Source organism: Jatropha curcas, chromosome 1, assembly GCF_041381405.1.
Source record: "Jatropha curcas cultivar XTBG-Jc1 chromosome 1, XTBG_Jcur_1.0, whole genome shotgun sequence".
In the NCBI taxonomy this organism is placed as follows: Eukaryota; Viridiplantae; Streptophyta; class Magnoliopsida; order Malpighiales; family Euphorbiaceae; genus Jatropha; species Jatropha curcas.
Genome location: NC_143151.1, coordinates 8,283,494 through 8,355,582, shown reverse-complemented (window position 1 = coordinate 8,355,582; position 72,089 = coordinate 8,283,494). Strand labels below are relative to the sequence as shown.

Below are 72,089 nucleotides of genomic sequence, written 5' to 3'. Positions count from 1 at the left end.
CTAGATATGGTTTTACTGCTATAGATAGACCAGAAGGATTCCTGGTTCTAGCCGTTGCTTCTCTTGGAGATCAAGCAACTGAGATTTCGAGCCTGCCAGAGGTCTGTTTTGAAGCCTTGAAACTATTTTACACTTCATTTTAACAAACAAAGATCCTAAAAGAACTGTTATTATATTTGCATTAGGATACGAAATCCTTTGAAGAGAAAAAGATCGGCGTTAAAGGGTTAGGGAGGAAGAAAACAGATGAGTCAGAACACTTCATGTGGGAAAATGACATAAAGGTTCCTTGCGGCAGCTTGAAGCTATCAGAGCATAAAGATAGTCCTCTGGAATATAATGAGTATGCTGTCTACGATCCAAAACAGGTACTATTACTAATAGAATTCTGTGTTATTGTGGTTTACAGCATATAGCACTAGCAAGTACTGGCAAGTCCTTTGATTTAAGGATTTTTGGCCTTGATTGCGAGCGTTGATTTGAATTGCAGACATGCATAAGGTTCCTGGTGGGAGTCAAGTACGAGGAGAAGGATGTGATTATGGACACTGCAGAACCATGAGTTGAAGAAAGGGGACTAACAAAGTTCTTTTTGTGTATTCCTAGCTTTTTGCCATTCTCTTGTTCTGGGGACAGAGGAACATAGACAGGGGACTTTTTTTTTTTTTTTGCTAAGGTTCTAAGTTTTTAACATCTAATGCTCTCAAGTATATGTTGATGGATTTTGTTTGTATATAACATAATCATCACCGTGGCTAACCTATGTTGTAGCTTTGACTAGTTTTTGTTGCATGTAATGATAATTCTAGTTTTGCCTACCGTTTCCTTTTTCTCTCTCTTATGGATGGGAAAAAATCATTTGGCAGTGCATCTAAGGCTGCATTTTTTAAGAATGCATCTTACATATTATTTTATTTATCATTGTTATTCTCCCTTCATCTAAAGAAAATCTTGAATTCTACCCATCAATGTTAAAGGGTAATTATGTTAAGATATTGTTTGTTAGGAAGTATAAACTTTAATTGAGGGTGGATCAAGATATATCACTGTAAGTTTAAGTTTTAAATAGCTATTTAAGATTATTTTGCAATACAATATAAAATTATATCTTTTTAAGAAATTATTATTTGTTGCTCATGCAAAGCTCCAGAATTCTGGCATCTGAAGTTCCAAAGCAAGGTTAGCTGTAACTTAACAATCATCTAAAGTTCAAAGCTAAGCGAGAATGTTAGATATCAATTCCCTTAATTGCTAGGCACTTCGCTTGATCTTAGAATCAAATGTCTCGATCTATAATGAAGAATGAATATATGTAATAAAACCAGAAAAAGGGCCAAACGACATGTTTCTACATTTGCATTTCGCCGTCAGAGCTCAAATTAGTTAAAGCAACAAATGAAAGCTTTCTACCTAAATAGAAGTAATGCAAAGAAAGAAATATCATACAAATTGGCCATAATTGGGATTATACAATTCTTTTGCCTACACTATACTGTATGATACAAAGGCCTGTAGCCTATAGAAGCACGTCTGCCCAAATAAAAGCATGTATTTACAAGAACTAATAGCAGCATACTGTCCTAAATTCCGCGTATCATTTCCCAAAGATCTCATATACGATTTAACAACATATTTAGGAGTTTAAAGATGCATCAGCTATGAGGAATGCTTAATATGATTGCTCAAATGAGCATATTAAGCAAAGAAGTAATCAAGACGAGAATTTGAGGACTTTGAAAGACAAAACAGAACCCAAATCTTGAAATCATATTCTAGTCAATTTTTCATTATCACCCTAAGCTACCTGAATGGTGCAAGGCCAGAAACTAAAACGGAAATCTTCAGCTATATTCCTTTTGATTGTCTTGTGGAAGTAATTACAATTAGAGCAATACAAAGACTTAACCTTGCAATGAAAATTCTAATTTTTCAAAAACAAAAGATCAACCCCGAAAACATTCAGTGATAAATTACCACAGGAGGAAACTTGAACTTGTCTGAAACGAATGGTATTAAGCGTGGAACATTCACCAAATCGCTATAAAAATCATACTCTGCTTCATAATCGTGTAAACCAAGCTCACCTTTTTGATTTGTGTGATAATGGTGCTTAGTTAAATTCGATTTTCCGAATCCAAATATGCTAACTCTGTCACATATCGCCACAGCTAGCATTACAGCTTGAAAACCAGAGGAGTAATGGAACATAGCACCATCATGTGCAGAGCCCCATTCGTCCAATGCTTTACCCGTCCTTTCTGCAAACCGCTTCAAAGAATAGTATTTAACAATTCTTGCACACAACACATCAAAGCGTGGATCAGTAACGATCAAAGGCGCCTTATGAGACGAATTGCAGATGGTATAGTCCAAGAAATGCATCGGTTGACAAATATACATAACCATAGGAACATCAATCCCATATGGATGACAAAAACATCCTTGCCTTCTTGCACAAAGATGCAATATGTTGCTATTTATAAAGGAAATATTGGTTTTAGACCCAACAAATTGCTCAAATCTCTCTGTTCTTGCATTGTTCAATCGAATTACAATCTCATGCCCATCAATCAACTTCCCATAATCTTTTTGCAACAAAATCCCACTATTTCCCACTACAGCACAAGAACCATACTTGTTGTTTAAGCCCACCAATCCATTACTAGCATCAATTGGATTTTTTACAAGCCCTATCAAGTTGTTCATTATATCAGGTTGGTACCTCTTTTTTCTAGCCCAATCATGCAATACCCTTCTAAAATCTAACCAATACCTGTAAAACTGAGGTGACCTAAGCATTACAGGTATAGCTCTAGAAGAGCTAGCTCTAACATCATGATGGTTAAACTTTCTCCAAGTGGCAAAAGTCCTGTACCTTCCTTGACTAGCAAAATTACCTTCCAATAACTGCTCTATTTCTTGCTTTCCTTGAGTTTCACCTATATCAATAGCTGCATATTTTAGCAGAGTAGAATTGAAAACTGGGACTGGTGGGCTAACTATTACATTAGTTTCTAGCTCGATTGAGCTGAAGAATCCGACGTCGTTACCACCAGCGGCACGACGGATCAGAATCCGGCAACTGATAGTAATAGCAAACACAATCAGTAACAGAATGCTATATAGTGGACGGACTGACCTTTTCATCGGCGCAATGAAATCAACAGACGGGTTAATGGGTATTGCTAAATCCGGCCACCACAACCGTCGCTGCCAGATATAGATTGTACGGATCTTGAAGATATCAGATCCGTTTTCACATTCATGAATTGGCGGCATCAACAAAATAAGAAAGTGAACTAAAAGACATGACAGTGTTAACAATATCGGATAAGTTTGTGGATAATATACATATATTCAGGAACAAGAACGGTTCAAAGCAAGAATCTTGGAACAGGAAAATATAAATTTCATATCAGCATTTATGAGAAAAAAAAGAAAATTTTTGGTGGGTACACAAATCTTGGAGTGGAAAAAGCTGCAAGAGAAATGGTGAAGTGGGGAATTAATTACTACAAGAAAGTGAAATAAGAATTGCAAATAGGAATGGAATTTGGATGTGAGGTTTGGTAAACAAATGGGAATTTCATGACTGAAACTCGATAAGATCTAAAACAAAGAAAAGTGAAGGGTTTTTATGGCCGAGGGAAGTGGGGGAGAAAGGAGTGAGAGAATAATTTAAAGAGTGTGTTTATTTATTATTTATTAACAATGTATTATTATTTTTTTATATGTGATGGTCTGTTGATTCAGGGCAGGCTGGTTTTGGTGTCTCAGTGGGGTTATTTCCAGTGATTGGAATCGGAATGATGGATTTCTTGATGTGGTGGTGGTGGGACATGGAGATATTGTGATTTGGGGTAGCATTTGATTTTGTTTACATTATTAGTTTTTAAGGTTATTTATTTATCTTCAACTTTTATTAAGATCTTGAAATTACTATTTAAAATAATAATAAAGATATTTGGCTCAACTTAAGACTGAATCATCTAAATCTTGATAAGTAAAATCTCTACAGTGCCCTTAATAATTTTTTTATTGATTAGATAAGAGATATTAAAGTTGAATTGAAACTTGCACTTTCTCTTTCCCTCTAGAGGATATGGTAAAATTTTAATTAATGAAAAGGGAATTGAAATTTCAAATTTAAAAATTCATATTCTCTCTTTATCTAATGATTGCGATCTCTCTTTTTCTGAAAATCTAAAATCTCTCTTCTCTTTTTCTACGGCAGCTACCAGTGAGCTCTCATCGGTGTTCACCTGTTTTCTTTTTTTGTTTGGTGTTCACCTCTTTTCTTTTTTTGTTTGGTTTTTTGCAAATATCCCTCAGATCTGTTTATCTATAAACAGATAGATCTTTTTATCTATAAATAGATCTGAATTATCGTCACCCATATATTGAGATTTATTGTTACCCATATACTGAAGATTTTGTCATCAGATCTAGTTCTGAGTTATTATTATCACCATTATGATGATTTTATCTGACGTCTTTTATTATTTGGATAGTTATACAGAAAGAAGTGTATATCTTATCTCCAATAAAAAGAAGAAATTTGAAGGTAACCATATCGGACTTGTAGGAAGACCAGAGAGTCGAACAGTGGCCATGAATAGCCACCAAGTGGAGCAAATAATCCCCTATGATACAAATATTATGCTCTGTTAACTCGATCATATACTTCAAATTAAGATTGCGTTTTTTTATTCTTTGTATAAGTGGTTTATTATTATGCTTCCTATACAAAAATATAAAAATATATTGATTGTATCCCATATTTGTATACAGTTTTCACTTAATGAAATTCTAGTTTGATTTTTCTCAAAAAAAAAAATTCATGACTATCTAACATACAACAAAGAATTATTTGATTGGAGCTATAATTATCAAACTGATAGTTGTTTATTATTATTATTATTATTGTTTAGTGAGCTCACATATCATCCGAACCACTGGTCGTCATTTAGTTATATCGTGCCTCGAAATAATAATATCTAATATATTGTGCTTTATGAGAGAGAGGTGGGATACAATTGATTCAAAAAAAATTAATATGAATGTGATGTTATGACTAGAGATGTTTTATAATTTATATAATAGTGAGAATGGAAAATAAAACATTGAGATTGATAAAATAAAATAAAAAAAAACATGATTAATTTTAGTAATGATAAAATATTGGCTAATGAATAAATTAAAAAGCGGTATAAAGTAAAATTGCTTATATTAATTTTATAAATTAAAATTAATATTTCCAATAAATTATGAATCTTAATATTTTATAATCCCGAACTACTATTTTTAGCTTTCTAATATTAATTAGTAAAAATCATATTATTTCTTAAGGAGTGAGTTATTTTTTATTGAATTAATCAATTCGATGAAAAAGAATATTATACAAATTTTACCTTCTAATTGATAGTTAATACAATATTTTACGTGATAACAATGATTTTATTTGTATTCCAATTGTCTATATTTTGATCATAAAATACCAATAACTTTCTCTAAAAGAATATTAATTGGGTAAGTTAAGGTTAATTTTTTTATAAATTGTCGTGAAATGATAATATAAAACATATCTCGTAACACTGCAAAAGAGAGTATAGATAGTGTTACATTAAACAGTTGTCTCAAATTTAGAGACACCAATGATCAGGCATAGAAGAGACGTGCTTATAAAAGGCTGCAGTAAATTTCATAACATTAGAAAAAAAGGGGGGGGGGGAATTGGAAAAAAGAAATGGCATAAAGAGGAATTATGCTCATGTCCTCTCACCAAGTGGCATGCTTACACGCCATTTGAACCTATGGTCCTCATGCAATTGTTTTGCACCTCGAAATAGTAATATAGTAATCTCTTTCGCAGTGTTACAAGACATGTCTTATATTATCATTTCATGGTAGTTTATAAAAAAATTAATCTTAAACATCTTCACCCAATTAATATTCCTTGTAGAAAAGGTCACTGATATATTATGGTCGAAGATATATACAATTAGAATACAAATAAAATCATTATTGTCACATAGAATATTATATTAATTATCAATTAGAAGGTAAAATGCAATACAATATTCCTTTTCATTGAGTTAATTAATTCAATAAAAAATAACTTGCTCCTTAAAAAATAAGATGACTTTTTTACTAATTAATATTAGAAAGCTAAAAACATTAGTTCGCCATTATAAAATATTAAGATTTATAATTTATTAGAAACATTAATTTTAATTTATAAAATCAATATAAGCAATCTTACTTGATAGCGACTTTAATTTATTTCTTTAGCCAATATTTTATCATTACTAAAATTAATCATTTTTTTTTTTTGCCAATCCCAATGTTCTTTTTTCCTTTCACATTATTATTGTAGAAATCAAAGCTTAGGCAAAAATAGTTGTAATTCTTATTCAATGAATCACCTCATGCTTGCATCAATTCTTATATATAAAAATAGCTCAAAACAAACTAACTAATTCTAGAAGCATCTACAAAACACTCAGTTTAAGTTGCTAGATTACGTAACTGCTCCTAAATCAATTATAACAGCTTGGTTGTTGTTATAGTGTGAGCTGATATCTTCTCTGTCCTTGCCGGCAGATGATGTGTCACCAGCTGAATGAACATTAGTTCAGATCCCCCCCCCCCCCGGAGAGCAAGATGAAGAATAGATCTTAATCATTCATGAGTTGTTAATCAAAAACTGAAATTATGGAGCAGCAAGGGCTTCATGAATATATCAGCATATTGTGCTAAAGTAGAGACTGGTAAAATCTTTATCAAAATAGCATAAGTTTTTTCAAGAACCAAATGGCAGTCAATTTCAATATGTTTGGTCCTTTCATGATAAACGGGGTAGCCGGCAATTTGAAGTGCTGAATTATTATCACAAAAAATAGAGCCGGCTGGAGATATGAAATGTGAAGATCCTTAAGTAAAAACAGCAACCATTGAATTTCATATATGGTGGATGTAAGAGCCAAATACTCAGCTTCACTAAAGGAGTGAAAACTGTATTTTGCTTTTTAGTTTTCCAAGACACCAAAGAGTTAACAAGAAATGTGCAAAAATCAATAACAGACTTCCTAATATCATAACACCTCGCCCAATCAGAATTTGAAAAAGCTTTGAGTTACAAGTCGGATTTTGCAAGAAAGAAAAGACATGCACCTGGAGAAGCTTCTATATATCTGAGCAATCTGTGGGCTAACTAAAGATGAAAAGTGGTAGGCTTAGCAAGAAATTGACTAAGTTGTTGTACCATAAACGAAATATCAAGTCTTATCAATGTTAAATACAGCAATCTACCAATTAATCTTCTATAAGATGAAGCATCTTGAAGTCGATCTCCTGAAAACGGAGTAACTTTTGCTTTAGAATCCATAGGTGTTGTAACTGGTTTTGAATTAAGGAAAACAGTATCAGCCAATATATCCAAAGCATGTTTTCTTTGAGATAAGGATATGCCATTTGAATTTCTTGCTACTTCAACCCAAAAAATATTTGAGATCTCTCAAATCTTTAATTTTGAAAGCATCATCATGATAAGCTTTGACTGAGTTGATTTCATCAATACTTGTTCTTGCCAATAAAATGTCATCTACATATACTAAAAGCGCAGTAACATGGGAACTGGTCAAATAGAGAGTAATCTAATTGAGAAGTACATATCCCAATGAGATTAAGGCCTTAGAAAGCTTAAAATACCACTGCCTATTGGAATGTTTCAACCCATAAAGGGATTTATTCAGTTTGCAAACTTGTGTTTTATTTGGAATAGTAAGTCCAAGGGGTGGAGTCATATATACCTCCTCATGCAAATGTTGCTACAAGTACTAAGAGTAGCCTTATTGTTGTAATTTTTACAACAGGGGAGAAGGTGTCCAAGTAATCTATGCCTTCTATTTATGTAAATCCCTTCGCTAATCGAGCCTTATACCATTCAATACTCCCATCAGACTTATGCTTTTATAAGGGTTGGAGAGGTGGCATAGGATAAAGTAGACTGAATTGGATGTTTAATGGTGGAGGAAATTGGCACCAGTTGATTTGTTGAAGAAATAAATGTATAGTGACAATCCTGCAGATACGATGGCCTAAGTTTGGGTCTGATTGAATGCATAATTGTAGGTGCTAAAGGTAATGAAGTGGTAGGCAATGAGATAGATGGATCTGAAATAGAAGGGATAGAAACTGCAACATTGGAATTATCAGTAATTATGTGAGGCTGGGAAAAAGAAGAATAACAAAACGATTGGTATATGAATCTGAAACTGAAGTATTTTGAGGCAAGGAGGAATTGATAGATTATGAAATTGGAGAAAGTGGAAAAATGTTGTCATAGAAAATCACATTTCTAGACACAAAGATGGATCAATTAGAGAGGTTTAAGAGGATATAACCTTGAGTGCCAAGTTTGAAACCCAAAGAGAGGCATTTTTCTGCTCGAGGATCAAGTTTGGTTCTGTTGTTTTGCAAAGTGGAAGCAAAACATAATGATCCAAAGACTTTTAAATCATCATAAGTGGGTGGTTTGTGATAAAGTTTTTCAAAAGGTGTGTAGTTCTACAAAATTAGTGATAAGAAGAATTGCATGGTTGACACAATAAGACCAATATTGTTTTGACAGTTTGGATTGAAAGAGAAGGACCCTGGTAATGTTAAGAATGTGTTGGTGCTTTCTTTCTACCAACCCCTTCTACTGTGGAGTTTCAAGGCAACTGGTTTGATGCATTGTTCCAAAATTAGAATAGAAATCATGCATGAAAAATTCGAGACCATTGTCAGTCCTGATATTTTTAAGTTGACCGCAAATTGTTTTTTGATAAGCTGTAAAAAGGACTTAAGTAAAGATCTAGGTTTGTGATTATGGACAGACGAAATAATAATAGGACCCCATATGTTAGCATGTATTAATTCAAAAGCAGCAGTAGTAAAGTAGAACAATTTGGGAAAGAACGATGCTTTTGTTTTGAAAAATGAAAATTTTTACATTGATTAATATGATGAGTATTTTGTATTATTTGGAAATAAAGGAGTTACAAAAAGCAATTTGTCTTTGGATGGATGGCCTAACCTAAAATGCCAAAGATAAAAATACAGGAGAAGCAATATTGGAAAGAGTTTTGCTGATAGGATTATCCGATGCATATATACCTTCATACGTATCAGTTGTACTAATGTTCATTGAGCTCGTGCCACACCATGAGATGCAGTTAAAAGAATGGTGAAAGTTAAAAGAAAGTTTTTGAGATGCAGTTGATTTTTTTATGGACAAGAGATTATATCTATAAAGCACATCTATGAGAACTAAATTTGGAGATATGGTAACAGTACCAGATATGGTTATAGTAACACTAGTACCAGTAGGTAAGGTGACAATTATTGGTGAAATCTGTTTGTAATCAGCAAAGTTGGCTAATGAAGAAGTAACATGATCAGTGGCACTGGTACCTAGTATCAACTGTGTTTATTTAGTGCAATAAGAAAGTACAAAATGTTGAGTACCTTGGCCTAATGGTTATGTACTTAGCATGTTAGTTGTAGATGCAGTAGAGGAAACTGGCTCTAGGATTGAACTAATAGGTAGAAGAGAGTGCTGGGAACTCATCTGAGTGTTCTGCAACAAATCAATGAGTTGTTGACACTGTTCAAGAGACAAATTGATACCATTTGTAGTATTAAAACCTTTAGTAGAGCCTTTGAATGGAACCAGTTCTGCCTTAATTGCATTAATAGAAGCCATGGGCTTGAATTTTCCATATCTAGGAGGGTAACCATGCTTGTTATAACATGTTTAAATAGTGTGTCTAAATCTTCCACAATGTGTGCAATATCTGTTATGAACTGACTTAAATCCAGATCTAGTAGAGTTTGAAGCATTAAAAGGCTTTTGATGTTCTTATATTCCTACAGATCGAGTAAAATAATTACCAGGAGTAAAATTGGATCTTACAGTTCTATTTAAGAACACTTTTTATTCTGTGATTGAGACAGGGTGCAAATCTTATCTTCCATGTTGCATTGCCAAAAAAAATGCTCCATTAATAGAAGGGAGCGAATCCATAATCAAGATTTGTGACTTGATTGTTGAATACTGGTCATTAAGACCTTTGAAAATCTGATCACCATATCATTACTGAGATATTCTTTAAATTTCAATAAAGCACCGCAAGAACAAGCATAAATTGGAAGAAAATTGAGAAACTCATCCCAAACAATTTTCAACTCAATATAATACTCAGTAATACTTTTATCACCTTGCTTCAAACTATAAATTTCTTCTTGAAGGTCTGAAATTCGTATTGCATCACCTTGAGAAAACATTTCATGTAGATCTTCCCAAACTTCTGAAGCTTTGTCAATCCATATAACACTTCAAGTGATTGCTAGAGAAAGGGAGTATATGATCTAAGAAAGCACCATTGTATCGCATCAAATCCAAGCAACATAAGCAGAATCTATAGAAGGTGGCTTAGGCAAAGATCTATCTATAAACTGCAATTTATTCTTAGAGATGAAGGCCATTCTCATTACTCTTGACCAGAGTGGTAATTAGAACCGCTTAATGGTGGTCGAAACAAGAATAAGTGCGGGATTTTCGTTTGTATGTAAAAAATAGGTAATTAAAGGATTTGTAACTTGATCTGCCATGATTTGATGAAGATATTAATCAAAGAAACTTCAACAAATCAAGCAATAGTTGATGCAGAATCAATAAAGGAGAACAATCTGATGAAACCTTGAAGAAATTTTGAAGAAACAGAATCTCAGGGAAGAACAAAAAAAATCTTTTCTCAAGAACCAAATAGAGAAATTTCAATAATATTGCTCTAATACCATGTAGAAATCAAAGCTTAAGGAAAAATAGTTGTAATTCTTATTCAATGAATATCGATTCTTATATACATAAATAGCTCAAAACAAACTAACTAATTCTAGAAGCATCTATAAAAAACTCAGTACAAGTTGCTAGATTACGTAACTACTCCTACAGAAGTTATAACAGCTTAGTTGTTGTTATGGCGTGAGCTGATATCTTCTTTGTCCTTGCTGGCAGATGATGTGGCACCAACTAAATGAATATTAGTTAAGAATTATATAGATTATATATACATCTCTGGTCATGGCATCACATTCGTATTAATTTTGTTTAAAAAATCAACTTCATCCCACCTCTCTTCTATGAAGGGCAAAATTTTAGATATTATTTTTTTGAGACACAATTTAATTGGATGAGGACCAGTGGTTTGGATGATATGTGAGTATGCTTTTCAGTGTGGGGATATGGGTTTGTTCCCTCTCAATGCCATTTTTTTTCCTTTCCTCCTATTTTTTTGCCGACATAGCCCATAATATCATTTTTTTCTCTATTCTATGTGTATGCCAACCCAAAGTCCTTTTGAGAGTGCATATCAACTTCACTCTTTTAAGGCCATCCATCTCCATTTACCCTCTTTTGTATTTTACACTTGCCAAGTGTATAACATGCAAGACTTCAATCATTGTAGTTGCAAAAGGAATCGCCCTTTAACCCTCTTTTTACATTTTAAACTTGAGAAGTGTATAACATGCAAGATTTCAATCATTGTAGTTGTAAAGAGAATCACCTTTTCTAATAGAAGCATGATTGCAAATAAAACCATATCCATTGTAGTTATAAAAGGCAACTAGGTAAATGAACAACCAAAGATTTTTATTAAGCCTACATATGTTGGGCATCTAGCACAGCTCTTTTTAAAATAGTAAATTGCCAAAACAATATAATATTGTCATTTCTAGTCCTACGTGTTTAAAAAGAAAAATGAAACTCCAAATCTCTCTCTCATACACGCACACCCACACGCTCCTTTTCTTTTGAGATTCATTCCTAAAATTTAGGGATAATGATATTATAAGCACTTCAATTTAATTAAATTTCAATTAGAATTCATTTTGATAAAAGTATTATTTTTGTTTTTATTCATTAGAAGGTCCAATGGTCAAATAATACGATAAACTAGACAATAAACGCAAAATTTCCTTTAACTTACTAAATTAATGAGAACTTTTATTATAGACAATACTTATATAGCAAGATTTCTCATTTCTTGCACAAGTGAAAAAATTAATTTAATTTTATGAATATGATACTAGAATATTTATTATAGGGTTTTAAGTTCCAACAAGGATGAATAATTAAATCCACAACTAATAAGAAATTTTTTTGTTAACCCACTTACATATAAAATTTTAAATATGAGCATAATATGAAAGAGAAGGTTATAATACTATTTTGTGTAACTATCTCTGAAAGAATATTAGATGCATGATAAAGGTTGTTTTGGTGTTAGATATTTTATTTTTCATTCTAATTTAGGGGCCACTTGACTTGGCAATGACTAATGGTGTAATAGGTGGTATTTGGGAATTGGATGATTCTTACAAGAGAAGACCTTCTCATAATGTTAGTGATCACTGAGATGACAACAATTTGTAATTTTTAATTTTTTTTTACAATATAATATTAATATTTGGCTGGGTGTAGGACAATATCTTCCCTCGAGGCCTGTACCTAAGTTTCAGCCTCATTTGCAAGTCAATTTCGGCGGCTACGCCTGCAACTGCAAGTTATGAATCCTTATTAGTAGAGAGGTTACATAAAATAAATCTGAGTTTATTTTAAAAAATAAGATAAATCCGTAAATTAATTACATTTAATTAATAAAATGCAACCTCCCGAAACACTTAATTGGTAGAGAACTTATTTTTATTATACCGAAGAATGTAAATTAAATATAGACACTTTATATATCTTCGGAAAAATAACCATAGTTTAGAAATTTTATATTTAAAAAAATTACTGTAATTCATAAAATTCATAAATTTTATATTAATCTCAATTTCATTTCACCATTTAATTTTATTTTAAAAATATTTTTTAATTTCATGAATATTCTTTTTCATATCAAATCACAAAATATGAAATTATTTAAATTAACAATTTTTTCTATTCCAAGGATTTCATACATGGGTTGAGCCAGAAAATTAAGTGAGGTAAATTTTATTCTCAAAATTCAATATAATAAATTTATTTATCTATCCACTAATTTAGCAATTGCAAGTTTTAAGTATTGGTAAAAACAACAATTGATTTACAATTTTTCTTAAAACCATTATTCAATTTACAAATACATTGATCTATAATTTTTCTTCAATTTATTTTACAAATTTTATATAGTAAAATTCATATTTATATAATTTTTCATGGTTGAATAATCTATATAATGACTAATTGAAAGATAATCATTTAAAAAATAAAATTAAAAATTAGATTTTTTTTTTCTTGAAGAGATAAAAAAATTAGATTGATATGCTTAATGTGTAAATTAAAAATAAAGAGAACAATTAATTGAAAAAAAAAATGACCGAAAGATAGAATTATAAGATAAATATTTAGTTGACAAGAGAAAAATTATGAAAAAAAAGGATGAATATAGTCTGAGTTTTGTTAGAAAACGGAAAAATAAAAATTTATCTAGGTAAATATAAATAAGAAAAAAGAAATATTTAATTAGAGTTTTATATATTTTAAAATATCAAAATTTTAATATGTTTATTTATTGAAATTATAAAAATTTCGCACAAAACATGATATGAAATAAAACTTTGACGTTGTTGAGCTGAGAGCTGAATCTAATGAATCAAGAAAAATAAAAATGAGACAAGAGAACATATAAGACAATCAAGAACAATACATATGTTTTTCTTTTTGTCACTTGAGGGTTGGGCACATGCCTACATAGGACATAGTAATATAATCAAATAGTTATTAATTACATCGAAAAATAAATTTTAAACATTTTAGTATGCTTTAAAACAATATTTAAATCTTTAACATTGGTTTTATCACCTTTTATTTATATAATTAAATAAAATAAACTCATTTGTTAAATATTAAAACAGATTTATTTTAATTTTTATTTTTTTTTTTATTTTTATTTAGTCAAAACCAAGAAAGCCCTCCTTATGGAATAAGTTAATAACAGTTCAAAGCACCTTTTTCATGATGTACATTGAAGGTATCTATGTGTATATCTTCCACATATCTATTCTTATGCTAAAGGCCTACATTTTCCTTCTCGTAAATGTGTTCTTGTCGTTGTTAAGCAATTGCTGTCAAATGATATATACATATATAACATTAAATTACAATTTTAATTTAGAGATATTAAAAAATATCAAAATTTTATTTAATAATAATTTTTTTTAATATAATATATTAGAATTTCATTAAGAATTTCAAATCAATACAAATAATATAGATACTGCGGAATTTATCTCGCAAGGAGAATTATGTGCTTTGCATGATGGTATTCAGGCAGCTAAATCAATGAATATATCACATCTGTTTGTAGAATGTGACAGTCTCATAGTGGTTGAAATGATTACAGGGGAAGTGGTGGTTCTTAGAGGTTTCAAGCCATTGGAGGAGTCGATCATACAGATGATGTCTGGTGGATGGATTTGCTTTCGCATATTTATACAGCTTATGCTACGTCTCTGCACTTAGGTTCTCATAATATTTGAATGTTTGTCCTCCTCCACTTAGTGAGTAGATTAGTCATGATACGAGAGGCGCAGTTTATTCTGGGTTCACCTTGTAGTTTTCTCTGTCCTCATCTTATTAACCAAAAAAAAAAAAAATGTTATTCATCAATCTATTAAAAAATCTTAATGAAAATTGAAATGTAAACTTTAAAAAATTAGTAGATTCTCGAAATGATTGATTAGATAAATTTCTTGAATCTTTTGATCATTTACGAACTAATTACTTATTTATGATGAAATAAAAAATTTTGAATTATTAAATCCAACGGAAGAATGACCATATATATCCATATGTGAGCTAAATTTCAATTCTATTTGATTATTTTTCAATTTTACAAGAAAAAAAAAATTACATCAACATATCGATATTCTACTTAACAATAATTTAGTTTCGTGAACAAAATCTTGATATTATATTATTATTCGATTTTGCAACAAAGTGATTACAAAACTTTATAAATGTTTTGCTTAACAAATATTTAATTTCATTTATTTTTAATGGCCATTATTTTGCATCTACGAGTATTTGTTGGTTTACTTATTGTTAAAATTAATTTGTGAGTGTGTTATTGAAATAAATATTATTATAAGGAAATATAAACTATAATATTGTATTTAAATTTATAGATTATATTAAATATATAATTTAAAGTTCTCATTTGGTTTTTAATTTTTATTTTCTTATTCTTGTAAGATAGTTACTTTAAGTTGTAAATAGTGGCAGTCTAATCATTTGATACCACTAATTGAACTAACGTCTTGATTTGGAAAAGATGAGCTGTAGGCGATCTAACTTTTCTTCTTAAACACATTACACAATAAACACTTCATCAATGAACTTTATTTAAGCCTGCAGCAATATCATATACTGTCATTTCAAGTTATATATATATATATATATATATATATATATATTTTATTCCAGTCAAGAAAATATAATTATCTTTTATTTAAGATTTACGACTTAGGTTTAGAATACGTAGCAAATCTAATGATACGAATTTAGAAATTTAAAAGTGATAAGTTTTTCTTAAATATAAATAAATAAAATAAATATATATTATTGATAAAAAAATTATATACAAATATTGGTTGTTCCAAAATATATATATATATATATATATATAAAAGTAGTGTGCAGTTGGATTGAATTTAGTTTCGTTTAACTACTTGCTCCTTCCGTTTTCCGTTAAAAACATACAAAAAGACGAAAAGAGCCTGAGATTGAGTTCCTTCTTCTCCAACAATTTTGTCACAAGTTCAGAGAAAGAAAACAAACAAATAAGGAGAATGAGAATCGATAATCTTCATTCCTTTTCAAAATCTGTATATATAGTTTGTACAAGAGCAAAGTCTCTTAGCTGGGCCTATAACTAATTATGTCCTAGTCAACATACATAAAATTGTATTTCTATATTACATAAATTAACTTAAATAATTACAAAAGCACTAAGTAAGTGCATTATTACAAGTTCTTCCTTTATCTGTACTCTGCAAAGATTGATACTCCCCCTCAAGTTGAACATAAATGTTGCTCAACAAATACCTGAATTGAGAAGGATGCAGTGACTTGATAAACATTTCTGCCTTTTGTTCACTTGACTAGAGATATAAAGGTTTAATAACACCATTTAATACTTTTTCACTCACAAAGTCAATATCTATCTCAATATGCTTACTCCTTTCATGCATAACTGGATTCTTTGCTATGAGTATAGCAGACATACTATCTGAATATAAAAGCACAGGTTGAGGAATAATAACTTGAAAATTCTACAGTAAAGCTATAAGCCAAATTATCTCTGAAGTAACGGCTGCCATGGATCTGTATTCAGCTTCAACCGAACTTCTTGAAATGGTAGGTTGCTCCTTCGATTTCCAACTAATGAGTGAGTCTCCGAGAAAAACACAATAACCTGTTATACACTTTCTTGTCTCAACACATGATGCCCAATCACTGTCAGAGTATGTTGTCAGTTCCAATTTAGATGTTGAAGACAAAAATAAGCCTTGTCCTAGACTGCTCTTCAAATACTTCAAGACCTTAAAAGCAACTTCCAAGTGTAACTCAGAAGGAGAATCCTAAATTGGGCAAGTGTATGCACCCCATAAGAAAGATCAGGTCTTGTTAAAGTGACATACATAAGTTTCCCAATTAGTTGCCTGTAAACAGTAGGATCCTTTAGTTTGTCATGATCTGAATGAACAAACTTAGCATTCACTTGTACAGCTATTGAATTAGGCTTAGCTCCTAGCATACTGTACTATTCCAAAAGCTCCAAAACATATTTGACGGGCGTCGAATCCGCCAAAAATAATTAACCTGCTCTTCTACAAAATAAAACTTGTAAATATGGTGAGAAGGGTCGAACCCTAGGGATTAGCTTTGTCGAAAATAAACCAGAACTGAAGAAAAAAAAATAGATATTGAAACGGGGGAATTTAATAATCGAACTAAACGAATTAAAATTAAATCAAAGAAATAAATGCAATAAAATTAAAAATTGAACCTGGACAATTGATAGTAAATTCAGCCAAGGCATACCGCGGTTCGAAGATTTGATTCGAGTGATCATTGATTCAAGATTAATTCCTTAATTCATATTACAGACAAGTTATAGCCAGAAAGAACGTCAACCCAACCAATTCTACCGTAGGAATAGGTTGCTAAGATACGATCTAATAGCAACCCCTAATTAACTAACAATCCTAAGTACGACGAAGGATTTAACTGTTAACCGCTTTAAAATCTAATAGAACCCTGCCCCGATTAACAGAAACTACGAGCATCTGTTTAAATCTGATTATATTCTTTCTTAATACAACCTAAAAAGTTCTACCCAATTACGTTATATTAATTACTACTGCATCAACCTAACCAAACAATTACGGATTTGATTACGCCGAATAGCTATGGAAATTTCTACCAAACAATATAACGGGCCCTGTTAAATCATTCAATAAAATTTCGCTAGGGGATATATTTTCCCAATAAATCACAGAAAAAATATAAATGCAATAGAATAAAGAAATTCAATTAAGTTCAATATAATCTCACAATCGAAATCAACCTTCTACCTTGGTTTAGCCTTAACTGAACAGAACGTTTAACCACACATGGCTATGGAAGAAAACATCCTCACAAGAATTGAAAGTTCAGCAGAAATCTCTCAAAAATTCTGTCAAATTCGTCACAACCCAAGGGAGGCGAAAGATGATCCACAAAAAGACCTAATTTCAACTTAAATAGCCCCTAGAAGGTGGGGTCCACTAATACAATAAAAATACCCACTAAAAACTGTGTCTAATATCATCATGTGGCTGTAAAACGTGCTAGAATTAGTTGAAGAAGTCGTGACCAGCCAATAACGTCACAATCGGTCCACTGGTCTGATTTCCTGCTTAGTCTTGCCCAAGGCTAAGAGCCTAACAGCTTGCATTTGTGTTCCAAAATTCCAGCAGCTCCTTCCTTGCTCCAAAACATTTCAATTGTGCTCCTTTTTGCTTCATTCATATCAAATCCAACTTTTCCTAGCATAAAAACAATAAATCAAGTTAAACCACTCTTTTAAGCACAAAATGACACCAAATTAACACAAATATAACAATAAAAGAAAATTGGATTTGCAAGTTATCAAATTTCCCCACACTTATCCCATGCTTGTCCTCAAGCATGACTTAGAATTCGAAATCTAATCTATATTGGAGACCACAACTTCACAACGAAACTCGATTCAACATATGCAAAAACCGCAAACAACGCAACATCGCAATTGGATACCAAGCTGTCAAAATCATCCCATCATCGTGAACTCAATCGAAAAAAGGTTACACTAAGAATTCTTAAAACACTCACACACACATACGAAGCTTGAATCAACAAATGTTTTGTCGAGTAATAATCAAGGCATATAAAATACATTTTCATAGCTTCAAGAAAACATGATAATGAACAACCATAAGCTCTCCTCGCGGTTCCCTCTCCACTAATGTGGGACAAGTCTCAACTAAGAATCATTAGGTCTTTTATATGGGTTAGGCTAGGGTAATGGTTACAAAAGAAAAGGATAATGTAAGGCTAGAGAATAATAAGAAAATAAGTCTTTCACATTAGGTTCAAAGAGCAATGCACGTTATTAACTTTAATGCTTAGATGGCAACAAATGCAACTTCACAAAACAAAACATAACATTGACAAATGCAACTTCACAAAACAAAACATAACATTGCAGCCTTTTCCTCTATTTTTCCCTTTTTTTTTTTTTTTTTTTTTTTTTTTGATTTTATGGCTGCTGTTTCTTTATCCTTTCTTCCTTTCTTTTTTTTTTCTTTTTTTTTCTATTTCTTTTCTGATTTTCTTTTTCTCTTTTTTTTTTCGACATCACAACGATTAATTACATATAAGTCGCTATGACTATTTATTCCAAAACACAAACATAAACAAGAAACAAAAATGCATTCGCGCCAAAACTTGAAACTTAAACATGCATGCTCAACAATGATTAAAAAGACTATTTCCTTGTTCAAAGGTGGTAGGCAAGGAGCTTTTTTTTTTTTTTTGGGTTATACGGTTATATTGGGGGTTATGAAAAGAATTTGGAAGCACGCATTTAGCATGCTTCGTAGGCTAGAAGGGGTAAAAAGAACGGTAACGTCAAGGTGGGAAAACGTAGAATTTTTTTTTTTTTTTTTTTTTTTAGATCGACCAAAGAATGCCTAGATCATTTCCAAAGTCGAGACTCACCTAGGATTTCGCCTCAAGGGAACGTAGAAGAGAGTTCTAGTGTTCAGAAGCTATCCTAAATTTTTTTTTTTTTTCGACAATTGCTCTCAAAAACACTTATCAAAAGAGGCCAAGTTTCGAAAACCCGATTTGAGAATTCAAAGTGTAAACAATTTAAACCAAGATTCACGAGTGCAATGACGGTCAATTTCAAGTTATGGTTTTCGCTCGCTAAGTCTTATCGTCTAGGGCTCTCACAACAGTCAGACCAAGTTTCAAAAGCAAAGTTCTCCTCTCTAGATATCCTATAAATTCTAAATCATGTTTAAAGACACAATTAAGTCCCAGAGTAATCCCAAATGCAGCTCAAAAATAAAAAATTTTACTCAAAATATTCATGGGATAAGTGGTAAATAAAAACTCTAGGAGCATTTTTACAAAACAGTCAAAACCGGTCAAGTTTCATACCAAATATGCACATGGCAACAGCATATATCCATAATTGAAGCACAAATTCCAGCAAAATTAGCAGTTTCAGCAATAAAATTAAAAATTCAGCAAAAATGGTCACATTCCCCTCCCCACACTTACTCCACACATTGTCCTCAATGTGGACTCAAGGCTTAAAATGTAAATAAAAGGTAAAGTTGAAGGAAACTGCCCTGTTGTGAAGGAAACTGCCCTGTTCTAGCCATTAAGAATATTGCTCTTGCTCATCCTGAAATGCAACTGAAAACACAAAAACACAACCAAAAGAAAAACAAAAGAACAAAATGCAAACCAAATGGTTGTTAGTCTGCAAATGTTATTCAGCTTTCTATCACCTCAAAGATGTTAACCAAGCAAAGAGCCAGCAAAGCAAAATCAGTTCAACTTAATAAACAATTCTGCTCAACTATCAATCAAATTTCCAATATTGAACATGGCAAATTTCCAATCCCACCAACTTCTGCAATTCAATCAATTGGGTTTGATGTTGTACCTATTACTCTCAATACTGAACATGGCATTAAAACAACATAGCAAAATAGGCAAGCAAACTTAGTTCAAACAATGACAACAGATTCTAAGTTTTAAGAGCTCATATTCAGAATATTAATTTTAAACCCAATAAATTGATCCCAAATCGCATTGAACACTGAATTTAGTCAATAAAAGCCTAGAATTAAACCCAACTCATAATATTCAGCAATCGAACTCCACTCAGTTATCAACTCCAACTCCAATTTAAACAAAATTCGAATTATCAACAAGCAAGAAAATTATAAAAACTTCCCCTTCAGCAAGTATTGCAAAGTTAAACAATAAAACCCAATAAAAACTTGCGAAACAACAAAACCCATAAATCATAATGTGCTCAAATAGCTTCAGCCAACAATCTATAATATAGCTAAGTTCTTCCCTAATTCAAATTCAGCAACAATTGATTAACTAAAAAAAAACCCAATTGAAATCAATGACAATGCAGTAAATTGGAGCACAGACACTATCTTAAATCACGATTTCTATTCTAATAGGAAGTAAATTAATACCTGTTGCTGAAGTTGGCACGGAGAGGAATCAGATGAGGAAGGAAGACGCTGCTGTTGGGTTTTTGCGTCGCGCTGTAGAGTGACGTAGGATTGGGCTAAGGACGAAAAGAAAGTCTGTTTGGGTTTTAGGTCGTCGATCGGAGTGACAAAATTCTTGTCGCCGTTCTTCAGAACTCCTGCCATCGTTCAAGACTCTCAGCCAATGCAGATTTCGTCCAAAGAGCGCCTGCTGCCCCTGTTGCGCCTGCTGCCCCTGTTTGGGTTCTCTTATTCTCTCTCTTTTTTTTTTCCTTTTTGTTTTCTTTACAGTTGCCGCACAAATATAAGGAGTTGTTAATTTTTTTTTTTTACCCAATATAATAACAAAGTAGCTGAATAAAAGAAAAAGGAAAAAAAAAAAAAAAAACTCTAAGTCAAATATACCCTCTTTGCTAAAACGAATAAACGCCCTATACTCACCCCAACGAACACAGCAAAATAGAAAATAAAACAACTTTAACCATGCCATTTAAAAACTCTATAGATGTTAAACCCAGAAAAACACAGTGTCCCCAGGTTAGGGACGACACTGTTCATGCAATTTTTTTGTTGTTTTTTTTTTTTCAAAAAAAAAAAAATAAATAAATAAAGAAAAAAAATAATAATGAAAATTCAGAGAGAAAAAAAAATATAAAATAAAATGAAACATAAACTAAATGCTGGGTTGCCTCCCAGTAAGTGCTTGATTTTAACGTCTCCGGCTAGACGTTCTTGAGCTAATCAGCTATATTCCCCTGGCTCTTCGAGCCTCAAATTCTCCGATTGAGTAGCTCCAAAACCTTCATAAAATGGTTTCAATGGATGCCCATTCACCTTAAAAATTTTATTGGTCTCTAGACTTTGAATTTCCACTGCACCATGAGCAAAAACATTAGTAACAACAAATGGACCAGTCCATCTGGACCTTAACTTACCAGGAAATAATTTGAGTTTAGAATGAAATAATAGAACTTTTTGACCAACTACAAAGCTCTTCCTGGATATCATGCCATCATGGAAAGTCTTAGTCTTCTCTTTGTATATTCTGGAGCTTTCATAAGCTTCATTGCGAATTTCCTCAAGCTCCTGCAATTGTAATTTTCGGTTATCACCAGCTTCACCGTACTGCATATTACAGCGCTGAATAGCCCAAAATGCGCGGTGCTCCAACTCGACAGGCAAATGACATGGTTTGCCATAAACTAAGCGATAAGGTGACATTCCTATTGGTGTCTTATACGCTGTCCTATAAGCCCATAAAGCGTCGTCCAGCCTGACACTCCAATCTTTTCTATTAGGACTCACAGTTTTTTCCAGTATAGACTTCACTTCCCTATTCGAAACTTCTGCTTGTCCACTTGTCTGCGGGTGATAGGCTGTAGAGACACGATGCGTAATACCATACTTCTTGAACAAATTCTCCATAATCTTGTTACAGAAATGAGTTCCTCGATCACTTATAATTGCTCTTGGAATTCCAAACCGAGAAAAGATATGGCTTTTGACAAAATTCACTACCGTCTTCGCATCATCAGTCCGAGTTGCCTTAGCTTCAACCCATTTGGACACGTAATCCACTGCCAACAATATGTAGCTGTTCCCGAATGATGATGGGAATGGCCCCATAAAATCTATACCCCACACATCAAAAATCTCACAAATAAGAATAGAGGTAAGGGGCATCTGATCTCTACGACTCAAATTACCTGTCTTCTGGCAATTTTCGCAAGATTTGCAATAAATGTACGAGTCTTTAAACATTGATGGCCAGAAAAGTCCACACTCCAGAATCTTGCGAGCTGTTCGTTGAGGACCAAAATGACCTCCACAAGCTGATGAATGGCAGAATTTCAGAATGGATGGCACTTCCACATCCATAACACATCTTCTAATCACCTGGTCAGAACAAAACTTCCACAAGTATGGATCATCCCAAACAAAATACTTAGCATCTCTCTTGATTTTATCTTTTGCAGCTCTAGTTAAATTTTCTGGTAAAGTACCTGCAACTAAATAATTCACTATATCAGCATACCATGGAATAACTTTTTGGAAGCTAAAGAGTTGCTCATCCGGAAAATCATCGTCCAATGGTGATGGCTTTTCATTCAAAATCAACCGGCTAAGGTGATCAGCAACAAGATTCTCGGACCCCTTTTTATCTCTTATCTCTATATCAAACTCTTGAAGCAAAAGAATCCAACGAATCAAACGGGGCTTGGAATCCTTTTTCTTTAACAAATACCTCAATGCTGCATGGTCAGAGAAAACTATCACCTTTGTTCCTAACAAATACGACCTGAACTTTTCCAAAGCAAACACTATCGCCAAAAGCTCTTTCTCTGTGGTAGAGTAGTTGCATTGGGCATTGTCCAGTGTTCTTGATGCATAATATATGACATGAGGATTCTTCTCAATACGCTGTCCAAGAACAGCCCCTACAGCATAGTTACTCGCATCGCACATAATCTCGAAAGGATAGTTCCAATTCGGTGGTTGGACTATTGGAGCAGAAATGAGCTTCTCCTTCAACATATCAAACGCTTTTCTACACTCCTCATCGAACACAAAAGACACATCTTTTTGCAAAAGCTTGCAAAGTGGTTGAGCTATCTTTGAAAAATCCTTAATAAAGCGTCTGTAGAAACCTGCATGGCCAAGGAAAGAACGAATCTCCCGCACACTTGCAGGGTAAGGTAAGGATTTAATTACATCAATTTTAGCTTTGTCAACCTCAATGCCTCTTGATGAAACAATGTGTCCTAGAATCAAACCTTGGTCTACCATAAAATGGCATTTTTCATAATTTAGCACTAGGTTTGATTCTATACACCTCTTTAAGACTTTTGTAAGGTTAGTTAAGCATTCATCAAAACAATTACCATAGACAGTAAAATCATCCATAAATACCTCAATAATCTCCTCTACAAAATCTGAAAATATACTAACCATACACCTTTGGAATGTGGCTGGTGCGTTGCAAAGACCGAACGGCATCCGTCGATAAGCAAATGTACCAAAAGGGCAAGTGAAAGTCGTCTTCTCTTGGTCTTCGGGTGCCACTGGTATTTGAAAGAAACCTGAAAAACCATCAAGACAACAATAATGAGAACGACCAGCTAATCTTTCCAACATTTGGTCAATAAATGGAAGTGGGAAGTGATCTTTTCTTGTGGCTGCATTTAACTTCCTATAATCTATGCACATCCTCCACCCATTTTGAACTCTTGTAGGAACCAACTCTCCTTCAGCATTCTCCACTACAGTAATTCCTGTCTTCTTAGGCACTACTTGTATAGGGCTTACCCATTTGCTGTCAGAAATCGGGTAAATCATACCAGCATCTAACAACTTCAGTATTTCCTTCTTCACCACCTCCATCATAGGTGGATTCAACCTCCTTTGAGCTTCTCTTATGGGTTTGCTGCCTTCTTCTAGAAGAATCTTGTGCATACAAGTTGATGGACTCAACCCTTTAATATCTGCTATTGTCCATCCTATGGCCTCTTTATACTCCCTAAGAACTTGAACCAAGCTCTCTTCTTCAACCTCACTAAGTTTGCTGGAGATGATAACAGGCAATGTGTCTCCATTCCCCAAAAATGCATATTTTAAGTGGCCGGGCAGCGGTTTCAACTCTAACTTGGGTGCCTGCAAAACGGATGGTAAAAGCTTCTCATGGTGAGAAGGCAAAACAATATGGCTGCGGCTGCTTGTTAGGGGCTGATTTGTCTCCATCTCGCACACAATTTCCTGTACATTTTCATTAACTAAGAAGGTTTCCTCATTCTCTTTAATACTGTCCATATTAATATTCCTGCAAAGCACTAAATCAAGCTCGTCAACAGCATTTAATTCAAACATTTCTTGTGCTAAAGGATCAATTACATCAATAGAACAAATACTAGACACATCACTAGGGTACTTCATAGCCTCATAAACATTAAATTCGACCTTCTCACCATCGAACTCCATAGATAATGTGCCTTCATAAGCATCAATTTTTGTCCTTGCAGTGCGGAGAAAAGGTCTCCCAAGCAATAAATCAGCTACAGTCGAGGATTTATCATCCTCCATATTAAGTACATAAAAATCTGCTGGAAAAATTAAATCACCAACCTGAACCAAAACATCTTCTAGCAATCCCACGGGATACACTATAGACCTGTCTGCCAATTGAATAATAATACGCGTTTCTTTCAAGGGACAACCCTTGAAAGATGAGTAAACAGATAAAGGCATGACATTTATAGAAGCTCCTAAATCACACATAGATCTCTTAATCCCTACATTGCCTATTTTACAAGGAATAGCAAACATACCTCGATCTTTACACTTTGGTGGGAGCCTCTTTCTTTGAATCATGGCGGAGCAAACTTCACCCATCTCCACCTTCTCAACACTATCTACCTTCCTTTTGTTGGTACAAAGTTCCTTGAGAAACTTTGCATACTTGGGTATTTGCTTAATAGCATCCAACAATGGAATATTCACCTCCACCTTGCGAAAGGTCTCCAAAATGTCTTTCTCTTCACTTTCCTTCCTTGTTTTAGCCAATCTCTCAGGAAAAGGAGGCTGAACAGTAAAGGTTTGGGGCTGCCGTACTTCAGCCTGTTCGGAAGGCCCATTTCGGTGAATTTCTACCTCCTTTTCAGCTTCTTCCTTAGAACTGCTGCTGCCTTTTTTAGGGGCTGCTGTGTTTAGCTCTTTACCACTCCTCAAAGTGATCGCACTTGCATTTTCCCTTGGGTTTACCACCGTTTGGGAAGGAAGCTTCCCTTGTGTTTCCAATCTACTCAAGGAAGATGCAAGTTGACTAATTTGTTGTTCCATATTCTGCATTCCCTTTCTTGTTTCTTGCTGGAATTCTTGTTGAGAAGTGGCAAGTGACCTCACAATATCTTCCAATGGTATTTTTGGGGGAGGAGCTTGTTGAGGAGGTGGTCTAGCTGGTTGGTATCCTTGGAAATTTTGGTTGTGGCTTCCATAGCTAAGATTAGGATGATTCTTCCAAGCATTATTGAAGGTGTTACCCATCGGTCTTTGGGGCTGCCCGGAATATCCTCCCATAGCGTTAACTTGCTCTTGATCACCATACCATGATGGACATGTGTCAGTTGGGTGATCGCTGCAACATACCCCGCACACACTTCTCTTCACAGGTTGCCCTGCAGCAATAGATTTAACAATAGAGGTTAGTTCGTTCAGTTGAGACTGAATGGAAGAATCACATACCTGATATAGGTTCCTAGAGGGTTCTTCAACTTGGCCAAATTGTTGTGAATTGGCGGCCATGGTGGAAATAATCTCTCTTGCTGCGAATGGAGTCTTATTAACAAGTGCTCCCCCACTAGCTGCATCAACCATCTTCCTTTCCATGTCAAGCATCCCTTCATAAAAGTACTGTATTAGGGACTGCTCAGACATCCCATGTTGCGGGCAGGCTGCACATAACTTCTTGAATCTCTCCCAATAGTCATAAAGACTCTCTCCAGCCTTTTGTCTAACCCCACAAATTTCTCTTCGTATGATGGCTGCCCTAGAAGCGGGAAAATACTTGTCCAAGAATGCTCGGGCCATATCAGGCCATATGGTGATGGAACCTGGAGGTAGATTAAGCAACCACTCCTTAGCAGCATCTTTAAGTGAGAACGGGAATGCCCTCAACTTAATTTGCTCTTCAGTTACCCCCTGCGGTCTCATGCTAGAACAAACTCCATGGAATTCCTTCAAGTGATTATGCGGGTTTTCGGTCTTTATTCCATGGAAAGTCGGAAGTTGATGAATAAGACCCGATTTAAGCTCAAATGGCACTTCCAACTCCGGGTAAGTAATACACATAGGCTGCTGCTCTACAGGGGCAGCCTGTAGCTCTCGAACAGTGCGGTTTTCGGCCATAACTTCCTCTTGGTCAATTTCTGTAAGAATCTCTTCCTGCTCAAGACTTTCTTCTTCGGTTTCAGCTGTAAAATCAAGGTGACCAGCTGCTGGACTTTCCGGTTCAGTTCCGGAAATCGATTCGGCCCACTTTCTCTCCTTCGCTTGTCTCCTTAGTGAGCGGGCTGTTTTCTCTATCTCAGGATCAAATAATATTGGCAAATTTTCAGACCTGGTCATTCAAAAAGACAACAAACAGTAAAGTTAACTAATCCCCGGCAACGGCGCCAAAATTTGACGGGCGTCAAATCCGCCAAAAATAATTAACCTGCTCTCCTACAAAATAAAACTTGTAAATATGGTGAGAAGGGTCGAACCCTAGGGATTAGCTTTGTCGAAAATAAACCAGAACTGAAGAAAAAAAAATAGATATTGAAACGGGGGAATTTAATAATCGAACTAAACGAATTAAAATTAAATCAAAGAAATAAATGCAATCAAATTAAAAATTGAACCTGGACAATTGATAGTAAATTCAGCCAAGGCATACCGCGGTTCGAAGATTTGATTCGAGTGATCATTGATTCAAGATTAATTCCTTAATTCATATTACAGACAAGTTATAGCCAGAAAGAACGTCAACCCAACCAATTCTACCGTAGGAATAGGTTGCTAAGATACGATCTAATAGCAACCCCTAATTAACTAACAATCCTAAGTACGACGAAGGATTTAACTGTTAACCGCTTTAAAATCTAATAGAACCCTGCCCAGATTAACAGAAACTACGAGCATCTATTTAAATCTGATTATATTCTTTCTTAATACAACCTAAAAAGTTCTACCCAATTACGTTATATTAATTACTACTGCATCAACCTAACCAAACAATTACGGATTTGATTACGCCGAATAGCTATGGAAATTTCTACCAAACAATATAACGGGCCCTGTTAAATCATTCAATAAAATTTCGCTAGGGGATATATTTTCCCAATAAATCACAGAAAAAATATAAAATGCAATAGAATAAAGAAATTCAATTAAGTTCAATATAATCTCACAATCGAAATCAACCTTCTACCTTGGTTTAGCCTTAACTGAACAGAACGTTTAGCCACACATGGCTATGGCAGAAAACATCCTCACAAGAATTGAAAGTTCAGCAGAAATCTCTCAAAAATTCTGTCAAATTCGTCACAACCCAAGGGAGGCGAAAGATGATCCACAAAAAGACCTAATTTCAACTTAAATAGCCCCTAGAAGGTGGGGTCCACTAATACAATAAAAATACCCACTAAAAACTGTGTCTAATATCATCATGTGGCTGTAAAACGTGCTAGAATTAGTTGAAGAAGTCGTGACCAGCCAATAACGTCACAATCGGTCCACTGGTCTGATTTCCTGCTTAGTCTTGCCCAAGGCTAAGAGCCTAACAGCTTGCATTTGTGTTCCAAAATTCCAGCAGCTCCTTCCTTGCTCCAAAACATTTCAATTGTGCTCCTTTTTGCTTCATTCATATCAAATCCAACTTTTCCTAGCATAAAAACAATAAATCAAGTTAAACCACTCTTTTAAGCACAAAATGACACCAAATTAACACAAATATAACAATAAAAGAAAATTGGATTTGCAAGTTATCAATATTTTCTTTGAGAGAGAATGATACCTTTTACTAGATCTTGCAAGTTCAAGTCCAAGAAAATAATAAAGGTCTCCCAAGCCTTTTAATTTGAATTAAGTCTACAACCTCGACTTCATTTGATCTACCAAATCTTTACTACTGCTGCCAATTATAATGTCATCAACATACACAAGCAGCGCTATGAGACCAGAATCTAAAACTTTGGTGAACAAAGAATAATCAGACTTAGATTGAGTAAAACCTTATTATGGTAAACTGTCAGTAAACTTAATATTCCATTGCCTAGAGGCTTGTTTCAAACCATATAGAGACTTTTGAAATCTACACCTTTGAACCACAACCATACTCCCCCTTAGGCACATAACTCGGAGGAAGATCTATATAAACTTCTTCAAGTAAGTCTCCATTGAGAAATGCATTGTTGATGTCCAACTGAAAAATGTGCCAATCAAAAATAACAGCAAGTGATAAGAAAACTCTAACTGTGGTATGCTTGGCCACAGGACTAAAAGTCTCTTGATAATCAAAATCGGGTTTTTGGGTATACCCCTTAGCCACTAACCCAGCTTTGTATTTATCAATTGTACCATCTGCTTTGAACTTGAGTTTGTAAACCCATTTACACCCAACAGCTTTAACATTTGGAGGCAATTGAGTAACAATCCAAGTATTATTGTCTTCTAGGGCAGCAAGTTCAAGGTTCATAGCTTCTTCCCAATGATCATCCAAGATAGGTTGTTGATAAGATATGGGCACAGAAGCAGAAGAATATAAGATTGACAAAAGAATGATAAGATGTAGATAATTGATTATAAGAAGAAAATGTTGAATGGAAGGAGAAGTGACCCAGCTTTGTATTTATCAATTGTACCATCTGCTTTGAACTTGAGTTTGTAAACCCATTTACACCCAACAGCTTTAACATTTGGAGGCAATTGAGTAACAATCCAAGTATTATTGTCTTCTAGGCAGCAAGTTCAAGGTTCATAGCTTCTTCCCAATGATCATCCAAGATAGGTTGTTGATAAGATATGGGCACAGAAACAGAAGAATATAAGATTGACAAAAGAATGATAAGATGTAGATAACTGATTATAAGAAGAAAATGTTGAATGGGAGGAGAAGTGACACATGCATGTGAATGAGGAAGATATGCAAGGTGATAATCATTAAGGTAAGGAGGTACCTTATAAGATCTAGAACTCCTTCTTAAAACAGGAATAGGATTAGACAAGGAAGGAACTATAGAAGAAGGAGAAACAGAAGGAGAATTAGAAGAAGAAGAAGGAGAGTCTGGTACATTAGAATTAGGAAGAGGAGCAGACACATTTAGAGAAACATTAAAATTTGTTGGTGACTCAATATCAGAGGAAGGAAAAGAAGGACAAAAGGAAGGAGGTGAAGGTAAAGGCAAAGTAGTGGTAGTATGAGATGTTGACGTAGAATGTTTAGAAGGGAAAATGGTTTCATGAAAAATGACATCCTTAAAGATAAAAGTGGTTTTGGTATCTAGATCATACAAAACATATCCCTCAACCCCAGGTGGATATCCAATAAAATTGGATTTTCAAGCTCTGGTGTCAAAGTTAGTCCTATGAGAAACAAGATTAGATGCAAAACACAAGCAACCAAAAGCTCTCAATTGAGTGTATGATGGAGTTTTGTGAAAAAGCATTTCAAAAGGAGATTTTTTGTTCAGTTTAGAGAGAAGAACTCTATTAATGCTGTAGATGGAAGTGAGAACAACATGACCCCAAAAAGGAAGAGGTAAGCTAGAGTGAAATAAGAGTGCCCTAGCCACATTTAGAATGTGTTAGTGTTTTCTTTCGACCACCCATTTTGTTGAGGGGTGTAAACACAAGTGGATTGATGCACAATACCAGAAGAAGCAAAACTGAATGTAAAAGGAATTCAGTACCATTGTCACTTCTAATGGTTTTGATAAGAGTATGAAACTGAGTTTGTACATATTTACAAATTTTAGGAACTAAAAATGACACTTCACTTTTGTGCTTCATAAGAAAAACCCAAACACATCAAGTATGATCATCCACAATTGTTAAGAAATAATGGTTTCCATTAATGTCCTTTTGGGAATATGGACCCCAAATATCCATATGTACAATATCAAATGGATTGTTTGATATACCACCATTATATGGAAAGGGTAACTTTTCATTTCAGCTCTAGGACATGTCTCATAAGGAATAAGAGAGTGTTTACAAGGAGTAGAAAGTAAAGGCTGCAAATATCTTATTCTATCATCTACTAAATGTCCTAATCTGTGATGCCAAACTTCAAAAGAAACAGCAGAGTATGAAGAAACGAAATTAACAGAAGTGACAAACTTAGGAAAAATATAAGCAGGTTGTAGGACAAACAAACCATCTTCCATTTTAGCTAGTCCAATCGTTATCCATGATGAAAGGACCTAGGTAAAACAGTAATAGAAAGGATAACAAAGCACAAAAGATTCGTAGCAGTAAGTTTACTCACTGAGATAAGATTGAAAGTGAAAGTAGGCACTATAAGAACATTCTCAAGGATAAAATTCTCATTTAAATTCACAGTTCCTATGGCTGTAACTTGCACACGTATACCATTTGGTAATCTAACATAAGAATTTTATAATGGAAATGAATGCACAAAAAATGACCAATGACAGATGATATGATCAGTGGCACCTGTATTGATGATCCAAGGTGACTGATCACATCTAGAATTTTGCAAACAATGAAAAACAAATGCAGAAAGAGCAGAGAAAACAGTAAAGTGAATACCTACAAGATTGACTTGAGCACCATTAGATGAAGGAATTGAATTAGATTTCAACAGAGGAGTGAAAGAGGAAATGATGGACTGATCATCTAAAAGAGTCATAAGCCACTGAACTCGATCCTTAGAAAGCGTAATACCAGAAAGATGCTCAGAAGTAGCTCCAACAGAAGTAACAGCAACTTCCTTAACAGAATCCAAGGATTGAGCTGTGACTGAGTTAACACCAGCAGTTCTAGATAATTGCCTTGGAAACCTTAACTGTGTTTGTGAAGAAACACGAGTTTGGGACAAATTCCTTGGCTTAGTAAATTTGAAATCAGGAGGAAAACTTATAAGTTTGAAACAATTTGCCTTGATATGGCCATGTTTTCCATAGTGATAACATACCATATCAGCTTTGTTTTTATCTCGAGTAACTGCTAAAACAGAAGATTCGTGAAAAGAATGTGTTTGAAGCATAAGAGATCGTTGCCTTTCTTCTTGTAAAACTAGGTTATAAGCTTGATCCAGAGAAGGGAACGGTTTCATCATGATTATTTGAGATTGAACTCCTTGAAAAGTTTCATTTAAACCATTAAGAAATTGGAAGACTTAATCCTTTTGCTGTGATTCCATAAATTTCTAAAAATTTCCACAGGTACAATGAGGCAAAGGCCGATAAATTCGTAATTCCTCCCAAATTGTTGTCAGTTTTGTAAAATAAGCATCTATGGACTTTGTTCCTTGAGTAGTGTTACACAACTGATGTTGCAATTGATAAACCCTAGCATCATCAGGCTGTGGGAATCGCCGATGCAACTTGTTCCAAATCTGCTTTGCCTCTTCAAGATAAAACACTGTAGATGCGATTTGAAATGAAATTGATCGAAGGAGCCAAGCCACAACCAAATTATTGCAACGAATCCATGACAAATATAAAGGATCAGAAGGCTCTGGCTTAGGAATCGATACATCAAGAAATCCTAACTTGTTTCGAATTGAAACAGTGAGAAGAAAAGAACGACGTCAGGTCACAAAATTGCTCGACGTGAGCTCTAGAGTTACAATAACAGAACCATGATTCTCTGAGTGATGTAGATAATAAGGAGAATTAGTATTTTCCAATGGATGAGACGTCAATGAAGGAGAAAGACCAGAATTTGGTGTAACGGGTGAATTCATCATTGTCGATTAACAAAAGAAAGCTGAAGATGAACAATAAAGCAACCGTCTCTTGAAAACTTGGTTAATGCTATGATACCATGTCACAAGTTTAGAGAAAAGAAAACAAATAAATGAGGAGAATGAGAATCGATAATCTTCATTCCTTTTCAAAATCTGTATATACAGTCTTTGCAAGAGCAAAGTCTCTTAGTTGGGCCTATAACTAATTCTGTCCTAGTCAGCATACATAAAATTGTATTTCTATATTACGTAAATTAATTTAACTAATTACAAAAGCACTAAGTAACTGCACTATTACAAGTTCTTGCTTTATCTTTACTCTGCATAGATTGATAAATTTATCCTCAGCCCCAATGCTCTTTCTCCTCCAGTGACTCCACTTTCTCTCACTTCTCTCTCACCATCAACCCATGTCTTCTTCTCCATCCTCTCATCCTCAACTGTAATTCTCTCTCATTTATTTGATTTACTTTTATATTCTTATCCCTCACTTGCTTTGCCACTCCACAATTTCTGAAACCAAGCTCCTTAATTAGCTCATACCTCTGCCTCCTTTATCCTTACCATACCAATCACAGCATCAAGACAAAAAGGAAAAGGAAAAAAAAAAAAAAAAAAGAAAATTGTGAAGCACCAAGGGCCAACAGAGATGGAAAAAATAAAAAACAAAAACAAACCTAAAGTAAAGAAGACCCAAATGGGCAAATTAGAGAAAGAAAGAAGGATGAGAAAAATAAAATAACAAAGACTAAACAAATGACAAAATCCATTAAACAAATAAACTAATAATGTATAAATAAAAAAAAAATTGAAAATTCAAAGACTGACCAAGGTAACAACATGTATAGAAAGATTCTTTAAGAGCAAGAAGATGAATATGGTTTTTAAAGGGCTATTCTTGTCATTTTAAATTAATTCTCTTACATCTTAATTACTTTTTGACTCATTTTAACGGAATAAAGTGAAAATATGGACAGAAAGACCAACTAGTTATACGGAAATAAACCTCAGAGACCACTAATTAATATTGCCAAATAGTATAGATGGATTGATTAATTTAGTTACATGTCAACGAAGAAATAATTATTTTTCGTTATTTTAAAAATGAGGCTGCCCATTTTGCCATTGCTGGAGCTGGATTTTATTTTCTTTGTGTTTGGGATAGGACTACCTGGTGCTGGTTAATAATTTGAATAATCAGTTTGTTACTCGTAATGTACTAGGTACTAGAATTCTGAAGTGTCTATTATTAGCTAGCCAATGCTCTTCTTTCTAGGGGTGAATATTCGGTTCGGTCAATTCAGTCAATTCGATTAATTGGGTCAATTTGGTTCGGTGAATAAATATACGATTAAAAAAAATTAAATTTTTAGTTATCGGTTAAAAGTTCAATTGAAAGTTAATTTAACCGAATTAATCAAATTAACCAACTCTCAAAACTACGTCGTTTTGATTAAGTAGATAATAAAATTAATTTTTAAAAATATTATTTTGATTAAGTAGTTATTAATAAGTTCGGTTAATAATTATTTCGATTAAAGTCGATTAATAATAAATTTCGGTTAAATTCGATTGGTTAATTAAGTTTTCATTTTCTTTAACTTCAGTTCGGTTAATTATCAAAACTAATTTGGCCAAAACGGTTCGGTTAAGTTCGGTTAAAAAAATTAGTTTGATTAAATTTGGTTAAATAAAAAAAAATCAGTTAAAAATATTCATCAAATTGACTAGATTCGTCAAATGCTAACCTTCTTTCTTTATTTCTCATGTTTATTGGATGCAAATAAGGTAGCTCATTATCTTGTATATTTTTAATATGTTTCTCCTTATTCTAAATTTAGTTTGAAAAGTACACAAAAACATAGTCTAGTACGAATTACATATACTAACCTAACAATAGATTTATGTTCAAATCATCTCGCCAATACTAAAAAAAAAAAAAAAAGAATAGCTTAAAAAGATAAATGCGGTTAAGATTAAACGAACATATTAAAATAAGTGGATGGATCTAAGAGTTTTTATTTTCAAGTCAATGTATAATTATTTTCTATGGTTAATATATATAAAAATAAACACCTTGTAAGTATGTGCAAGAATTTCATTAACTTCGAATTACTTGAAGTAATTTTATAATTTAACTGAGCATTGATGAAAATTTCATACTCATATTTTGAATAAATTATACAAAATAAAAAAAAAACAGCAGCGCTAATTGTGAATTAGTTGTATATTCTCCTTTAGTGAAAATAAATTACTTGTACTCTTGTAGAAAGGCATCACTTACAAACCATCCTCCCAAACTTGCTCAAAATCTATTCGTTTTAAAACCGTTGGGTTACTTCCAAGAGCAAGAAGATCAATACTCATTCCAAAAAAGAAAAAATAGCGACAGAGAGGGATGATTCATCATCAAAACATCTCTAAGTGAGATTTCTATTATCCTATGTGCTAGGATTTGAACTCTTTTTTTCCCCTGTTCCATGGACCTTTCATAAGAGAAATATTATTCTCTGGATGAATCTTGGTATTTCGCCAAATTTTATCAACTAAATTCAAAGATATGCTAAATGTGGGCGCTGCTTTTTTATACTTGTGCGTATTTAGATTACCTTGTTGCAATTCAGAAAAAAACATAGTGCTTATAGAGTTCTTTACATGATTTGATATATTTTTCTTTTTGTTTTTTCTTTTTGTTTTTTCTTTTATCATTGCCTGAAACAACATTTTCGATATGACTCATTTTAGGAACCACCACAATGCTTTCTTCTACAATAGATAAGGAGTTCAAACATGGTAGATGAAAAGTTGTACATATCTTGAATGGGCGAATTTAATGGAACTTCATTGAGATCAAATGAAAATAGATTACTCGTTATGTAAGAAATATTGTTCCCCTCTTTCTATTGCCCTTAGTTTGAAAAGCTTGTGAATGTAATTACATGTTCATGTTTTGTTCTAAATTTATATAAGTGCATATTGTAGAAGTTAAGGAAACAGTGAAAGTATCAAAGATTTTGGCTCCACATTTTCATTATATTTGCGCGCATTGAATTGAAATTGATTAAGACTTTAGAAAATGAGGGAAATTCAAAATTTCAAATGTGAAATGTTAATTTGGAAAAGTTTGAAAAAGAATAAATTAATGCCATTAGCTCACAATTTCCTCCATTTTTTGGCTGAAATCTTTTAATTAATGATTCTTTAGGAGTCTATCTACATGAGTTGGCTCTCTATCAATTAAAAAGCTTATTTAATTTTTTTTAGGGGTAAAATAAACATAAATAGAGAAAATTATTCAGTTAAACTACCATCTTAATCCCTATACAAATTCAGTTATCTTTATATAAAAAGAACAAGGGAGTAAAAAAAAAAGTCAAGCAACCTAAATTATTTTAGGTTAGTAGTTCTATTAGGACTAAAATTAATTTTGTACATGTTTATAAATAGATGAAAAAAAAAGTTATATATATTAATCAACTTTAAATTTATCTATGATTCTTTAATTTACATTTAACATTATTAATTTTAATAATTTGTATGATTCTTTAATTTACATTTAACATTATTAATTTTAATAATTTGTATATCGTTGTTACATTTAAAATTTGTTTTACAAATTTTATCACTTGTGATTAAATTTAATTCAAATATAACCAGTTTAATTAAATCTAAAACTGAATTATAATTAACTTTTACTTATATTAAATATAAAAAATGAATTTTATAATAAATTATATAAAATTTATTTATACCATATTGAATTATATTTTATATTTCATAGTACTTATGAATAAATTTTAATTTTAATTTTTTACATGTTTAAACAAGTAAGAAAATCATTATACATCGTACACTTCATAATCTTTAATTAAGTGGTTTTACTTAACAAAATAAGGGATAATTCTTGAACTTAAATTAAATATGTATGTGCACACACGGTCAGTTTAATTTAAAAGCAAACCAAAGTAAACTAATTTTGTAGGTATATAGAATCAAACTGATTCAATCAGTTTTGCAAGTTTTTTTTTTTTAGATTAGTACATTTTTAAGCCTTTTTTTTCTTGAATTTCATACAAAACCGAGATCAAATTCAAAAATAAAATTTTAGTTTATCCATGTAAACTAAAAGCTAAACTTTTTGTGAGAAAACCAACCCAAACCGGTTTAAATTTGAATTTCAAACAACAATGAATTTAAAAAAGGGCGTAGGCACTCCCTCTTAGGGAGACCTTAGACCAGAAACTTCCTAATGGAGACTGATCTTGATCATTAGACCTCTATATCACTAGAAACTTTGGCTAGTGGGGTCAATATATATATGTGTGTGTGTGTGTGTTACAATTGTCCTCGATGAGTTTTCATATTTTAAAAGCATTGAATAATCATTTAATTATATATACTATCAAATACATTCTTTTGATGTAAGTAACTAGGCAATAATTCATCAATTGGTTACCAATTATATTACGTAACCGATTTTTCACAATTTTTATTGAGAGAAATGTCATTTTCACACTTGCAGTTGCAACTGGCAAAGTTAGTGCTAATTTAATAAGCAAGTAGACTAGATGATAAATGAGATTTTTTTTTTTTTTTTTTTGGTCTCAAGCAACTTAGCAAGATCACTAACTCCTTTAACATCTAGAAAATCATCACTAGTTTGCACATCCATGATATAAGTTTCAAGTTAATTATCAAGAGTCATAAGTTCTATAGTAGAAAACTTCAATAGATGAAAAACAGCAAGGCAAATTAATTTCTCCTTATTGAAAGTTGAACATGTATCAGCAGAACTCATGCATGCAACACATAAAAGCAACTATGTATTACTTTCTATAATACAACTATTGAGTTCTTGAAGTTGTAAATCTAATACTGAATAAAATAATTCAACTTGATAATAATATATATGTGTAACTTTTGGAGCCTTGCATAATAATTTTTCTAGAATTACAAAAATGTCTTCTATTATTGGAATGATAATAGTTTGTTTTTCACAAAATGAAAAAACTTTAACTATCAAAGAATCTCAACCGTCATCTCTCCTTTGTTATGGTCTCTATTTTGAGATTTTAACTGGTGCCACTGCATTCATAATACCTTGATCATTTCTTTGTAATGCATTCATAATACCTTGATCATTTCTTTGTAATGCATTCACAATGCCTTTATATCATCCAAGAAGAAATTTCTAATTTAGGATATACGGTTTGTACATCAAATTTGATTTTAGGTGTAAGATACAATCCTTGAGGTCCCGAATCGATAAAATTAGAAAAAACTAAGTAATACTACAAATAATTTCAAATAAAATAAACTCTAAAATAACAATAAGAGTGCATTTGGGTAGCAATTTAAGGGGAAAATAAAATATTGAAGAAAAATAAAGAGAGAAGATATGAAAGGGTTTTCCATATATCTCTTGATATTTGGATATTTGAAGGAAAATGAGGTACTATGCTTATGAATGAGTTTAAAAGTATAGTAAGTGGAGGTAAAATTATAATTATAATTGTTTTGTGTTAATCTCACTGGCGGTCTCTGAATTTAGAGGGTACGCACTTAATTATGCACATACTTCAATTTGTAACTTAAAAATGCTCCAATTTTAATTTAGGGCTTGTTCAACAAAATTAGTTGTTTTAGTAGCTGTTAACTGTCTTAGTAGCTTTATTAGTTGTCTTAGTAGCAATTGATTGTTTAAATAGCATTTGATGAAATGTTAAAAGAGTAGCGTTTCATAATTTGCTTCCTCAAATACTAAATATTATTATAAACATTATATCGCCGATCAATATAAATGATAGAAGTGACCTTAGTCAAAAAGTAAAACATTATGTGAAAAGTTGTTGCCAAACAGGATCTTAAAAGACATTTTTGCCATTTTAATTGACTTTTGATCACTAGAATGCCATGTAGTCACGTGGATTTTTTTAGCTGACTCAAATTTTCACTAATTAAAAAAATTCTCTCTCCTCCAATTTGACTTGTTTACTTCAATTAAATTAACACAATAAAGAAAATTCTCTCTCTTTTTTTTTTTTATCTCTTCTTCTTTTTCTTGATGGTAACATAAGTTGGATTGTTCATAATAACGTCTAACCAAGTAATATTGTATATAATCTAACTATTTGATGGACTCATAATCTCCTTTCTGTTATGATTTAATATTTATAGATGTTATTATCTAAAAATATCTTCAAATTCATCCCACTACCTGTCAATTCCTCCACTCCAAGAAAAAACCTAATCCATTTATTTTCATTTAATCCTTTCCTTTCCATTTTTCTCTCATCCAAACACCCCAGAAAGAAAAATATCCAAAATCCATCATAATGTAATAAATTGATATCCTCCTACAACTTCCCATAAAATTCTCTTCCTTGCTTCCAATATCTATCTAAACCGCGTTGCTCCTTAATCGTAAGGCGTTGATTTCATCTGCCTTCATCTTTTTCATTCGCTACAAATTCAATCTCAATCTTACTCTTAAGGACTAGAATCTCTAACTGATTTTGATTCCTTTGATTTCCCTAGATCTATACCCTCAATCCAGTGGCAGAGACATATACAATTGAGGGGTGCACAAGCAGCCCTGATTTGAAAAATTTTTATAAGCAACTAATAATATATTTATAAAGTGAATCCTTTAAATTGTTATATTTATAATCTGTGAATCTCCTTAAAATATATTATAGATGAGTTTCCTCTTAACTAGAAGGTCCTAGCTCTGGCGCTACCTCAATCGAAACCCTTATCTACCATTCATATATCGATGAAAATAGTGAAGCCATCAATTTGTGTAAAGGGTTTGTGGCTTTGAAACTCAGAGAGAATGGAATCATGTAGAATTGAGGAGTTGGTAGTAGTTATCGAGATCGGAGATAGAGTGAAAGCGCATAAATATGCTCTAAATAAGATTCAATTTTATCATTTTTGTTGGAGCTAAGTCAATTTTTATTTGCAATATTTTTTTTAGTTAATTTTTTTTTTTATTAATTTGTTAAGACGAAGAATAAGAAGAGAAAGCTTGTACTTTTATTAAATGGGTTTAGGGTTGTTGAACTCCTGGAAGATCCCAATTGTTCATCTGCATCTTTTTTTTTTTTTAACTAATCTCAATTCTATATCTTTTCTCTCTCCAAAATCATACCAAAATTGGAGCTTTTCTAGAAATATACTTACCAAAGGATTGGTTCATTATTGTAACACCCTGCGCTCAGTCCTGTGAGACCCGACTGCGGATGCCACATTCGGTGTCGAAGACACTGTCTTAACTTAACATATAAATCATAAAATTAGATTATGAATTGAAAGTAATTGAGTATTCACAAGTTTAGCGAGTAATACTTTTCCAATAGATAATCATTTCATACAAAATCCCAAAATATATACATGATAGCATAAATACACAAAATCAAAAATTAAAGTAAGGTAAGTGTGTTTATAAACACTAACCTTAAAAATAAGCTTTAGCAAGCTTAAATTAAAGCTTTCTAAGCTCTAACTTTGCCTTTGTTCCATGGTAGAGGTTTCCCCAACCTTTGGCCTAAATAGCGAATCTTCAAATTTTTTGAAAATAATCATCACAAATCACTTCTCAAGCTTAATTCTCTAAGATTAATTATTTAAATCAAGTTTAATGGAGTGAAATTGAGTTGTTTGGCAAGTAGGAATTGAAGAAAAATAAGGAGAAGATGAAGAAGAAGTAAAGAGAAAGTTATTGCTCAATTGTTGAAGGTTGACTTATCTAGAGCAACAAAGCGCTTTTTAGTCCTTTACTATAATTGGGTGGTTAAGATTAAGTCAATGGTAATCTAATCTAATGGCTAAAATATTCTCCAATTAACTTCCTTCAAAATATTATTTATCTCCACAAAATTCTTAAATTTACTCCATAAAAATAATTCCTCAAATTTCCTTAATTAATAAAGCATCATAATTCACTATTCACTAATTATCTAAATTCTCCAAAAATATTAATTACTTACTTTCTACCCATAAAAATCATGCATACATACTTCAAAAATATTAAAGAAAATATAAAACATATATAGTAATTTTTCCGGACCAAAATAATACCGATTTTCGGACCGATAGTACTATTCACAGACCGGTGGTACTATTCATAGACCGGTAAATCACTATCTATCCATAGTTAATTATACTCAATATATTCCTTAGGTCTAAATAAAATATTATCTCCTCTCTACAGCACCCTTCATGACCCGATAAAATAATATTATTTTAAAATTCGAAAATTTTGGGGTGTTATAGTTATGGATATAGATTTGATAGGAGGAATGTGTTGATGAGTTTGGATATTGATTTTTCAAATGAAGGAGATGAAGGCGATTTCTCTATGAATTCTTATCTATGGAGGGATGAAGAGGGAAAGAGAGAGATAATAAAAAAAAAAAGAAGAAGAAGAAAAGGTAAGAGAGAAAATGCCAACATGGAGAAAAGTATTTTTTTTTTTTTTTTTTTTTTTTAGAGCAATGCTAAATGGCTTATGCTGAGCTTGGCACAATAAGAATTAACAAGAACCTGATTACAATGAATTTGAGTGGGAAATGGTGCACTATAGGAGGAAAAAAGAACAGTGAATTTATATTGATTAATAGTATTAAACCCATTACATTTGTTTATCCATCAAATTATCTTACCACCAAGCTACTTAACATTCTTATGTGAGAAATAAGTAAAAGATATATATACTAACAACTACAATAATTTATAAATGCTTATTAATGAATAAAATATTATTAGATAGTAAAATAATCTTATTCATAAGTAAAATTTTAATAAAATTACGTATATTAAATTATAATATCTTCTCCATTTGCCATTTCTTCTCGTCAAATAATTAAAACCCACACCAATAAATGAACAATGTTAGATGCAAGATGGTGAGAAACCGCGCTTAGGGTTGCTGTATGTGACGTGGAAAGATATAAAAGAAGGAAAAGAACTAATTATTAATTAAAAGACTATAATTATATTTCAATATTATATTAAGTGTATTAACAAAATATTATGAAAGGTATTAAATTTAATATTTTTTTATTAGAAAATATACTTAGTAAGTTATAATTAATTATGGTTTATGTAATCCTTAATCTATATACACTAGACTTCTAAGTATAAGTATACTAATATATATGATGATACTAATAAAATAAAAATAAAAAGACATTTAACTAAGGTCCAATTATAATTATATTTATAAGTTCATTAGTGATATTTTATATGAGTCATGTTCTAATTTACTAAAAGTCTATCTAGATTTTATATTCCACATGAGTCATATTTTAAATTGAGATCTAATTATAATTATTATTAGAAGTTTACTAGTGATGTCAATAAATAGCTTTACAAATTTTTAATTATAACATTATTAGCATTCTATTCAATTAATAACTTTTTTATTTTTCATAAATTTCATAATTGCCAAACTATAAAATATTCACTTAAATTACTAAAACATGACATGAATACTATATATATAATTTTGTTTAATATATTTTATGAAAAAAAAATTAAATTCAATTTATTAAGATATTATAATTTAATGTACGCAATTTTATTAAAATTTTACTTATGAATAAGATTATATTACTATTCAATAATATTTTATTCATTAATAAACGTTTATAAATTATTATTGTTGCAAGTATATATATCTTTTACTTATTTCTTATATAAGAATGTTAAGTAGCCTGGTGATAAGGTAATTTAATAGATAAACAAAGGTTAGGAGATCAATATTAATAATCAACATAAAATCATTGTTTTTTTTTCCCTCCTATAGTGCACCATTTACCGCCTAATAAATTCAAGAATAAGCCAAAATTCTTGTTGATTTTTGTTATGGCCAAACATCTTTATTGTTTTTTTATTGTAAAAAATTTGAGTTGAATAAAAAATCCACATGTTATGCCACATGGCATTCTGGTGATAAAAGTCAATCAAAACAAAGGTTTTTTTTACCATTACTACCAAATTGAAGTCGGATATTTTTTAAATTACAATTAAAGTCTATACACAATCAAGTGCGTACTCCTAAATTTAGAAATCACCAATAAAATTTATTGAATTATTTTTCTTTAACTTTCATCTCAAACTGAAGAGAAAATGACATATGAGTCCTGTAATTTATTTTATCTTCAGATTTTTGCTCCTACAATATTTTCTTCATTCCCAAACAAGTGAGTGAAAGAAACTTTATCATACTTTCCTTTTAATTTTCCTTCCTTTATATTTTTCGTCATTCTAAATATATTGTAAATCAAAATAAGGAAAAACTAATAATTAGTCCTTTGAATTTGACCTAATTCACTACTCAATCCCTTGTTTTAAAAAAGATTTTTTTTTTTTCTTTTCCTCGTACAATATAAACATCGAACCTAAAGCAAATATTATCCTTATTCAACTTAGATAGATAAAAAAAAAAAAAAGCACCTAAAAGATAAATCCAAATTAAATTGATTTTCTGAGATATTTCTACTTACTAATTAAATAAAATATCCAAAAATTAGTCCTTCAAATTACTAGAAATCAAATCTATCACCAAAGCCTTTTGTGGACAAAGAGGGAGAAGGAAATGGACAAAGATAGAGGGAAAAGGGAGTGTGAGAGAAGAAGACCTATCAACGCCAAAGCTTCATTGTCATTACTGCTCATCATCACTAGCCAACCTCCATCAATGAAACCTTAATTTGCTTATTGTAAATCAAAAAGAAGGTTGTTTGCTTGATTTGTCTTTGCATTCTCGCTTATTAAAAGAAAAATGGTGAAAAAAGTAATTGAGAGAAAGACACTGCAAATGACAATAAAGAAAGAGAAACCCAACAAAAATTGTCGTTAATTTAGTCATCATATTTTCTTTTCATTTTGGTTTTCATTCGACCGGTTTCCTAAATCTTGTTATATTTGAGAAAATATAATATTTCAAAATGCTTATCACATCTGTAATTTATGACCAATAATTATTGTTTTAATTCTTTAAAATTTAGTGTTTAGATATATTTAATGACAGATAATATAATTAATTTAATTTATTGTCTTGAGGGACATCAAATTTCAAATGTGATAAATATTTATTTAATTGTCTAAAATTTATTGGCCCGATTAATCCGACTTTACACCAAACAAGTCCAACACTCCCTCTTAAGTATTTAAAAAAACTCATACCCAGAACTCGAAACATCTAATTAAGAAAGAAGGAATCCAGTCATTCCATTTCACTCCCGATGGATAAGTATTTATATAAGTGATTAGGCGGGAAGCCCCACTTTTTCGTATGGAAGAATTAATCCACAGGAATTATTTGTAAGATTTACCAAAATAGAAAGACAGAAATAGTAAATTAGGTCCAAAATAGGAAGATGAAATAGTAAATTAGGTGAAAGCTCGGAAACTAAATGGTAGTTTTTGCTCAAAATAAAAATGGACGAAGAAGGTAAATATAATTTCTGAAAAACAGGCGTAGCCTATTAGCCTGTAGGATGATAAAGTCCATGGTAATTAAGCATGGCCACCGATTCATTTTGAACTGGGACTAAACCGAAATAGAACCGTATTATAGATGAATCAAAACCGGACTGAAACCGTCGGTTTAAAATTTTAAATCGAAATCAGCATTTCAAGGGTCAATTAAGATTCATATAAATGTTAAAATCTGAACCTGAACCGGCGATTTCGATCCGGTTCGATCCAAAAATTTTCTATTTTTATTTGTAAAATAATAATCACTTAACCTATTTTATATATCTCTAAAAATCTCGATACTATTTTACTACATGATATATTGTACTTAATATCTTTACTTTAAAAGTTAAAAATCAAAAAAATAAAATCTTAAAAAAAGAGAGATATTAATCTATACTAACATTGTTTTTAACTTTCTTTATCCTTTTAAATTGTTTATTAAATTTAAAATTATATTCTTTTAAATTATTTTTCAAAATTTTCTTATAATTTATTTAATTAATAATAATTAAACAAAATAAAATAATAATTTATTTGATTATTTTATAAAATTAATTAATTTTATTTTTATATGAATATAAACATTCTAAAATTTATTTAAAATAAAATTTATCAATATTTTTTAAATTTGTATTAATATTTTCAAAAGAAATATATAATATTAAAATTAATTTATATATATATCACCTAAAATCATGATCGAAACCATCAATTTATCTGAACCAAATCAAAACTGATCGAAATGGAAACTAAATTAGAACTGATGGTTCAAATGTCATCGCAGATTCTAACATTTTAAAAATTTTAATCCGTGGGCCATGCCTCATGGTAATAAATTTAAATTACCGAGCCCCAGCCCCACCAATCACAAACATAACAGCAAATATTAATATATTTTAAAAGAAAAAAAAAAAAGAATTAGAATCATCGGTGAATTTACATACACCACATAATTATATTCCAACAACCAACCCACCGCCGGCCGGCCGGCCGGACAAGATCAAACCCCTAAATCCCAAATCATACAGCAAACATAAAATCAACCTTTCTTTTCGTCTAAAACTCATATTTTTTCAAGTTTCTCTGCCTTGACAAGAGGATTGGCCTTAGCAATCTGCTCCTTGCCCATAGCCTTGAAATCAAAGGTACAATTATGCCGTTCCGGATACCTGTGCGTCCCGCAAAACATCATCTCGCACCTGCACTTAAATCCCGTGAGCCCCACGCGCTTCCTGCACGTCGAGCACCTGTTTGGCCGCACGACCGGTGTCTCGTCCTTATCTTCCACCGCCGCCGCTGATGGCTGATTACTGCTTACTTCAGGCAGATCGACGGTCACCGGAGACGAAATAGAAATAAAAGCAGAAGCAGTCGATGATGCGGAAGAAGACGATGACGGCGATGAGGCGGAGGTTAGGGTTTGGTTCCAGACAAGCTTGGCGTTAGAGGACTGCTGCTCTTTGAGCTGAAGATCGCGATAACATTTGGAGCAAAGATTTTGAGTCGCCGGACTTCCAAAGAATCCGCAGTTGTTTACGCAGAGACGAGGTGCTTGGCATCTGTGCTCCTCCGCCATTTCTCTTCCTTCAATTCCTTTCAAATCTAACAAGCCCCACACAGATCAAAAAAGTCAGCTTCAAACAAAGGGATATTCGACTCAAATCCAACCAAAACACCCAGAAATCACAACATTAGCTTTAAAACAAAGATTTAAAATTTAATTCCATTCATCACATAAGAGATGTTTTCCACAGGTTCAAAAGGGAAATTTTTTTTTTCCTTGAAGAAATCACAAAATTATCTTAAAAACAAAAAATTTTAATTATTTTTACCTGATTTGAGATGCGCTGATCAAGAGGATTTGATTTTCAGAAATGGAGAAATGAAATTTGAATGATGATTGTGTGTGTTGTAAAGGAAAGAGAAAAATAAAGAGGATGGAGAAGGAAAAGGAAAGCGAAAGAAAAGAGGGAAGGAAATCAAAAGAAAAGAAAGGAATCTATGGATTTTTAAATTATTAGAGATGGAGAAGGAAAGGAAAGGAAAATTGAGACAAAAATGGAATCAAAATTGGTGGAAAATTGTATATATAAACCCAAAAAGTAAAGAAACAATAAATAATGAGAGAGAGAGAAGGCAAGGAGGATTCTTGGCTGGCTAGGTGTTAATTACAGAGCCTGAAGATTCCACCCACCTTCTCTCTTTTTTGTTTTTTCTTTTTTAATTTTCTTTTCTTTTCTACCAAACAAATGATGTTTCTCCCTGTAATTAACGCGTTAAATAAAACAATTTCCTTTAAAAAATGAAAAACTTCTGGAAGCCGTTTAAGCTACGTCAAAGGTTAAAAACAACAGACGCCACTTTGGAATATAAAAAAATTAGTGGAAGTGACTGTACGGTTTCTGATCAATGGACTTGCTTTGTTGGGGCGCTTCTATTGGATTAGGCGTTGTGGTGTTCTTCGCTTGATCTTGACCCTTCAACCTTTTTCAGCCATTGTAAAATTTTTTTTTGTTCTTTTACTAAAAATAATAGGTCGGTTATTTATTCTCTCGTTCTCCCCGTGTTATTAGATTAAAGTTTTCCTAATTTTTCCGTATTAAATGATGCATATAATTGTAAAATTATATTAAATTAATATTTTTATTTTATATTTTTACTTTTTTTTAATGTCCACTATTATAATTAATAGGTGTCTATAGATAATTATGTAACCAATGATCAAAAATGGAAAAAGAAATACAAGACTTTCTTCTTATAGTGTTTTTTTTTTATAATGAAAATGCATTAATTCATATTATAAAAAGAAGAAATATAGTCAATTTAAAAAAAAAAAAAAAAAAGAAGAAATGCAATTTAGGATTATATTACGAAATCGGAGGTGATCATAATAATATGATGACTTATCATATTAAATTGCCTCTTAACCCATCTGAGAGAGATATCAATCCTAGGATTTAAGTCAGTCTTACAATCCATTATAATAATTCAAATTTCTGATTTATCATCCATCAAAGAACACAAAGCATGAACAATAATTTAGGAGTCAATAAAAACACAACTGGATCAAATAAATGAGACTCAATCCACTGTAAACAAGATTGAAGCGCTATTGCTTCAACCAAAGAAGCATCACATGAAGCTATAAACTGTCCGGTAAAAAGGAAATTGTCGTCTAAATCTTCTGCAACAACACCGAAACTAGCATAACCAAGGTGAGGGAAAATTGCACCATCAACAAAATCATTACATATTGTGTGCACAGCAGGTCAAAACAAAGGAGAAGTTGTAGGTCAATGCATGGCTTGTCGAGACAACACAGAGCAACACTGTCATTCTAGTAGATCATTAAGAACTGAATGATACATCTACGTAACTAATTGTATAATGCTTGCCATATAAGCATATTACGTGATGACCAAATCTCTCCTATTCAAATAACCAAATTTTCAAATGCTCTTGAGATAAATTTTTCTTAACCTGGAAAAAAGAGTCTTAAATGATCCATCAGTAAGATAAGCTTCAAAACCATCCATACTCCAAACAAGCCTCATCTTATTATAATCAACAAGGACATGGTCAAAGCTTCCATGCCTCCACAAAAAGCACAATAAACATCTATCTACATACCTTATAAAACAAGATTAACCTTTATGCATAAAATTTTCATTAAAAGCCCTCCACAAAAGTTCTTTTACCTAAACAGGAATATCCAAATTCCATAAACTGTGCAACAAATTGTAAGAAATTAATAGATCTAGTACATAAATTTAGAGCACCAACTATTAATAATGCGGAAGCAATTTGCGTACCAGATTTGTGATTTAAAGTAGAGTTCATGATTCCTTGCTGTCTTGTGTTTATCCATAATGAAGACACTCAAATATGAAATTAGTATTTATTGAAGAGGGACTAGATCTTCCTCACCGTTTTCTTATTCACAATGCGGCTTTTAATGGGACTAGCCAATATTAGGGTTAAGGAAAGAGAGGGGACCTAGACTATTTATAAAGAATCCTATGGACCTTTCCATCCCAAGTCCTTATAGGATTAGGCCTACACTTTTAACCGTCTTACTATAATGGCCCACTAGACGTGTACAAGTCCATTAGACAAATGATCATATAAACAAAAATTGGCCTCTACACACATTCTTAAACTGTATTTGCTCAGTCCGTTTTCGCAAACTAAAATAGCCCACAATTAATAATAGCCCACATTAAAATTTCTAACATTCTCCCACTCGGTTTTTTTGTTTAGAAAATAATTTTGAAAACGACTCTCAGACTGAATCGTAAAACACAAATGTGGCTACAAATTTTAAAAAAACATACAATTTAAGAAATAACACCTCCATAAAATGTTGCCACATTAAGCCATCAATATTGAATCATGGCGGTAATTATGCTCTTTATTGACATAAGACCAATCCATGATTACAAATATAGATAACATAACTGATATGGATTATAGTATGGCAGTATAGCAAGAGATAGCACAGAAATGTGATCAACTTGCTATTTTCATTGTCGATCCTCCATAATTTCTCTTTTGTCACAAGTGCTTTAAAAATAAATAAGAGAAATCCACAAAAGCCATTTGTTTCCAGAAACACAAATGGAAATACACACACACAATGGTTGAATTCACTACAAGCCATTTGTTTCCTGAAATACCAATAGAAACACGCATATTGACTAAAAATGAAACTTAAGACTTAAACACAAATGTCTTAAGAATACAATTATTCACATCTTATGGCAGCGCCACAATTAGTGCGCACATATAATTAATATAAAATTGCAATTATAGTTATCAAGAAGGAACCATACACATCCAATATTTATAGTCATATATGAATAATAACAACGCATATAGAATTGCTCAAATAATATGTTGATATAAAAATATTAACTCCCACTAATCAAACATATCAAAAGAGCTCACAAAGGTTATACTACCAACTTATCTTATAAAGGCTATAAGTTCGTTGGTTAAGACACTAACAATTATTAATTAACAACAATATGTACTCAACCTTTTGCGTCTCAGTTTCATCACCAAACCTCCAACATTGAGGTATTTAAATTCCATATGCATAAGACCATTTGAATTTCACAATTCTTAGATTATAACACAAAAGTAGTCTACAAAAAAAATTCAGCACAATATCTCTAAAACACAATTTCCCTTTTAGTCACATAATTTACTTGAAACTCTAGTTCAAGCAACTCACACAATCTATAGAGGCAATAAACATTATCTATACACTTTCTTATAAGATATATAGCCCATTTTAATTATATTATAGATAAAATCCAAGCACATAGATTTTATATCAATTGAAAATTGAAAATTTTAATCTTCAATGACACTAGAATCATAAGCATATACAAGTGGTTAATAATTTTTGTTTTACCATTTATGGTTATTGAACCTATTATAACACAAATTTCATTTAGGTTCTTTAAGAAAATCAAACCAACACATCGTAAATGATAATCCCCAAGATAATATATATATATATATATATATATATATATATATATATATATATATATATATATATATATATATATATATATATATAAAACTCAATATCTTCTACACCAAAATTTCTGAAGTGAAATAATTTAGTATTATTGATGCATGTCTCTATCAACAAATTATTAACAATATAGAGAATAAGAAATATCAATACAATCCCACTATGATAAATTCATTAGATAATCTTGTTCTCTATAAACTTCACCACATGATAACCCATTAAAAGTCACAATACCGAGGACAAAAGATAATATTATTCTATTGAGAGAAAATTCTCAATAATATACCACTAGATATTTGTTATATTTCACAACCTCTAGGAAAACACAACTTTCATATCAAAGTTAGTATTTAACAATATGTCAAATAAATCAATAATCTCAAAACACAATAGTTTTGAAAGAACTAAGAGTATAATAATAAATTCTCTCATGGAACTCAAAGTTTATCTGCTCTTTATACTTTGATATGTGGCAAATAATCTCACTTTAGATCACATCAATTCACAAATTACAATGAGAATTTATGAATTTTTTTAAGTCACTACAACTTTAGCTTGACTTATTTATATTCCTTCTCACCAAAATATTATTTTTCAAATTAATAGGCTTTATTTTTATAGTTATTTTTAATAAATTTTATTTAGGTTTTCATTTAGTTTTTATCTATTTTTATTTTATTTCAGTTAATTTATTTATGTTTTTCAATAAAATTTTCTTAAATCACATTTGATTTGATTTTGAGAAATTTAGTAGCATTTTGATAGGAAACCAACCAAAAGTTCAAAAAAGAATGAAGTAAAACAAAAATTTCAAAGATGGGCACGCCCTGGGCATGCAATCCAGCACCCCTGTGCAAAATTCAAGGGAAAACACCATAGAGACTCAGAGGCTAGCACGCCCAAGCCGTGTTAAAGTGCACACCCGTGCTACAAGGAAGTGTCAATCCAAAAGCGTGCTCACCTGAGCACGGCCCATGCTGCATCCGCTCTGAAAACTCAGAGCCTAGCACGCCCAGACCGTGCTAGACAGCACGCCCGTGCTGATTGCCTAACTTCATATTGGGCCGAAAACGTCAACTCTAGCCCATGCCGCTTGCATGTACCCGCATGAGATGCTTTTCTGATGTGCCAATCAAGTTTATCAAGTCGCTAGAAGAATCCTAAATTTGAAGAAATATAATGTCTAATTAGTTTTCTACCTTAAAATGATTTCTTCCTGATTAGAAATTCTATTTCCTAATCAAATTCGGAGATTTTCCAAGGAGTCTATTTAAAGAGAAAGACTAGCTAGGTTATCTTTATCTCTTGTTCTCTTGTTTTCTACATAGTTTTCTCTTTCTTTAAAATTTCAAGTGCTCAAGTTGGTGTCAAGATTCAAGAAAGCTGCTCAAGCCAACCTTTAACTAGTTTTTATTTCTAAACTCTCTTTTGTTTATTATTCTTTATGGGATTCTTTACAAATTTTATTGAGTTTGATTTATTTACTATGTCGAACTAAATCTTTTTACTATTGACATGATGTAGCTTAAATTCAACTCTAGTTTTTAATATTAGATTTGATTATCTTTATTCAAGTAAAGTTTATTATTGATCTTAATGCATACAAATATAGTTTCTCCCCTGGATTGATTTATTTCATTAATTACTGTCTAGAGAAGGACTTTTGATATAAACAGGTAATAAATTTCATGGGAATAACAACTTGATGCTAGAGCTAGATGGTTTGACTCGTGGGAGGTTTTCATAAAATTAAAATCCTTACTTTGTAGATTTCTGAATAATCATAGAACCTAATGATTTAATCTGTGTTTGGTTGCATCATTAAGAGATGAGTAATTGAATTGGGTTAAAATAGTTAATGAATCATCGAGAGAGCTTATTACCAAATTTAGGGTTATTTCTCCTTCTTAAATAATTAAAATTGATTATCAAACTAATAGGTAAACTGGATAGAATTAAGTGAAGTCAAAATTCTAGTAGCTTTTAGACCTTGATTTCTTGTCAACAATTACTTGCTTGATTTCTTATTCATTGCTTCAATTTATATCTTTTATTTTTACAATTATTCTTCTTATTGTCATTTAAATAATAGTAGGTTAACATAATTTTGGTATTTGGTATACAATCTTCGTGGGACAATACTCTACTCACTCTTTATTACTTATTTGTGATTTCATACACTCATGAAAAAGCCTGTCACAAACTAATGAATTAATTTCTCCCACTAAACCAGAAACTGAAATTTATTTATTTTCTTTCTTTGAAATAAGACTAGATAAATATCTCCACAAATAAAAGTTTGACTATCTGAAATACCACGTACAAAACAACAGTGTCAATTTTCATAATTGAATTTATTAAGAATTCAATATAAAATATCTAAAAAAAATTTAAAAGGCTTCCCAAAGAAAACCAAGTCAACTTATTCAAATTATTTCTCATAACTTTAAGAAACTAAAAATATATCTCCAACACCAAAAATTTACATATGGGAATACCATATATTTTGCAAATATTTATTGAAAAATTCCAAATATTTCATCATCTTAGCATATTTATTATGATCTAATACACTTTTCCATTATATCAAATCAAATGCAATAAAGATATAAATTATCATTTTGCTTAAAACCATATAAAAATGTATTTTCCAAATCAATTTAAAGTCATTTTATTTTCAAATTAGAAAATAAAATATCAAGATAAACAAATTATTATATCATCGCCAAATTTTTAATTTGACTTTATTACCTTTAAATTTGTTATAAATTTCATCTTATCACACTTTTCCAATTAAGATTTAAATTTATATTAGAATTTCACTATATCCATTGATAATTTTATTGCTAAAGAGCACTTGAATTTATATTGCGAATTACGTGCACAATAATTTTCAAATACCACATAATTATTTTTATTCTCTTTCGAGAAAATATGAAGATTAAGTTAAACTTAGATTCACAAAGAAAACTCAAACACTTGAATTTTAAGAATCTTTTATCAAATATCACATCTAGTGATAAAATTAAGCACAATTCAAAACTCATTAAAAAAATATAAATTATCTTAAACCACTTACCAAAATAATCAAGGGGTAAGTCAAAAAATAATAATATTATCTTAAAATATTTTAAGAAATTTCACAAGAAAAATAATATAACTTTTAACTCCACAATAATATTATACTTCATGTTAGCAAACTCAATAATAGGAGTATGATAGTCTTATTCAATATAAAAATTATTTTACCCTTAACTTATTAAGATATTAATAAAAAGCCATTTATTTAATGAACAATAATAAACTCAAAATGAATAACTCAATAATCTAATTAGATTCAATTAACATATATGTTTGCATATATGATAATTAAATAACATTTCACAAATCAAAGTTAATAATTATTACACCACAAACACAAGTAATTTATTTCATACAAGGAAAACAAGGTCTTCCCAAATTATTTTAGTTCACCAATTCTTATCCCATAACAAAAGCACATATCTCAAAACCAAGTCGAATATCACCAAACGAAATCAAATGTAATATTGACAAAATCTCTATGGGTTTTGACTCGATTAAAATCAAGCTTAAGCTTTTTTTTTTATTATTTTTATATAATACATATATTGCTTATAACCATAAAAAGCATTATAATATAACTTATTATCATATTGATTCACAAACAATGCATGTCAATATATTCACAAAATACTCATTACCATTAACTCAATTAAATGCTCAAATAAATGTTGTCACAGTAAAATTTTGAGCAATGATGCACAAATTATTTGTGCATAAACAACAAACATGTCCTTTAAATAAATTCAAGTAAAATAAATTAGTAACTAAATAGTTGCTGTAGACCCTAACAGGTCCCTTTAATTGTTTTCTATGCTTAGATATCACATGTTCAATAAATTCAATATAAACTTCAATATTAAAAAATTCAAAAATCAAGCATGAAAATCTCAAAACTTAAAATTTACTTGAATCGAAAACTGAAAATATAGCCAAATAAAACTAAAAAAAAAAAAAAGATAGGATTTTGCAAGTTCACGGACTTGAATTCTACGGTCGCTTTGTATTTCTCTTTATTGCCAATTCTCCAAAGCAATAACTCAAAAAATTAATTTAGGATTAAACTGAAAAATTAAAAAGAAAAAACTTTGAAAGTGATACTTTTAAGAAGAGAAGGACTATTTTGAAAAATCCAAAACTTTGTTGATCTTTTAGACAAATTCCAAAACTTTAGGAACCAAATCTGTAATTTACTATAAAAATAGTGTCATGATAGACACTTCCTGTTCCACAAACTCCAGCAGCGAAACTCTTACAGTTAGGCATGGTCGGTTCAATGAACCGCCGGTTCGAAATGTTTAAAATTTTGAACCGGAACCGACCCTTGAACCTCCGGTTCCGGTTCCGGCACGATTCAGCACGGTTCCGGCGAACCGACGGTTCAAATTACGGTTCCGATTCGGTTCCGACATTACGCAAATTTAAAAAAAAATAATAAAATTTTGATTTCGAATTCATGAATAAATAATAGTTTTAAAATGTTTAAATTTTATTAACTAAATAAATTATTATAAAATTTTAAAACAAAAACTTCTATTAACTTAGAAATATTATTACATTAAATTTACAAATTTTGCTAACTCAATAATATAGAAAATTATAATTTTTTTTTATTTTGGGCTTGAATTAAATTAAAATTGAAAAATTTTAATTTAATTACCTACGTATCCTCTTGAAAATTATAGAAAATCAAAGCTCACGTAGTTCTTTTTTTTTATTTCATTGGAAAATAACCTCCCAATTATTACAATTAATTTTAGTCATCGGCGCCACTAGTCCCCGTTAATGAGTTGGAATCATCATCATCGCTTGAATTTTGCTGGTCTTGAGTTCTCAACGCCGTTCTAGTCCAATCGTCAACACACTCTTACATTTCCACATTATTGAGAGTCGGAATCATCATCATCGCATATTCTTTTTTACAATAATTACATCGAACCGCATTGATTTCTCTATTATCTTGAACAATTTTTGCAAAGTGCTTCTTAAACATATCTGATTTTGGTGGTTTACCGTTTACCTATTGAAATATTAGGAGACATTGCTTCTTGTGGTGAAAAATCAATCAATGGATCGTTTGAATCAATTTATTCTACGCTTTGAGCAACTCGCTTTCCCTTGGAGCTTTGTGAATTGTGTGCCATAATTTTAAATGGAATTATGGAAAAAAATGAATAAATGGAATATGAAATTAATGGAATTTAGAATTGGATTTATGAAAATAAAGTAATATTAAGAAGAGGAGAGATAGGATATAATTGGTTGTGAAAAAAAATAATCAACTCATCATATTTATACATATTTTTCATTTATGTAGTTTTTCAAATTGTCCCTTATAACAGAAAAAAAACAATTATATTTTTGAATAATTTAGTAAATTATAATAAATGAATAAAATTTATTTATCAAAACTAAAAAAATTAAATGTTATTGACAATGACACCTGCTAGCCGTTTGAACCTTGAAAAAAATTGTGTAAAACAAAAGGTTCAACGGCTAGTGAAGATATTTTTTCATAAATGATAATATTTTATAAAAGGTTCAATGATGATGTTTTTTTATAAATGATGATGTTTTATAAAAGGTTTAATGATGATGTTTTTTTCACTACTTTTTATAAATTAAGTATTATTACATCAAATAATTTTGTTTGTGAATCCGGTTCGAACCGGACCGAAACCGCCGGTTCCGGGCCGGTTCAGGTTCATTTTTTAACATTCACATGAACCTTAACCGGCCCTTGAACCGCCGGTTTTGATTCAAAATTTTAAACCGCCGGTTTCGGTCCGGTTTCGGTCCGTCTACAGTACGGTTCGGTTCCGGTTAGAACCGAACCGGTGGCCATGCCTACTTACAGTTTCGTTGCTTTCCTTTCTTTTTTATTTATTTATTTATTTATTTATTTATTTATTTATTTCCTTCCGTCTCTTTTCTAATCAATAAATCAAAATAAAATATAATCTTTATTTTCAGTTATTTATTAATCCTAAATCAATCAAAATAATAAATCTTCCAAAAATCCAAGAAATTGAATTTTATTAAATTTTTAAAAAATTTCTCAACATGGTTTTTAGCGTTCTCACTTAAAACAACCAAATTGATTGTAATTAGTTGAATGGAATACTTTAACACCAAACAATTAATTTCACACGCTAATCAATTTCATAAAACATAATAATGGCTAAAATGAATTGACAAATATTAAACCATGAATAATAATAATAATAATAATAATAATAACTACATGTTTTTCTAGAATTAGAATCATCAACACCAAAATAACACCTGCTCAATTGTCCTTTGATATAACCTCAGCCACAAAACTAATGATGTGATGATCTGAGGGCATTCCAGACATTCTCTGATCAAATCTCTCACTTTTGGTGCCTCAAAGGAGATAATATGGTCGGTGCCACAATTGTGCTTCATATGCTTGCTCTATGGTTTGGCAAATACATGGCCCATCATACGGGCGGATAGAAGGGAGGAGTTCTGCAGTTGGAATCCAGTTGAAACATAAGATCGGTGCCCCTGCCATAACTTTGATTTATACGGTGTTTTGATTGGCCTATATTTTGCATTGAGTATTCTGACTTACTGAAGGAGAATACACACCTGGTTGATTGGCCATATATTTTACTAGTATGCTTCTAGCTCTCAAGTGGATAGAGCACAGCAGTGGTTCGCTTGTGATTTTCGCTGCTAGATCTTTCTCTTGTAAAATGGTCCAAAATGACTGAAATACCCTTTGCTTTAGAGTTTTCTCCCTAAAAAATGTGGGACCTATACTATAAGATAAAACAAATGCAAAATATGCATAATGCATGCAAAATCTAACTGTAATTTATTAAAGTCCCTAAAATTGGACTAAACTAGAAAATTAAAAATATAAATATATATGCATGAAATGCACATATCACCTTTTGTGTACAATATCAAGGCGAGGTTGTTGCAAAAGGAATGCGTTTGCATCTTTTTGGTTGCTCATAATACCATCCTATTATGCTTGAACTATGTGTTCCTTTCTAGTTGATTGGAGGTTAATGGCCAAATTTTAATCATAGCATTTACATTTGTAAAGATAGGTACTACAAGAATAATTTGCTTTAAACCTGCCATGAAAGGAAGTAAATATGTAGTTTCTTTTATGTAGTTGCTTGTGTAGGCTATGATTACTATGGTGGCGGTGGAGGTGGTGGTATGGTACATTAGGGACTGGTTAAGGTTATGGATTATAAGGGCAGAAATTATCTTTTATTTTTTTCTCTCAACTTTGACCTTAATTTATGAGGCAGACTAATAGAGAATTAGGATAATTTTGGATAAAGGGGGATCATTATAATAATGGAATAAAATTTAGGGAGGCTTGAGCTAGTTTTTTGACATAAAAAGATGTATATAATAATTATAGTAGAATTTAGAGAGGTACTTTTTTTCCTATCTTAAATTTAATTTAAATGCTAGTATTTTACATATAGTAAGGAATTTAGTGCTTAAGGTTTACTATAATTATCTAAGTAATCCTTGTCAGCAAGAAAGGAAATAAGAGGAAAATGTGGGATCGGATTTCCCATCATGTCCTCAATCAATACACATAATTAGGGAATAACTATAGGAGGAAAATAATCATCTTTTATTTCTTACCTTGTATAAACATGTACCTTAGCTATATTAACAGTGTAAAGCAACAGAATAATCAATCAATATACGATTCATTCAAAATATGCCTCAAATTATATTATTTGACATGGTATTAGAGCAGGTTCAGTGATCCTAGGATCAAATAATTTCAATTGCTCATCATCTACCAACTTACCAACAGAAATCCAGTCACCATGTTTGACGACAGTAACTCCTCGTCAGCCACCAGTGTGCCGACCCAGAAGACTCCGACCACCATGTCCGAAGACAGCAACATGGAGAAACAGTCTGGCATCAACAACGATGACCTGACAATTCAATTAGCAAACCTTATTAGAAATGGCCTCAGAACCAAAACCAAAAACAAACCCTTTCAGATAATTTAATCATCAGTGTTAAATTGAATAGCCAGAATTATGCATTATGGGCACGCATGATTAAAGTTGCAATTGGAGGAAAGTCCAAGGCCTTGTTAAGCCACCTTACTGGAGTTCCAGCGCCACCAAATCGGCGACGAGAAATACGAAAAATGGGAACAAGACGACCTCATTGTGTTCTCATGGCTAATCCAGAATATTGAACCCCAATTAGCAAGCAATCTTACCGAGTTTCCCACAACAAGAGCACTATGGAATGCCCTTGTTACAACATACAGCAGTGGCAGGGACAAGTTACAAACCTTTTGATACGGAATCGCTACCACTCAACCATAGATCTCAAGGAAGCATGGAGAACACCTAAGTTTCTCACATTAATGGAACCACATATTGAGATGGCATCTGAAATTCCAGCATATGGCATGCCCTGGCCATACTAGAGCCTAACTTTGGCGTAATAAGTTAGCCCATTTTTGTTAGTTTTGAGTTGTAATGTTGTTAATGGGTTGGGCCACAATAAATTGGGCCACCCTTTTATTTTTATCCTTAGTTGGTTTGGATTAATTATTCCTTATCCTTAGTTGGTTTGGATTAATTATTCCTTATCCTAGATTTGTTTAGATTTAGCTAATCTTTAGTAGATTTGGATTAGATATCAAAATCCTTAAGTTGTTATGATTTTGTTAGTCATATCCTTAGTTGGTTTAGATTTGCTAAATCCTAATCCTTAGCTAACTCTAAATCCTTTAAGGATCTGGACCTCTTAGATTAGTATAAATAGCTTGTTATTTTGTAATTAAAAACACATTATTATTCAATCAATTAATCAAAGAGAGATCTTCTTCTTTCATGCCTTTGGCGTGTTCATGTTTTTAGAGGGTGTGAGATTGCATTCTTCTAATTGCATCAAGAATCAAGGTAAACTTATCAATTCTTTGTGGCGTTTATCTTATTCTTTTACTCTATTATTGGTGTTCTTGGTTCTTTAAGCTTTGGGTGCCATAGAGGGGAGTTTATTCTAGATCTTTGATCTCTTCCAAAACTTGTCATAGAGTTCATGAAATATATTTCCATAGGGTTCCGCGTCAGTTTGGTATCAGAGCCAAAGATTAAGGTAAATTCTTATTTATCTTAGTTCTAGGGTTTGTGTTTATTTGTTTTCTTATTCATCTTGTTTTTGTGTTTGTTTTCTTGTGCATCTTGTTTCTTTTGTGTTTGTTTTCTTTTGCTTAGTTTCAATTCGTTTTTTTGCTTCAATTGTGTTGATCAATTTCGTTCTTGTTTGTTCAAGTCTGGAAATTTTGATCTTAGATCTTGTTGATTAAAAAAAAAAAAAAAGAGTAAAAAAATTCGTCCACCATTAAAATTGCTTGTGTGGATCTTGTTTGTTCCTGAATCCAAGAGATTTTGATCCTAATTCATAGGGATTTGACCATATTTTGTGGGATTTCATCCTAATCCTTAGGGATTTGACCATATTTTGTGGGATTTGACCATATTTTGTGGGATTAGTTCCTAATTCTTGGGGATTTGACCTTAAATTGTGTGATTATTCCTAATCCTTAGGGATTTGACCTTATTTTTTGGGATTTGACCATCTTTTGTGGGATTAGTTCCTAATCCTTGGGGATTTGACCTTATTTTGTGGGATTTGACCATATTTTGTGGGATTAGTTCCTAACTCTTAGGGATTTGACCTTAAATTGTGGGATTATTCCTAATCCTTAGGGATTTGACCTTATTTTGTGGGATTTGACCATATTTTGTGGGATTAGTTCCTAATTCTTGGGGATTTGACCTTATTTTGTGGGATTGAATTTATCTACTGTAATCTTGTGAACAAATCCAATCTTAACTACTTTGTAACAAGAATTAGTTGACCATATCTTTTGAGATTGAACAAATCTACTACAATCCTAGTCAAAATCAAAATCCTACCTAAATTGGGTTACATTGAAAAGGGATTTAATTCAGCACGCCCGTGCTTCACCTCAAGCACACCCGTGCTAGGACCTAACTTCCACTTGTTGGATTACACAATTACACGCACGCCCGTGCACGATTCTGATTATTGTTTTCTTTTGGTTTTTCTTTGATTGCTTGCTTTGTTTTGGGTAGAATTAATTAGGTCCATATTTGATTTGCTTTGTAGTAAACTAAATTCATACATTATATCCTGAAATTGTCTTTTAAATCCTAGTTTCTTTGTTTTTGTGTGAACTTTCTTTTACTTCTATTACATTGTTAGGGTGTGTTTGCTTATTTACTACACTCTAATTGATAATTAAAGTAGTGCATTATCTTGTTCTTGTGCTGCTATCCATCTCGTTTTGAGTCTTCTTTCTAGAGTTGTGCTTGCTTTCCATTGTTAAGTTTTTAATCCTTGTTTCTAAACGTGCTTTTGAGTTGGTTTGTTGACCTAAGGTTCTGAAGTTCAATTGGAAGAATTGCAATGAGTGATTAAAGAGTGTAAACACATGAGGGAGTGATTTACCATTAACTCAAATCTTCTTGTGTTTTCTCTTTTGAATACTAACCATGAGTTCAGGTAAGTTTGAAGATAATAGTGGGGATGAAAGTCAAATAGATGATTCCCAATTAAAACTTGTAATGGAGTCAATCCAAGAACAGTTTAGAAGCTTCAACAGTTTCTTCCAAGATATGAGAAAGGATTTGAAGGAGATTAAAGCCGCCCAATGCTCTAATACAACAAGAGCTCGTCCTAGCGCTACATCGACTAGAATTCAAACTCTTGAAGGTGAGGAGGTCGATAATCCTAACCATTACTTTAGGAATTTGAATAATAAGTCAGGAAGGGTGCAAGGAAAGAAAAGTGTGGATTACCTCAATGGGTATTCATTCACAATGGATGGGTGGATAACTGGTCCAAATTCATCTTTCTCAAAAGAAGCATGTGAAGATCAATGTGAAAAGAAAAAGATGAGTTTTGAAGCTATCAATAAAGAAAAGGAGTGTAAAAATAAAATGAGTGAAAATCTATTAAGTAAAAATAAAAAGAAAGAGGGAGAAGAAAAGGAAAGACAAATTCAAATTGTACCTTTGTGCAAAGAAGTTTGTTTGACCATCAATGATCTTAACCCATATTTGCCAAGTGTGTTTGTTGATCCTTTGCAAAAGTTTGAAGAATATGATGACCAAGAGAAGCTACCTAAGGAAGTATCCTCAACTTTGAGAGAAAATGGGATTGAAGCTTCGATTTCAAAAGAACCAGAATGTGAAAAGAGTGAAGAAAAAGAGGAGAAAGAGGCCACAAAAGATACAAAACAAATTAATGGCCCATTAGAGAGTGAAACTTCAAAATTGAGGGAACAAAAGAGTGAAAAGAGTAAGGAGAAAGGGAAAGAGGCCACAAAAATAACAAAACAAATCAATGGCCCAATTGTGAGTGAAAAAGAGAAACAAATTGTGTATGTGAAAAAGAGAGAGGGTAGACCAGTCTTGATGATTCGGTTTAAAGAGTTTTTGTTTAATTTGACTAACATTGACACTTTCTCTCTACCTTCTAGTTCTGTTTCTTTGTTACAAGAGTTCCCTAATGGTAAGGAGAAGCCTACATTGGTGAAGGAGATGCACGCTAAGGCTAGGGTTCATATGAACATGAAGAACAAAGGCTATGCCAACCGTGCCAACAAGAGAAGAAGGCATGATGTGTTTAAACCTGGAGATTGGGTTTGGGTACATTTTCGCAAGAAAAAGTTTTCCAACCAAGGAAAGATTAAGCTTGATGAACGTGGAGATGGACCATTCCAAGTCGCGGAGCACGTTGATGACAACACCTACAAGATAGGCTTACCAGTGCTACCTAGTGGATCAATTACAAGAAGTCATGCAAAGAAATATGGAGCAACCATGGAGATCAAGAGAGCATGGATACCTCAACTTCTAATTAAGATTCGAGGATGAATCTTTTCGAGGAAAGGGGGAATGATACGGAATCGCTACCACTCAACCATAGATCTCAAGGAAGCATGGAGAACACCTAAGTTTCTCACATTAATGGAACCACATATTGAGATGGCATCTGAAATTCCAGCATATGGCATGCCCTGGCCATACTAGAGCCTAACTTTGGCGTAATAAGTTAGCCCATTTTTGTTAGTTTTGAGTTGTAATGTTGTTAATGGGTTGGGCCACAATAAATTGGGCCACCCTTTTATTTTTATCCTTAGTTGGTTTGGATTAATTATTCCTTATCCTTAGTTGGTTTGGATTAATTATTCCTTATCCTTAGATTGTTTGGATTAGTTAGTACTCATCCTTAGTTGGTTTGGATTAATTATTCCTTATCCTTAGTTGGTTTGGATTAATTATTCCTTATCCTAGATTTGTTTAGATTTAGCTAATCTTTAGTAGATTTGGATTAGATATCCAAATCCTTAAGTTGTTATGATTTTGTTAGTCATATCCTTAGTTGGTTTAGATTTGCTAAATCCTAATCCTTAGCTAACTCTACATCCTTTAAGGATCTGGACCTCTTAGATTAGTATAAATAGCTTGTTATTTTGTAATTAAAAACACATTATTATTCAATCAATTAATCAAAGAGAGATCTTCTTCTTTCATGCCTTTGGCGTGTTCATGTTTTTAGAGGGTGTGAGATTGCATTCTTCTAATTGCATCAAGAATCAAGGTAAACTTATCAATTCTTTGTGGCGTTTATCTTATTCTTTTACTCTATTATTGGTGTTCTTGGTTCTTTAAGCTTTGGATGCCATAGAGGGGAGTTTATTCTAGATCTTTGATCTCTTCCAAAACTTGTCATAGAGTTCATGGAATATATTTCCATAGGGTTCCGCGTCACCTTTGATCTTCATTCAAAGGCAAACGGTATAAAACAAAATGGAGCTCCTTTAGAAGATTTCTGGATTACCATGCAAGGAGTATGGGGCGAGATCGACCGGCGGGAGCCAAATCCAATGACGTTAGAGGCAGATATCGCCACATATAACATCATACGCCAAGAACAAAAATTGTTCCAGTTCCTAAATGCAATTGATCATGAATATAATCAAATAAAAAGGGAAATTTTAAGACAGCATCCGTTACTCTCACCGGAAGCCGCCTACGCCACTGTTCGGAAAGAGGCGGCCCGTCTCAACATTCTAGGACCAGCCTCTAGCGTCTCGTCACAACAGGGCATAGGAAGCGGCTTGGTCACAATAGGGACTGAAGCCATGGGAATGGCGGCACAGGGACAGCGATGGTCAGGCTCCACCGGCAAGTCAGGCGGTTCATCATTCCACTCAGACAAGGCGAAACTCAAATGTACCCACTATGGGATGAGCAAACACGCAAAAGAAAATTGCTTTCGGATTGTGGGATATCCCGATTGGTGGAATGATGGACATAAAAGGGACGGTCAAGCCATAGGAGGAAGAGCCGCCATCACCGTGAGCAACTCTGAGGCTACCAGCAGCGGCGGTGGTGGCCAAGGAGGCATCGGGGAAGGAGGCAGCGTGGGAAAGGCTATAGCGGCAAGGGTTGAAGAAAGTGGTAATATAGGTTATAAGGATAAAGGAGTTGGAAATTTTCTCCTAAGTCCTTTTAATTTGGCCCAATTAATTTCTGCCCTAAAATTATTACAAATTGATCCAAAAACTATGTCTATTGCAAATATGGTTCGGAATTTTGATAAAAGTAAGAATGAATCATGGATTTTTGATTGTGCAGCCACCGACACCATGACATTCGATGCCAACGATATTAAAAAACAGTCCAAACCCACGAAAACACATGTCAGAGCAGCTAATGGGGAAATAATTCATGTAGAGGGGGCCGGTTCTATTGATATATCACCCACACTAAAACTATCAAATTGTCTTTATGTCCTTTCACTTTCACATAAATTGCTGTCTATTAGTCATGTAACAAAAGAACTTAATTGTACCATGCTAATGACACCCACTTTCTGTATACTGCAGGACATTAGGACAGGAATGATTATTGGACGTGGCACTGAGCACCAAGGGCTGTACTACGTGGATGAAGTTGCCCAACACGGTACTGTGTTGCTAGCATATGGAACTGCGGATCGGGAAGCTTGGCTTTGGCACTGGAGATTAGGACATCCATCCACAAGTTATTTACATCTTTTATTTCCTAAACTCTTTAAATCCAATAAAATTTTGTAGTGTGAGACTTGTGTTTTGGCAAAGAGCCATAGACAAACTTTCAGGCCAAATGATACTAGGGTAGATTTACCTTTTTCATTAGTCCATTCTGATGTGTGGGGTTCAGCACCTGTCATGGGAGGAAACGGTTTTCGTTATTTTTTTATATCTGTGGATGATTGTACTCGCATGACGTGGGTATATTTTCTGAAAAACAAGTCAGAGGTTGTTGATAAATTTATCTTGTTTTATACCATGATCCAAACTCAATTTACTAAGACAATTCAAATTTTAAGATCTGACAATGGGGGGGGGGATTTTTCAACACTGCCATGAAACAATTTTTCCAACAAAAAGGGTTAGTACATCAAACTACTTGTCCTCATACTCCTGAACAAAATAGTGTTGCCGAACGAAAAAATAGGGTTCTCCTTGAAATGACTCGAGCTCTTCTGATTGAGTCTCGGGTCCCTAAAAGTTTTTGGCCTGAAGCTGTAGCTACTGCCACCTATCTTCTAAACAGACTCCCAACCAAAATCCTTAACCTTCAAACTCCACTTCAAACCTTGGCCCAATTTACCAAAATTCCTCCGACCTTAACCCTTCAACCACGCATTTTTGGTTATTCTGTCTTTGTTCACATTCCAAAAAGTGAACGTTTTAAATTTGACCCATGTGCCGAAAAATGTGTATTTGTTGGGTACGGGGTTAATCAAAAAGGGTACCGATGCTTTAATCCTAAAACTAGCCGTATGTTCACCACAATGAATTGTGATTTCCTTGAAACCGAATATTTTTATACCACCCAACGTAATGGTCAGGGGGAGAAGGAATATATGGACACATTGAGCTGGCTTCCAGAATCAGTAGCCTCACAGGTGGATTTGGATCCTCAAGAAGAGAACCCACAAGTTACAGAACAGGAAGAAAACAGAGAACAGGAAAGAAACAGTATCGTTGGGCCAACTTCAGATACTTCCATACAGTCTACGGAGCCTAGTGTCTCAGAAAATACTATTCCTAACCTAGTGTCCGAGATAAGAGAACCTGAAACCCTCGAGTCTCCTATTATTTCTACTAATTCCAGTGACTGTGAGACTGTAGTAAAACAGGTGGCAGAACAAGAAGAACGATATGTATTACCACCCAGAAGCAATAGGGGAGTTCCACCTAACAGATACTCTCCAGAAAAAGAATCTCAGAGGTCTAGATACCCAGTAGCAAACATAGCCAGGGGGAGTTTATCTAGAGAAGCCAAGGCGTTTATCTCAGCTCTATGTGAAGAAAAGGTCCCGACCACAGTAGAACATGCCCTGACATCAGAAAAATGGACCAATGCAATGAAAGAAGAAATGAATAATTTGATCTAGAACCACACATGGGAAAAATGTGCTTTACCGATAGGAAAGAAACCAGTTGGTTGTCGCTGGGTCTTCATAATAAAGCATAAGCCAGATGGTTCTATTGAAAGGTACAAGGCGCGATTAGTGGCAAAAGGATATACCTAGACTTATGGCATTGATTACTCAGAAACTTTTTCACCAGTAGCAAAAATTGACACTATCAGGGTGTTATTCTCAATAGCAGCAAACAAGGGATGGCCACTTCATCAGTTTGATGTGAAGAATGATTTTCTGCATGGGGACCTGAAAGAAGAGGTTTATATGGAAACTTCACCAGGTTTCACAGAGGAATTCCAGAAAGGGGAGGTGTGTCGGTTAAAAAAATCGCTGCATGGGCTAAAGTAGTCACCTAGAGCCTGGTTTGGTAGATTTACACAGGCAATGAAGGGATATGGATTCAAACAGAGCAATTTCGATCACACTTTGTTCCTAAAGCGGAGAGGTAAACTTGTAACCTGCTTGATCATTTATGTTGATGACATGATCATTACAGGAGATGATATGGAAGAAATGACCAAGCTAAGGGAAAACCTGTTCACAGAATTTGAAATGAAAGACCTGGGAAGACTAAAGTATTTTCTTGGATTTGAGGTTCTGAGATCAAAAAGGGGGATTTTTATATGTCAGAAGAAATACATTCTAGATCTGTTGGCAGAAACGAGAATGATCGATTGTAAACCGACTGACACACCAATGGTGGTAAATCATGGACTGAAGATAGTAGAAGGAACAGAGTTAGCAAATAAGGAGAAGTATCAAAGGTTGGTTGAAAAATTGATATATCTCTCATATACTCATCCAGATATAGCTTATGCAGTCGGAGTGGTAAGCCAGTTTATGCATCAACCTCAGACAGACCATATGGATGCTGTATGGAGGATTGTAAGGTATCTAAAAGGGACATCTGGACATGGTGTTCTATTCAAAGCGCATGGACACCTAGAAATACAGGGGTATACTGACGCTGATTGGGCAGGCAATCCAGTGGACCGAAGGTTCACATCAGGATATTTTACTTTTGTGGGAGGTAACTTAGTCACATGGAGGAGCAAAAAGCAAAAAGTTGTAGCTCTGTCCAGTGCAGAGGCTGAATTTCGAGGAGTGGCATGAGGTTTGACTGAAATATTGTGGTTGCGAAAATTGTTAACTGAAATTGGGTTCCCACCTTCCGAGGCTTGCAAGATAATGTGTGATAACCAGGCAGCGATCAGTATTTCAGAAAATCCGGTACAGCATGATCGGACAAAACACGTGGAAGTTGACAGGCACTTCATAAAGAGAAGTTAGATGCAGGTAGTGTAGAGCTAACCTTCATGCGCTCTGAAGATCAACTGGCAGATATATTAACAAAGGCAGTGAACAGAAGAATCTTTGGTGAAGTTTTGGGCAAGTTGAGCATTGGCAATCCCACTACTCAACTTGAGGGGAAGTGTCAACAAGAAAGGAAATAAGAGGAAAATGTGGGATCAGATTTCCCATCATTTCCTCAATCAATACACATAATTAGGGAATAACTATAGGAGGAAAATAATCATCTTTTATTTCTTACCTTGTATAAACATGTACCTTAGTTATATTAACAATGTAAAGCAACAGAATAATCAATCAATATATGATTCATTCAAAATATGCCTCAAATTATATTATTTGACAATCCTCGATATTTATATAATATTTAACTCATCTCTCATGTTTGCCTCCGTCTCATTAAAAGGTCCCTCCGTCCAATTTTGAGACTGTTAAAACATTATAAATGAGATTAAAGTGAGGAGAGAGGTAAGAAAGTTATTTCAAAATGACAAATTATGCCCTTATCTCAAATGTCTCATGGTTCTTCTCGTGCAATTCACATACAAAATTACTTCAATTTGTTGATGTAAAAGTAGCATTTCCAAGGTCATGTTTGGCTATAGAAATTAATCTCAATTTATAGAAATTTTTTTGAGAAACTAAAGAATAATTGAGTTTGTGTAAAAGAAAAAGACTTATTATAATTCTTACATCTACAACCATTTCATCAAGAATAGGCAAAACAAGGCCTTCTCTAAAATCAACCTTGTGAGCAACACTAGCTTGTTTAGATAATAGGAAGTCCCAATTCATAGTTCTCTCTATTTATGTCCATGGCCAAGATCCACATCAAATCAGATAATATTCTATTAAACTTGTTATTTTTTTTAATTATTAATAAGATCATAATATGGGTTTCTGGGTTTTTAATTATTATTAAGAGCAAGAACAATGGACAAAAGAGAATAACTAGTGTAGAAACCATTTTCCATGGTGTTCTTAGCACCGATAAGCTTCAAAAGCATGTTCAATAATTGCCCTTAATCAGCAAAAGTAGTCATGATGTTCCCATATTCATTCAAATCCATTTATTGGTATTAATGTTCATTTGAAGTGAACCAACCCATTCATTTCAATTACAGATTCATTTGAAATACCAAACAATTAAAGATCAAGAAGCAAACCATGGATGTTTGGTAGTTAGCTCTCTAGGCTCCTTCATGGGTTCAGGCTCTCTTGGATAAACACTAGTTTTGAGTATGTACTAAAAGAAAAACAAAAGGTAATAAAAAAAAAAAAACTTAATAACCAAAAAGAAAGAAGAGCCATATATCCATAACAAGGGATTTGAAGGTATAAACTGGGTAAAGAGCATCGCTCCGCAAAAGGCTCTTGTGGCCAACTTCTTGGTGCCTTCTTGCAAAAGGTATAAACTTGCAAAAGAACTTCACTTTTCATTTGGAGAAGAAAGGTGGTCCTTGTCATTAAATGGTGTTTTAGTATTTTCACTTCATTTTAACCTTTAAAAGCCTTAGAAATGGACAGAGGGATCTTTTAATGAGACGGAGGCAAACACGAGGAATGAGTTAAATGTTATATAAAATGTCAAGGATTACGTAGGTAATTATAATAAACCTCGAGGACTAAATAATTATCTTTTCCATATAGTAAGTAGTTTGGTGAAAATCAAAACTAAAAGTTAAAAGTTATTAGGGTAGCATTATTATCAAAATATCTATATAATATTATAAAGGAAAGTAGTTTGCCTTATATGGAAGCCAAGTGTAAGTAGCACAATTTGTCACTTGGCAATATTTTGGATTATAGAATGACAAATGCTAAAAGCACAAATAGAAAATGGAAAAAAAAAATTTAATGTAAGTAATTTATTAGCTGTGTATATTAATGTGTCTTTTTATTCCTCAAGATGAATATTAAATATATATATATATATATATATATATATATTAAAAATAGAACTTTTCTTTTTATACAAGTATAATTTCAAATTTTTACGAAAATTGTCTATTAAGATTGGATTGTCAACTTTGGTTGTGTGAAGGCATAGATTTTAAACCCAAGTAGATTCAACGACAAGCTAATATAGTTATAGTGGCCCATTGCTTAGCTCGGGTTGCTATCTTTTTTGCTTGTCATACTATTTGGAGGGATCCTCCTCATTTTCTTAATGATGTTTTAGTGTCTCCTTTGCCAAGTTTTTCACTTAGCATGAGATCTTAGGTTTGGGTATATATGGTCGACCTATTAATCTGGGCTAGAATGGATCTTTTGCTAAGTTTTTTTCTGGTTTTTTAATAAAATTATAAGATTCAAAAAAAGAAAGATGGACAAAAATGAGAATAAGAAATGAAAGTGTTATAAATCTTATTATCATTCGCGGGAATAGTGTGTGTATTTTTTATGAAGGTCATATCATACATGCTTTTGTTATTGCATACTTTAGTGAAAGGCTTACAGGATACTTAAGAAGACACATCTTAATATTGCAACTTTTTCTACATATCTCAATGAGATACAATTTTCTTAATGCATTTCACGATTATTTTGTTATACAATTTTGTTACTTTTGAATGATGTTATAAAAGATTATTTTATCCTTTAATATTGTTCCGCACATCGCGTGGATTCTAACACTAGTTGTTTATTAATACAAGAGTAGTAGATTTGTTAAACTACTGATAATTTTGCCCTCATATTAACTTGCCAAATACCACTCCGTTGAAAACTTTAGTTAACAACCCATGGAAATTGATTAGGCTCTTTGAAGACAAAAAAAATTGAAAAATAGCGACCGAACTATGCGACCGCCAAGAATCGGTTGTTAAATAGCGACCGATTTGCGATGACCTGCGGGAAATAATTTTTCCGCTGAACATTTTTTGGAGGGAAAATTTTCGCAACCGTGTTGCGAGTGTCTCCTACTATTTTTTCGACCGATCCTAAATCGTCAAATTAATTCTTTTTCCTTCATTATAACTCAAATTAATTCAAAGTTTCTTGACATAATCTAGAGTACCAATGGAATTTATATGAGCATAAGCTGCTTCATTTACCTTGTGTAGTTTCATTGGAACTGTGTAGAATGTAGATACAACACTCGGAAGATACTAGAGACCCAAACTACATATTATTCTTCTTATGTCATTTACAAGTTCCACATATGGATTTTGATTTTCTCATAGAGCAATTAATTCTTTTTTTTCCTTTTTTGATAATTTTCTTAATGAATTACCTTCATCTATTACTTCTTTTTTTTTTTTTCAATTCTCTTTCTCCTTTTTAGGTAATTTTCTTAATGAATTTCCTCCATATATTACTGTTTTTCTAATCCACAAAAATATTACAATCGCAACATTAGGAGTTGGAAAGATTAATTAAGCTATACTGTAAATGATACTTGGTTCTATTTGCAATGGAACATGTGAAATTAGAGAAATCATTTTTTTTTTCAAAAAACAACCCATTTAAAATGGCAGGCTGACCTTAAGGAATTTGAAAATAGTTAAAATAGTGGTTGAACGATCGAATGGTAGTTTGCTTAGGCTTTCAGAAGTCATGTATTTTTGAAGGAAAAGACCATTTTCAAATAACTACCTATTCTTCTATCAATAGAAAGCAATCAAACTCTATACAAAACATACCATATATTGGCAGCATAATGGATTTATTTATGGTACATCCCATACTCCATAAAAATCCATTAAGTCTGAGAGATAAATATCCAGACCAATAGATAATGAATCAAGCTCATTGAACTATAAAGTCTAATCTATTTATATCCCATAAAAATTAAGGTCTGGTCTCATTACACATTCAATCAAATTGTTTTGATTAACTAATTAAATACTTTAATTAATAATCAAAATAATATATGTGCTTGCTTAGTGAAACCAATTAGGTGTTTGTCAACCTTATTATGATGTCAACCTTGAACCATCATGAGCAAACTCTTTTCTTTCTGAAGTACTATCTCAATTATGCTTTAGTCCCATAAGTGAAGAGTAATACCTAGCATAACATGTCATGACTCTAAATAGAAATGAATATCATCTGCAAGAAATGACGGGATATCCTTGTGACATCCTACTGAGTCGAGTCATTTCATAGAGTCGAGTTGAGTCGGGCCGAACCAAACCCGGTTGGGGTAGAATGGGATTATAAGTGGACTTACTTGCATGAGAGAAAAAGATCAAAATATAAGGGTTAGGATTTACTTGCACTAAAAGATCAAGCTTGGGTATTAAGTTGTAACCTGTTGACAATTGAGGTACCATTTAGGAAGTTTCACATAAATCCCTTGATATTTTGATGGCCTACCCGTGATAATCATTTCACTTTCCCATTTTCATCTTTATCTTCATCTACTTCCTTTCCCTTTCTTTCTCCATCCATTTTCATGGTAGTTAAGCATTAAGGCAACCTCTATTTTCTCCAAGTAAGTAGAATTTCTTGAAGCTTTATGTTATTCAACCTCTAATTGAGTTATATTGTAGATAATTTATAAGAATTCTGATGTGTATAGGAGAAGTGAGTTCAAAGATTGTAGAAAAGGGAAGCTAAAGAAGAGCTCAAGCTTTGTGGAGTGAAGGTTTGATATCTCTTGTCATTTACCATTTTCTTTGCATGAGAACTTGTGTGGTGTGTTGATAATGAGACAATATATTGCTTAATGTTGAGTGAGAGGACTGGAAATGGTGAGAAAACATGGGATGAACTGAACAAATGAAGTAGATATTGAGTTATGCTGAAACAGGTTTTGCTGGAAAAAGAACCAGTGACTTCACCTTGATTTTGACCCTAAAATGGTGAGAAAACATGGGATGAACTGAACAAATGAAGTAGATATTGAGTTATGCTGAAACAGGTTTTGCTGGAAAAAGAACCAGTGACTTCACCTTGATTTTGACCCTATTTAATGACGGAATTAGGAAGTGTCATAGAAGAGTTATTTGTTCCTCTATGTGTTATCTTTACAAGGGTTTTTGAATCACCCAAATCGGAGTTATATATTGAGAGATATGACCAAAAGAGTACAGACTGCGCAGGCTGGAAAACACGTCGCGCGCTCGCGAATTTCATTTGCGTGCTCGCGAATTGTGCCTGTAAACTCTCTGACTCTCATTTGGTGCTTTTCGCGCTCGCGACTTTCATTGCGCGATCGCGAATTTGGCCTGTAAACTCACTGACTCTCATATGTGCTTTGCGCGCTCGCGACTTTCATTTGCACGCTCGCGACTTGTGTTTTTATGCTCCTTTGGACTTCATTTTCTATGCAATTGTATTCCTTTGCTCAACTTGTATGCCTCCAATCATTTAAAAACAAAAAGACAACATTAGAACATGTATCAAAACAACATGCAAGCATGCAAATGATGTGAAACCAAGTAAACATTATGATTTATGAAGTTATGAAACCATTAATATGATGTTGTGTTATACTATTGACATACCAACATTATGCTCCATTGAGGTTAGGTAAAAACCATGTAGATAAGGCTATGTCGCGACATAGGATAGCAGATCTGCACCCCATACAGTTTAGTACTCCGGCTAAAGGCCGTTGAGTGGATATGATTATATATGGGCCATAGCAGCCAAGCATACAGTTTCATACAGTTTCATCCAGTTTCATACAGTTTTTCTTATCACTTCGGTTTCACTATAACCTTATGGAGCCATACAGATATCTTGACATAACATTGCATGAATCATAGAGTATTATAAACAGTAAGAAAGATAATCAAAGTATAATGAAAGTATCATGATATGTGTGCTTAA

The 72,089-nt window shown here is 32.6% G+C and overlaps 6 protein-coding genes, 1 long non-coding RNA gene and 1 other non-coding gene across 10 annotated transcripts in view; 3 read left to right on the top strand and 5 right to left on the bottom strand.

Moving 5' to 3' along the window:
* Positions 1-818, top strand: part of LOC105634557 (poly ADP-ribose polymerase 3) — a 5,024-nt gene extending 4,206 nt beyond the window's left edge. The window contains exons 16-18 of the mRNA XM_020679441.3: positions 1-101; positions 186-368; positions 491-818. The exon at positions 1-101 is cut by the window's left edge and continues 43 nt beyond it. Of these exons, the coding sequence (XP_020535100.1) occupies positions 1-101; positions 186-368; positions 491-562 (356 nt within the window). The 3' untranslated portion in view covers positions 563-818. The remainder of the gene's footprint in view (positions 102-185; positions 369-490) is intronic.
* A 1,009-nt stretch (positions 819-1,827) lies between these two features.
* Positions 1,828-3,742, bottom strand: LOC105634553 (Glycosyltransferase family 29 (sialyltransferase) family protein). Its single transcript, XM_012217418.4, has one exon. The coding sequence runs from the start codon at positions 3,277-3,279 to the stop codon at positions 1,960-1,962; it is 1,320 nt and encodes a 439-aa protein (XP_012072808.1). The 5' UTR covers positions 3,280-3,742; the 3' UTR covers positions 1,828-1,959.
* Positions 3,743-18,081: 14,339 nt separating this feature from the next.
* Positions 18,082-27,280, bottom strand: LOC149498938 (uncharacterized). Its single transcript, XM_089715977.1, has 2 exons — positions 20,848-27,280; positions 18,082-20,044 (listed from the first exon to the last, which is right to left on the bottom strand). Exon 1 carries the CDS (start codon positions 26,980-26,982, stop codon positions 21,607-21,609), a length of 5,376 nt encoding a protein of 1,791 aa, XP_089572103.1. The 5' UTR covers positions 26,983-27,280; the 3' UTR covers positions 18,082-20,044; positions 20,848-21,606.
* LOC119370860 (small nucleolar RNA R71) lies at positions 26,291-26,397 on the top strand. The gene has a single exon (XR_005178409.1). It is a non-coding gene; the product is annotated as a small nucleolar RNA R71 (small nucleolar RNA).
* A 463-nt stretch (positions 27,281-27,743) lies between the features above and the next one.
* On the bottom strand, positions 27,744-32,983 carry LOC119371326 (uncharacterized). 3 transcript variants are annotated; one of them, XR_016319501.1, is made up of 3 exons: positions 28,629-31,161; positions 28,412-28,528; positions 27,744-28,279 (listed from the first exon to the last, which is right to left on the bottom strand). XR_016319501.1 is itself a non-coding variant. In XM_089717610.1 (2 exons), the coding sequence occupies exons 1-2, from the start codon at positions 31,694-31,696 to the stop codon at positions 28,167-28,169; spliced, it is 642 nt and encodes a 213-aa protein (XP_089573736.1). In that variant the 5' UTR covers positions 31,697-32,983; the 3' UTR covers positions 27,744-28,166. The 3 variants fall into 3 exon arrangements, 1 of the variants encoding a protein (XP_089573736.1); XR_016319496.1 differs by having other exon boundaries at positions 28,412-31,161; XM_089717610.1 differs by lacking the exons at positions 28,412-28,528; positions 28,629-31,161 and adding an exon at positions 31,168-32,983.
* Positions 32,984-44,693: 11,710 nt separating this feature from the next.
* Positions 44,694-45,792, bottom strand: LOC105634552 (A20/AN1-like zinc finger family protein). The gene is made up of 2 exons (XM_012217417.4): positions 45,652-45,792; positions 44,694-45,421 (listed from the first exon to the last, which is right to left on the bottom strand). The coding sequence occupies exon 2, from the start codon at positions 45,393-45,395 to the stop codon at positions 44,883-44,885; it is 513 nt and encodes a 170-aa protein (XP_012072807.1). The 5' UTR covers positions 45,396-45,421; positions 45,652-45,792; the 3' UTR covers positions 44,694-44,882.
* A 1,055-nt stretch (positions 45,793-46,847) lies between these two features.
* Positions 46,848-47,780, bottom strand: LOC110009482 (uncharacterized). Its single transcript, XR_016322576.1, has 2 exons — positions 47,632-47,780; positions 46,848-47,545 (listed from the first exon to the last, which is right to left on the bottom strand). It is a non-coding gene; the product is annotated as an uncharacterized LOC110009482 (long non-coding RNA).
* Positions 47,781-62,358: 14,578 nt separating this feature from the next.
* Positions 62,359-64,967, top strand: LOC149498937 (uncharacterized). The gene is made up of 3 exons (XM_089721349.1): positions 62,359-63,351; positions 63,409-63,487; positions 63,955-64,967. Exons 1-3 carry the CDS (start codon positions 62,359-62,361, stop codon positions 64,965-64,967), a joined length of 2,085 nt encoding a protein of 694 aa, XP_089577475.1.
* The last annotated feature ends 7,122 nt before the right edge of the window (positions 64,968-72,089 follow it).

Bases quoted from the DNA above. Each gene is read 5' to 3' on its own strand.
- LOC149498937 (XM_089721349.1), top strand. From the start codon at position 62,359: ATGCAAGGAGTATGGGGCGAGATCGACCGGCGGGAGCCAAATCCAATG. The intron at 63,352-63,408 runs GTAACAAAAGAA...TGTATACTGCAG, and splicing joins AATTGCTGTCTATTAGTCAT to GACATTAGGACAGGAATGAT. The intron at 63,488-63,954 runs GTACTGTGTTGC...TCCAACAAAAAG, and splicing joins GGATGAAGTTGCCCAACACG to GGTTAGTACATCAAACTACT.
- LOC149498938 (XM_089715977.1), bottom strand. From the start codon at position 26,982: ATGACCAGGTCTGAAAATTTGCCAATATTATTTGATCCTGAGATAGAG.
- LOC119371326 (XM_089717610.1), bottom strand. From the start codon at position 31,696: ATGATGAAACCGTTCCCTTCTCTGGATCAAGCTTATAACCTAGTTTTA. The intron at 28,280-31,167 runs GTATTCACTTTA...TTTTTATGCTAG, and splicing joins TGCTCAAGTCAATCTTGTAG to GAAAAGTTGGATTTGATATG.
- LOC105634553 (XM_012217418.4), bottom strand. From the start codon at position 3,279: ATGCCGCCAATTCATGAATGTGAAAACGGATCTGATATCTTCAAGATC.
- LOC105634552 (XM_012217417.4), bottom strand. From the start codon at position 45,395: ATGGCGGAGGAGCACAGATGCCAAGCACCTCGTCTCTGCGTAAACAAC.